The sequence below is a fragment of the Desmodus rotundus genome, chromosome 7, assembly GCF_022682495.2.
Source record: "Desmodus rotundus isolate HL8 chromosome 7, HLdesRot8A.1, whole genome shotgun sequence".
NCBI lineage: Eukaryota > Metazoa > Chordata > Mammalia > Chiroptera > Phyllostomidae > Desmodus > Desmodus rotundus.
Window position 1 is genome coordinate 101485191 of NC_071393.1, and position 60948 is coordinate 101546138.

Genomic DNA, 60948 nt, shown 5'->3' on the forward strand with positions numbered 1-60948 from the left:
GTACACAAACCATCCAACTGTGCACTATGGCCCTGATTAGAGGAGTATAAGACTGGAAGCATGGAGCCTACAGCAGTGGTCCCAGCAAAAGTGGCTGTGGCTATGACTAAAGCAGTAGAAGCTGGGAGATAAAGGAGTGAACATATTTATAGTGTTTGGGAGATAAGCTCAGCAGGACTTGACTGATGGGATACCATGGTGTGAGAAAGAAAGATGTCAAAGAAGACTTATTCGGTACTGGAACCACAGAAGCATATCAAAATATAGCATCGGGCTTCTATCCACATTTATCCAGGATTTATCCTTCATACTCTAATGAAGGGCAGATGCAGTCATCTGGTCTTGGGGTAGACAGTTTTGGAGGATTGTCCAAGTCCAACCATGATATTCAGCCCCCTTACTATAAATGTATCCCATCTACGTTAGGTACTAAGAAGGGGCAGCTGGACAATGTCCCGCCTAACCAGGACAACATCCCCCTGCTGACCACACAGATTCTTTGTCCCTCTGGGAGTGACAAATGTGAGATATACAAGGACACTGAGCAACAGAGGGCAAGGCCACAAGTGGAGAGACACTACAGAGAAAGCAGTCAGCAAAATCCAAGAGTAAGCAGAATCCCAGAGTAAGTTGGAACCATAAATAACGCACGTTATTTATGAGTAGATCAAAGCCGTGTCTCAGCAAAAGTGGCTACTTCCCCTACATGGGGCATGCTTGTTTTATAAAGAAAAATGGAAAATTATTAAATATCAATAATCATCAAAAGTTTAATGTGTTCACTGCTTGGTTGCTATTTGTATCTGCTGTTCATGTCATCCTGGGCCAAACTCATTTTACTCGAAACATCAGAGAACCTGACTTTGGGAGTCTAATAACTCCACTGGCTTGGACAACAGGGGAAAGAAGCAGATTTCTGCAGAAAATGTACAAGTCCTGGAGCATCTGAGGTGCTGTTCAGCCAGCACTGAGCGCCATTCTCAGTGCTTCCACGTGTGGTAATTAGTCTAGCAAATAAGTAAGTGCATGGGGTTCTGCTTCATCATGTATTAGTCTTTGAATCTTACACTCTTTTGTGCTTAATCTTTCAATTGTACACTTTTAAAATTTTATATTCTGTTGTTATGAGAAACATTTTGTAATTTTTTTGAGTAAAAAGTTTATAATTTGAAAAGAACCCATTTCCCCTCCAGTTCTATTAGACTAGCTCCATTCTGTTTCTCAGAGCTGGCCACAGGCTAGAAGAACAGTAATGCAATTCCATCTCTCACCTCCAACAGTACAAGGACTCTCACCTTTGGAAGCTGGGTGTGTCCTTGCTAGGCCAGGCCTGGGGCCGGTGCCAGTCCAGCCATGTGCCACATTGCACTGTCCTGGACTGCGTGCAATGGTGTGGGCAGGCCTGAAGGAAATCCACAAGGGAGGGTGTGGTACTCTTCAGCCAGCAAAGCCAGGAGCCATTGCCACCCACAGGCCTAAAGGGTTGTAAAGGGAACTGAATCTGAATTCATGATGTGACCGTGGCTATGAGGCAGGAAGGGCCAAGATGGGCCATGGGTGAAAGGAAGTCAAATTGCTCTTGAGTAAGCCAAAGCAGTGAGAATGAGAAAAGATTAACAAGCAAATGGCCAGGTGGTTCAACCACAGAAACACGGATCCACACAGGAAGATGCTTTAATACCCTAATGACAGACAATCAACAAACTTCTGCTTTTGATGTGAAAATCAGAACATGGTCCACAGAGCTGGGTGCTTCAAAGTCCCGAGCCCCATTCCAGCCTCAGTGAGTCTCAGCAGTATGGCCACGTCTGGGTCAGTCAATCCATTATCATGAGTAATCTCATAAATAACCCCACCAATACAGCCCGATTAACATGAATACCCGGACACTTTAACAAGGAGTGTGTGCTACCGATGAAAATAAAGTATACCTCCTTGTTGAGAAACATAAAAGACCTAATAAAAGATTTTTCTTGAACTTTTAAAAGATGTCATTTTTCTCCCAAATTAATTCATATCACCACAATCGTAACCTAAATCCCAATGAGATTTGGGAAAAAAATTAAAGTTGACCTTAAAGAATAAGTGCATGAAAATAACAAATAAATATTTGAAAACAAAGAAAGGTAGGTGAAAAGATATCAGTCTTACGAGATTTGAAAACATTTTATAAAGCTGCAAAAATTGTAACTATGATTGAGGCACAAAAATCGACAAACATATCAATGTATTATGATACTATTCTAGAAAAAGGCTCAATTCTATATAAGAATTTAACAATTTTTAAAGGAGGCATCCAAAATTATTGGGAAAAATATTCTTGGTGATGCTAAACCTTTGTTGAGTAAGGTACATGAATAACTTAAATACTATCTTTATATCATATAATTAAGTAAATCCAAGGCTGTCCATAAATTGATAAGAGAACTCATAGATTTGTCAAATCTCTGGGTGTGGGTATACTTTCTAAACTAAAAATTTGTGAGTTACATCACATACACACACCACCGATCAACAGATCAATTATGGAAATAAACAAAAAATTTAAAACATAAAAAATACCAAAGTAAAAAGGAAACTGAAATATCCAGCAAAAAGAAATGACAAGGGATTAATAAGCATGTTGAAAACTCACTAAAATCAATTCTAAAACTCCAATCAATTAATGGACAAAGGTAGGATTATATAATTTAGAGTTGTAGTTGACTAACGACATATGAGAAAATAGTCAAGTCTCTAGTAATCAGGGAAAAACAAATTTAAAAATAAAGATGACCATTTTGGTAAATCAAATTGAACATTATTTTAAAAAAAATAAAAGCATTCAATGTTGGCAAACCTCCTTTGTCGATAGCGGCTAGAGTCCTGTTCAGTATAATGACCCTCTTGAAAATAATCAAAAGCATGGAAAAAGCCTTTTTCCATGCCAGAAAAATATCTCTAGCAAATAGTTTTGGAAACCACCAACATATGAAATAATATGGGAATTAATTGTTAAGTAAACCATAACATATGCACTCAAAAAATATTATGAAACTAAGTTTACAAAGTTCTTTTTTAGTGGAAAATATATATATTATGTTTCTCATGAAATTGTATACATACTATATACAATTATCTTTTTAAAATGCATGAAAGATTGAAAGAAAACTAATGTATATTAAAATGTTTTTCCCCAGCTTTATTGAGATATTGACATATAACACGTGTAAGTTTAAGGTATGCAAGGAGACAACAGATTACACCTTCGGCTCGTGGTCGGCACCTGAAGTGAGGGCAGTCTTGTGGGACTGAACCCTTAACCTGTGGGATCCGACGCTACTTGGTAAATAGTGTCAGGATTAAGTTGAATTGTAGGACACCCAGCTGGTGTTCAAGAATTGTGCATGTGGCCCTTACCAGTGTTGCTCAGGTTGTTGCGCATCGTTTCACAAAGTGAAAGGTTCCTGGTTCAATTCCAGGTCAGGGCACATGCCTGGGTTGCAGATTCAGTCCCTGGTTGGGGCACATATGAGAAAGAAACCGATTGATGTTTCTTTCTCACATAGATATTTCTCTCCCACTCTCTCGCTCCCTTCCCCTCTCTCTAAAAATAAAAAATCTTTTCGATTTTTAAGGCTGTATTTATTTATTTTTAGACAGAGGGAAAGGGAGGGAGAAAGAGAAGGAGAGAAACATCAATGTGTGGTTGCCTCTCTTGTGCCCCCTACAGGGGACCTGGCCCACAACCCAGGCATGTGCCCTGACAGGGAATGGAACCGGCAACTCTTTGGTTCAGAGGCCGGTGCTTGATCCACTGAGCCACACCAGCTAAGGCCTAAAAATAAAAACATCTTTTTTTAAAAAAAGAATTGTCGATATGGGGAGATCCCCCCCCCCAAAAAAACACATTGAGGAGGTTATCAAGTAAATAATGAAAAGAATTTTCCTTGACCTGAAGAGTACAAATCTTCAGATTCAAACGGTCCATCAAATATCTAACACAGCGAATGAAACCAGATCCACACCAGGACTCATCACTGAGATATTTCACAAAGCCAGAAATAAGGAAAAGATCCCAAAAGCTTCCAAATGAAAAAAATGCAATTTACAAAAGAAGTGCACTCAGGCTGGCATCAGACCTCTTCGCAGCGCACCAGAGCAAGGAGGAGGAGAAGCAAGGCCCTTACAATTCTGAGGGAAAATGATTTTCACCCTAGAATTGAATCCCCAGGGAAGAGATGGCACTCTAAATTAGGATAATTTGAGGAGGATTTGATAAAGCGCTATTACTAAAGAGTGGGAAAGGATAATACAATTCTCAAAGCTCTGCTGTTCCCATCACGAAGCCCAGGTGAGGAGGGGAGGTAGCAATTACCAGGATCCAGAAGAAGCAACTTGTGTGGACAGGGGGCTGTCTTGAGTGGAGGAGTGACTTTCAGTGGAGAGCCATAGACTGTTCAGGAAGCCCTCATGGCATGATTGAGGGAATAAATATGCCGTCCTTACTCTCCATCCTCCTTGGAGATTGACTGAACTCAAGCAGAAACCAGAGGAAGAGGAAGGCAGTTGATGTAATTCCACAGGTCAGCCTCCTGTGGCAGAGATGAGGGTGAGAAGGGCAGACAGTGGTTCTGGAGAGGCAAACCAAAAACATCTGGTACGGCAGCCAAACCACCGATCAACTGTGAGCAAATACAAGCGCTCTCCTCCCCCTTACATGAGCTTCAGCAAAATGAGTTAACAAGAGAGAGAATGCATGGGATCCAACAAGGGGCTCCAAGAAGCAAGCGAGGGAAGTTTCAGGACAACTGTGGCTCGTGTTTATAGAGCATCCAGTATGGATTTTAGAGGGAGGACGGGCAGCAGGGAAGGGAGGCTCTGAGGAGAAAAAAGGAACTGACAGATTTCCTTATGTGTTGAAGTATTTGGAAAAATTGCTAGACATTTGACTAACCTGTCGGGGTATGTGGGAATAAACAGAAATGAATACATTGAAAACTAAGAAAATGGGGGGAAATAATCATTATTTATTCCAAGCAAAACAAAAGTTGTAGAAAGAGTAATTGTGAAGACAGCCTGAAAAGTTCTCCAAAGACCCAAAAGATGACCCTTGGGAACCATTTGAATACCTGACCCACTCTTGGAACTCGGAACCAGTCAGTGTTAAATGCAGAAGCAATTACACGCAAAAGAATAGCAACTACTTACCAGCAGCAAGTGTGCAAATAATTGATCTAGGAGAATATAGTCAACTTTCTATGGGCAGTCACTTAGGCTAACATTTTCCTGTCTCCTTCCTGCCCTCCCCAACGCCAGGGGGGACAAGGGAGGGCGGCAGCGCAGGAGAGCAGGACTGGAGGACCCTCGTCCCTGCACCCTGCTTCCCTCGAGCCACAAGTTCAGCCTGTACTGAGGGGAGGAGGAGGCTGGAAGCAAATGTGAGATTAGGTTTTTTAATGAACAGAAAGCTCACTTTTAACAACCATGCAACTGAAATATTATGAAAATAGTATATCATCAAGGAAGCTTTCTAACCAGAGGGAAAAAAGGAGAGGTCTGGCACAGAACAGAGTTTTAGAAAAACAATCAAAAAATTGTTACACTATCCCACTTGAGTCCTTCATCAGACCAGTTGCATAGTTTAGAAAACTATCAGAGGGTGATAAGTGCTGTGCATAGAATTAAAACAGGGGTGATGCCACGGTGACTACGTCGTTACCTTAGGAGGGATGATTAGGGAAGGCCTCCGTGACAGGAAACATTTAGGCTCAGTTCAGAATGGAACCAGCCAGAAAAATATGGGGCGAGAGGGGAGGTGGGCAATCTTCCCAGCAGGAAGCTACAGCTAGTGAGAAGGCCTGAGCTTGAGGAACAAAAATAAGCCCAGCATGGCTCAGGTGTCACGGGCTAAGAGAATACGACACAATGAGATCAGAGAGGCAGGCAGGCACCAGATTTGACAGCCAACCCTGATGGCAGAGGGAGCAATGCTACCCTCCCCAATGGCAGCAAGGAAAAAAATGCATGTTTCTTATTGGCCAGACATGGGCCCTGCTCAGGATGCCAGTCTGGAGAAGCAATAGCTGACTACTATTGGGTTGACCAAAACGTTCGTTTGGGGTTCTTTCCATAAGATGGCTCTAATAGCGCTTAGTTGTCATTAACTTCATTTAAAACAATTTTTAGTGTATTGTGACAGCTGTTATATCAGCATGGATTTAAAAAAAACTTACCAAAATTGGTGAATTTTTGTGTAGTCATTTTAATATTGAAGATAAAAGAAAATACATAACATTTTTGGAACATTATGCTTTATTATTTAAATAAAGGTAAAAACACAACTAAAACACACAAAAAAGATTTGTGCAGCATATGGAGGTGCTGTGACTGATCGAACGTCTCAAAGGTGTTTTGGGAAATTTTGTGCAGAGTTCTTGATGTGATGCTCCATAGTCGGGTAGACCAGTTGAAGTTGATAGTGATCAAATCAAGACATTAACTGAGAACAAGCAACGCCACACCACTCAGGAGATAGTCAACGTACTCAAAATATCCAAAAGCTTAAGGTTATTGGTGAAAATGAAAAGATTGTTATCTTTTATTATACAGGAAAAACCATAGACATTTTGGCGATCCCAATAGAAGCCAAGAGCTGTGAGGGGCAGTTGTAAAGCCATTAGCCAGAGGAGGTAGGGCCCAAGTCAAGGGATCTGCAGCCCAAGTCCCAGTGGGGAAAAGGGCAAGGAACTCACAAAAGCACTTCGTGGCGGGGGGGGGGGGGGGGGGGGGAGCTGGCGTTTGACACTAGTCACACCCCTGAGGGCACCCACTCTAGATTAATGTCTTTTTCTGCTCCTTTATTTTGTGCCTCCTCTGATTCCACTACTGGAGGGAGGCAGGGCAATAGAGAACATACCCCATTCCCCATGGTGGGTTTCCCAGCCCACAGCATACTTAAAGGAGGTGGAGTGGGAGGAAGGGAAGGTGGAAACACAGAGCTTTAAAGAAAATAAGATACTGAAGTTTTGATACTAGATTGGAATTTTTATTACCTGAAAAACTAATGTAGCTCCATAATTTTTAAGAGACCGGAACAACTAAGGGGCCTGAGAATTCCTCCAGACACAGGGAAAGAGATGACCAAAAATGTCACAATGGATTTCTTGGGGTGGTAAAGTTTTTCCTCCCTTTGCTTATTTGTATTTCCTAATTCTTCTCTAGTATTAGTTGTTTAATAAAAGCTCTGTGGATTTTTAAAGAAGGTATTATATTTAGTTCAACAAACAGACTTCATGGTTTAAATGGCATGTGAGATAACTTTCTTTTAAAATTATCTTATTATGTTATTACAGTTGTCCCAAGTTTTAGCCCTTTGTCCCCCTCCGCCCAGCAACCCCACTCCCTCAGGTCATCCCCACACCATTGTTCATGTCCATGGGTCATGCGTGTAACTTCTTTGGCTACTTGAAGCTTGATTTGAGCAAGTAACAGCAGCACGAGAAAGAGGTGTTTCTGTTGGTGGGGGATGAGCCCAGGGCATGTTTGTGTAAAAGGAGGTTCAGTTAGGCTGGAGTTAGTGTAAATGTAAGCAATAGTGGCAGATGAAACCAGAGGTACAACTAGAGTTAGGCTCTTTGTATGCACATAAACAGACACAGCCATCTGTATCAAGGTTTCTGGTAACAAGACATGCAGTTACCCAGACAGTGAAGACGCACTAGGCCTTGGAGGGATGGGACTCCGAAGAGTGGCCCTGGATCACAGGAGGCACTAGGAATCTACCAGGCAGGGGCGTCTCTTCAATCTAGGACGCCAGGATTCCTGTCTCTGCCTGCCTGCTTCATTCTGTACTGCTCCAGCTGGCAGCATCTTTCCCTCTGCTCAGTAGGTTGCACGTGGCCTCCTTTTCATTGGATGGCACTCTTCCAAGTTCAGCTTCCACTGCTCACTACTGTCTCATTCAAGGGAATGAGATCATTTTCCCAATGTCAGAAGTTGAAGGTACTTTATAGTAATAGACTAGCCCAGCTCTTTTTTATTTTTTAGAGAGAGGGGAAGGAAGAAAGAAAGGGAGAGAAGCAGCAATGTGAGAGAAACATCAATTGGTTGCCTCTCATATGCACCCCGATCGGGACCGAACCCGTAACCTAGGCATGTGCCTGGAATGGGAATCGAACCAGTGACCTTTCCTTTTGCTGGATGACACTCAACCAACCGAGCCACATCAGTCAGGGCTAGCCCAGCTCATTTTTTGGTACCAGTCAGGCAACATCACACAGGTTGGCTGCCCTTGGGTTTAATAGGCAGGGGCTGGAAGCAAGAGATCATGTATTAACAGCGTCCAGCTGAGGACAGGAAGGTACATCCTTAGGGACAAATAACAGCTGCCTAAACATCTGCCCCTTCAGCAAGGAGCAGCTGCTGGGGCATTTCTCCCTAAGAGCTGTGGCCTATTTGGACATGGCTTCTGTATTACAGGTAAGGAATGGGCCAAAATATGAAGGGCCTTAAAGTCCAGGGTAAAAGAATCTATACCTAATTGTGTAGGTAAGAGACTAGATGTCACACACACACACACACACACAGAATCTCACCTGGATTTGGGCACTACAGGGTGGCTTTTGGATGCAACCTAGGCATTCTGCTTTTTCTTCCCTATAATTGAAAAAGAGGGTTATGGCATTGAGGAGCTTTCACGTAACCTAGGAACAGATCTCAAGGATAAGAGACCTGTGTGAAAACTCCCTGATGCTCAGCAATATGATCTTAATCTAACTGGCTCCCCAACATAGCTAAAAATATACCGTACAGCGATCTCATATCCACAGGGTATGGCCTCAGCGAACGACGGTGGGCCCGTGCTGAGAGGTTAAGTGGTTACGAACGCTTTTTGCTGCTGAAAAGTGGAAAGGGCCCAAAGGCAAGAAAGGTGAAAAAACTTAAGAGCTAGCCAAGTAGCTGAATGGCCAAATTTGAGAAATAAGGAAGACATGTTTCCCTCACTCTGGTCATTTTCCCAGTGAGATTCTTCAAGACAGGAAGGCATAAACCACTCCTTTCACAGCCGTAAATAACGCGTATACTGTGACTGCCGCCGCACACTCAATCGTAAGATGCATGTAGCAAAAGCTGTGTAAGTACTGGTAAGTTTTATTCATTCAACAGGTACCTATGAAACACAAACCACGTAGAGTAGTCTGTAATTAAGGCAGGGTGGGCCTCCAGTGGATGTTTAATAGAACTACTCTATAATAGAATCTTTATGTAATTTCTTAGGACAGACATGACACCTCTAATATCTAGTTTTCCCTTTGAAAGCAAAAGTTCATCATTTGAAATAAAGTCCCCAGCTGCTACAAATGAATAATTTTAGCATCAGACCAAGTATTAGAAAATTTTATAATCTCATTATATTCACCCCCCACCCCAATCCTACATTGCCAAGTGATTCCCATTTATTTTGGCTCTACGTTTTTCCAGATGAACTGCTGTTTCTGTGTGGCTCACACAAATGACACAGGCAGGTGACAGTAACACCAGGGGAGAGAAGGCAAGTAGAAAATGAAAAACTAAAGTCCTTTTATGTTAACATTTTATTTAAACCAGTACAAGCACCATGCTTAACAGAAGACTGTCCAAAATAAACATGCAATATGAACTAGCAGAGACTGAAACCACTGCTTAAGAAGTTGTGCCAGTTGTTACTTTTGTTAAACGATGACAGGGAACTGTTAAAATTCACAAGACTAAACCATTAACGTTTCAAGCCTCCTTGAATGGGTTATATCGGACCATCTAAAAAATCAGTGGGAACTGCCCTGGCATGTTAGTGATCTCAAACAATATTCAAGTAATTATATGTGTATGAACTATGTTCCAAAAAAGCAAGAAAACACAGTTTCTATCACAGTCTTAATGTAGTTGTTTTAAATATTACAGGAACACAATTAGTGATTTGAAATATCGAAGGGCATGATAAGAAACAAGTTTCTCAAAAATATTTAATTGAGACCACCGGTGTTAAGTGGCCTAGAAGGTTTACATTCTTCCAGAAATACAAAATGAGATTTGTCCAGAAATGTTTGAGACACTTCTTCACGTAAGTTTTAAAGGCTCAAATTCTGTAGATTCCAGTATCATCAGTCTATTGAACAAATAGGAAAAGCAACCGTACTAAGAATATCTGAACTGATAAAATACGAGTTACTCTCCTCTCCCACGAAATATCAGCATTTAAACTCTTATGAAAATATCTATCCATCACTAGTCCACTTTATGGATTAATGACACTGCTCGGGTTTTAAAGTAGTCCAAACATTTTTTAAAGTATACCTTCATTACTATCTATATGGGTGGGGAATAAAGACAGCCAAATTTAATTTGGCAATAAACTTCTCTAACTGGAAATTTTTAGTTAAAGTGACAGACCGGAATACAATTTATGGCTACATTTGACTCCTGAAAACAGGAGATAAAAAGGGAGAGAAAAGTGCTGACAGACATTTTGTTACAAAGATTATTTACTAATGATAATAAAAAAATGTAGTAACACCCTCTTAAACAAGAGTTTAACTGCACTAGGCATTTAGTAAACTTTTTAGAAAAAGACAATTTGAACACTTATTTGAGAAGTCAATTTCACAAAAACAGTCAGTCAACCAACTTTTTTCCCTAACACAATTGCTTCAATACCAGAACAAACTGATTGCTATTCAAGACTCAATGTTTTGGAATTTCAGCAGAGTAACCTGAGAACAGTTTTCTTCACGTCATGTCATTTACGTGGCCACAAAAGCCATACTAAAAACATGCTGTGATTACCAGCTGGTTCTATTTTGACAACACTAGATGCTATGCAGAACTTATGCAGGGCCAACAATTTCAAAACTAATGCTGACTTAGAAGACTATGAAGGGAGGTTCTCAGGAAAAATACTGCTGCCAAAAAGGAAAGATTAAGATATAAGGCTGAATGGGAATGGTTGTACCAGAAAGTTAAGGAATGTGAAAACTAGAATTTTGAAATCTGGAGTTACTATTTGACAGAAGGCAGAAAGAGATCAAATAAGAAATGTACTTGAAAAAAAAGGAAAACTTGGTTAGATGGAAGAGAAATTCATATAAAAATCTGAGAACAGTCAACCATGGGATTTGTAAATCTCCCTAAAAGACAGAAAGAGTAAAAAATGTTTTTATCCCTTAACTTCAAATCTACTGTCTTGCAAAACATGTTATTGATAAGTAGCAGACAAGTTTAAAAAAACAAACAAACCCACCACCGTGGTTTATCAGTTCTTTGCCCCTGTTAGAGAACGGGGGGCACTAACAGTTCCGTGTCTGGAGGTCAGTGTTATCTGACATCATGGAGGACTTTCAAAACTACAATGCGCAAGACAAAAATAAGGAACCTCATTTAAAAATACATTCTTGCAGCACTAGTTTTTCTTATTGCTGCAAACCAGGTGAAATAAGTCTCATTCCCTTCATTCAAAACATTAACAACACTCTTGGATTACATTAAATTCACTTGGATTACATTTACATTTCTGCAGAATTATAAGCGTTATTCTCCAATATCAAAATAGCTGTTTAAAGAATTCTTTAAATTCCTGGTGATGTTTTCTCTCTCTCTGGAAATTGGAACAAAGAATCCTTCCCATTCATTAACCAAAACAAATACCCACTCTAGCACTTCCTCATCTCCAACTAACTTCCTATTGCTTCCTGTTTCTACATTAGTGGAGCCAAACAGTGTTGGGAACAGAAGATGCTCTATTCAATACTGTGAAAATTCCAACTATCTTTATGTCTTTGTTAAAGTTGGCACAAAAAATCTCAAAAAATATGCAAAGAATATATGAACAAAAAATATGCCAACATAAAAAAAATGCCTTTGCTAGTTTTGAAGTGACTAAGATACTCTTAATATAAGAATTCACCAAATTTGGTTAGTCTTTAGATCAAGACCTTTTGTCAAATTAATGTTAAAGTTACTTACTTGTTTTTAAATACTATACCCTAGAATCCTTGCTTTATGCCAATGATGCCATCATCTAACAAGACAGATGTTTAATTTAGAATATTTTCTGAAATTTAGGATATAAAATACAAATTCTCCTGATGTGTTAATATTATTAACTATGTCCAAGGTTTTAAGATAAGCAAGTTTTTCCTATGGCACAAAACTAATCACAGATATGCCCAAAATTGTAACTCTCAACTGCTATATATTCGCCAATGCAAGCAGATAGTTGGAATTTTAAAAATAGGAAGTTGAGTTTTTTATTATAAATTTCAGATACACACATTAGAAAATTGTTTTACTTGGACCCTTTACAAAAGTATTAATTTCATCAAATTTGGAATACCGGCAGTGTAAAAGTCTTAAACTAACTTTAAAGCTAACAAATCAAAGGCACAGTATTAACACATTTAAAATAACTAATTTTCACAGGACAACATTAAGAGGTGCTTTATAAATAAGGTGTTATTAACCTAGATTCAAAATCTCTAGAAATGACACAACCGGGAATGAAGCCCTTGATCAGTCACAACCCATCAATTCCTCAGATGCTACTGTCCATACGAATAGTCAAGATCATTATAAAATGTAACTCCCAGACCTTAACAACACGCAACTGATGGACAGAGTTTCTGGACTTGATTAAAAAGATACAGGGAACCATAGAAGGAATAGAATTGATGAAAAATGTACCTGTAATGCAGATTACACTATGGTAAATTATTATTCATGGCTCAAAACTGGGTCACTCAGGTCTTTTACCCCAAACTAATTTCAAATTTTTGACAAGTGATAATACGCTATTTTCATATATAAACTGCTAACATCCAGTATTTGTCAAAAGGAGGCAACTGTTGTCTATCATATACCCACTTCCGATGGTATCTGCAAACAGTAACAAATTCTGAACCGTAAGTTATAGAAATTAGTCACAAGAGTGCAAAAAGTCCCTGGAGAGAAGTAATTCACCTAACGATTACAAATATAAGGAAACATTTTACAAAGTTTCATTACTATGAAGATGATTTCCTCTTTGTTCAAACTTTGAACAAATGAAAATTTTTTCTTTACTGCAGGAAACAAACTGTAAGTAACAGTGCATTTTTAGGCATAAATAAGTATTTATGTCTGGTTCCAGTATGGTCAGGTTAATACATAAATACTTTAGAAACACAGAACTTCACATTAGTGGAAAAATCCAAGTTTCTCACGTAACCATTCTTCAGTTAGGTCTTCAGTATTTCTTATTTCAAATACCTTAAGGAAAAACAAACTTAGGTTATACTCTGATACTCCCCCCAAAATCAAATGCATTGTATATTTGAGTATTAAATTCCAAATTGTCCTTTCTTTCATGATCATGACTTAATCTGTGTAAATTAGATAACCGTTTGGGAGGCAGTTTACTTTTTTTAAAAGTACTAAGTACTCGGTACTCAGTTACGAAAGTTTAGAGATTAAGATGGCATAAAACCAAGACTCTCTTACAAGTGAGCAATTCTGTAAATCCCATCCACTAAAAGAGACAACCCGAGTAAATCACTCTGGTTAGTAGCTAAAAGAACATACGCCGGTCTAGCTGTACATTGCTTTGACAAAGATGGACTAGAGGTCCACAGCCACAAATCTGCAGCAAGAATCTGCACACACACAGGCCCAGAAAGTATAATGGCTACAGAGAGAAAATGTAATACAGAGGACAGAATGGGGTTGGAGGGTAGATGTGAGTTTGAATCCTAGTTCTGGCATCTATTATTATGTAACCCTAGACAAGTCAGTCACTCATCCTCCGAACCTGTTTTCCCATCTACACAATAGAAATACCACTATCAACCTCACAGGCTGTGGTGGTAAGGAATCAATGAGATTATTTGTAAAAGTAATTTGTAAACTACAACGCCTTAATTCCAGCACTTTAGGTCAAACCCAGGATTAGAACAGACTTGAGGCTGTTAACAGAGCTATTCTAAAACACCCAAGTCCGTACAGCACCCCAGGGAATTCCCATGGTACAAATGAGGAAAACCAGCGTCTACAGGCTGGAGCTATCGACGACAATCACACAGGCTAAAGGGAAAAAGCAGAGGGCACTGAAAGACGCCCCCAAGGGGAAAATACTGATGCTGACCTTAAAACATGAAAGGGAATATTTAATATCATTTCAGTGTTATAATATTCTATTTCTAAATCTAAAATGCATGTACTTTTTCAACTCAAACTAGTATGTGGAAATTAAGTTTAAGAGCAAGTACCCCTCCTACCTGTAACCTTCAAAACTGCCGTAAGACAATGGGGACATGTTAAATCATAAAGCTAGTGTCTCATATAAACAGAATGTTCTAGCTTAGTAGAGCTACTAATAAGTATTCTTTAGATTTGGAAGCAATATAGTTAACTGCATGATATGGAAATTCCTGCACAGAATTTGGTTCATTCAGCCTATGGTAAAGCTTCAATGCTGACTTTTATCTATTAGAAATTACCTTATGGAAGATGAAGAACTCTTAATAGGCTGAGTAGTTACAGTGGCTTTTCTAAAGCTGCCTACCTTTTTAATGTTACTTCTTCTGATGAACTGACAATTCCAATTCAAAAACACACCTTTGGTTCAAGGTTTCTACCAACTCTATTTTCAACTAATAAAAAAGCTTTGACTAATCTACTGCTATGTACTAGATAATGTCCAACTGCATGAAAAATACTTAACTCTTCTGATTATTTTAGCTATTGCTCTGTACAGCATAGTTCCGTTTATCCTCAGGAGATAAACTCCAAGCATTACAACACCCCAGTGGATTGTCTGAAACTGCAGATAGTATGGAGTCCTATACAAACTATGTTTTTTCGTACATATGTACCTTTTACTTAAATGAAGCACTTCACAGCTTCTCTCTGGCATATCTGAATGGCCAGTATCAACAGCTGCACTTGCACTCTGGGGCCATTATTAAGAAAAACAAGGGGAACACAAGCACTGGACAGTGATCTGGTAACTGAACAGCTACTAAGTGACTAACAGGCGGGTGGGCTACACAGCTTCATATGTTTCTACTGTATACATATTTGCTGGACACAGCGATGATTCTCGTCCAGGAAGGATGACGATTTCAACATGCTACTCAGAACCATGTGCGATTTAAAACTTAAGAATTGTTTATTTCTGGAATTTTCCATTTAATATTTTTGGATCATGGTTGACCTTGGGTCACTGAAACTGTGGAAAGCAAAACTGCAGATGGGAGGGGAACTATTGTGTTCTAAATGAACGTACTGTGTCAAAAAGCAAGTCAAATATAAATATCACCTTGGTTAGCTCCGCTGTTTGGACTAGCTTATTCTTACTCCCCGCATACATCATCTGTTGTTCAGGCTTACACCCTAAGAAGAGAGATTTGTATAAAAATGAGACATAGCTTTTGAAAAAGTAACGGGTTTTCATTATTTACTTTTAAAAAATGACACATTTAGGATTTCCTATACTTTCAAGTTTATGAAAACTTCAGTCTAATAGTGATTCTAAGAGTTTTACTTGCACCCTGGCTGGTGTAGCTCAGTGGATTGAGTGCAGGCTGCGAACCAAAGGGTCGCCGGTTTGATTCCCAGCCAGGGCACATGCCTGGGTTTCGGGCCAGGTCCCCAGTAGGGGACATGTGAGAGGCAACCACACATTGATGTTTCTCTCCCTCTCTTTCTCCCTCCCTTCCCTTCTCTCTAAAAATAAATAAATAAAACCTTTAAAAAAAGAGAGAGCGTTTTACTTGCACACTATACGAGGAGTCGTAGCCAAATTACAAATAGACAAGATTTAGGTCAGCACAAATAAACGAGGCTAGACCTCTATAGATCCTAACTTTTAAATCCTTGCAAACAACACTTAAAAACTTTTTAGCATTTTCTTATTTTTTACTTTAAAAATCAAGTTCAACTTTATGGATGCCTAACACAGATAAGGTTTTGGGATGGTGATGGGTCAGTGGGGTGGAGAGATCTGTCCTGAAAAATGTTAGTCTGATTAGTTATTAAGTTAAAAATACACTGCAGTATATTTTAGGTGATGGATAAATGATAGAAATAATAACGTATAGAGAAGAGTTCACTGAGTAGAGATTTTACCATGGGCTTGAACAGTGGCACTAGTGAGAGCTCTAGTGGTGCCCTGAACACCAATAAGCCATTTTAATATCCAATGTAAGCTACTTCGGGACTATTCTCAAGATTACAGGCATATTACAGGCAACTACTATTTTAAAGATAAATACAAATATATATCATGATTATACACAAAGTTCATACTTAAAAAAATATAGGAGAAAATGTATTTTTGATACCTTAAAATGTCATTACATTTCAAATTCCTTAAAATGTGCATATGATCTGACCTAACAATTATACTTCAAGGAATTTATCCTAAGAAAATAAGCAAATTCTAAGAGATGATGCTTTGTAACTTATTTCTAGGGATGCATTCATGTGTGCATCTGTGGGCACACACAACTCAAGATAGGCTTATTCAACACTTTTCATCTTTAAAACAAGCATATAATTTGTCCAGTATTAAAAAATGGTTTCATTAATTAAATCAGAAACAAATATGCACTAAAGAAATTCACTTACCAACAGGGCTGGAGAAAATAAAACACAGAGGATATGAAACTCTCCCATCATCATGTTGATATTTATAACTATACACAATGAAGGTTTTTCTCAAGTTAAAGAAACTAAAATTACTGCTCTACTTAAGACAAGTACTTAGGAACAAACAGACACCTGGAGAGTGGTAAATTTCTAACATACCCATTTAGGCCACACCTTCATTATTCATTGTCTTTCCAGAAATGTATAAATAGGCCACATGGTAAGTTGTAAAATCATTTACACTCTTAAAAATAAATGTATTAAATGTATGGATTTAATATCCACCCATACATTTAAATAATTCTCATTTTCATAAACACAATAAAAAATGGGTTTTAAAGAGGGAAATAATTCATCCCACCAGTGCATCAACTTTTCGTTTTTCTTGGTCGGATATGTGCATATGTATTTTAATTTGATTGTGATCATGGTGTAGAAGAAACTTTTGTAAAATATGTCTTCTAAACGGTGAAAAAATAAACTTCATAATTAAAATTCAGACCACCTAAAGAAAACAAATCTTTTTAAAGCACTAAGAAAAGGATATCGAGGTTGTCGTTCAGGGAGTTCATCTTTAAGTTCATCTGGTGAAATGCCCTGGCATAACAAAGAAAAACAACTTTTAAACATTTTGTTACCTATATCCTTAAGAGATATACCAAGCACCCATTCTGCTAATAGGTATAAATTTATAACCATACACCACAACATAAAATTTTATTTTACTATGTTGTATACAAGCTGAGGTTCCTAAACCCTCAACCTAATGAAAGCCCACCCCAGTCCACTCAGTTCAGTTGTTTAACAACTAAGTGTGGGGCAGAGGAGAACAGTAGTCTACGCTCAGGTTCCGGGGTCAGGAAACACTGAGACAAGCCAACCCCTCAGAAGAAAGGACGTGTCTGATGTGGTGGGGCGGCAGGGGCTGGAGGTCAGTTCACTTCTTTTCACTCTAAATTGGTTACTGAATTTGATCAACTAAGTGTTTAGGTTATAGGGTTTTAGTGTTTAATTACTGGCAAAGCAATTTAGAAGCAAGTTATAAAGCTAACCCCATAATTACTGGACATATAGCCCTAACTTCTACCACTTGTTACACTGATTCATTATTGTTTTAAAGAAGGTGGTTAAATTAGCAAGACAAAGCACTGCACAATAATTAACACATGTTTTTCATGCATAATGAGCATGTATTTAAAGGTGTAGAACTCATTTTAGAATTACATGTAACTAATATAACATCTTCTGGGCAATAATTGCTTAATTATAAAACTATATTTAACTGATCAAACAAACCTCAAGCTCTTCATCCAGTACCACCAGGCGTTTATCCTTATCAATCTTCACTAAAATAAAAATATAGTATGAGCAAACTGTGATTCTAACATGACCTTGATCTACCCAACCCACAGTCTCAGCCCCCTTTTTGGCATCTAAAATTAAAACATCAAGAAACACAAGCATAAAAAAATGAATTCACAGTTTAAGTTCATGGTCTATTAGTTAGCTTAGCTTCTCAAGCAGTCAGTATTTAAAAGCTTTTACCCATAATTCCCATCACTTGCTTTGCTTATTTAGAACTTTATGTCAACTCCTTACATTTATTGTCTATAAGGAGAACTTTGTAATTCAAATGCAACTTCCTATATAATCAGAAAAGGTCTGAAAGGGTGACTGTGACTGAGATTGGCCTATGTAGTATGGTTAGAACCGTAAGGGGAAAGTGAACCAGGAGTCAGGATAGAATGACTGTCAAATTCCCCGCTTCTCCAGAGTCAGGATTTCATAGTGCAGTATGAGTATTCTGAGAAGTGAATTACACACAGCAGCGATATCTATACTCAAATACATGTAACATAATCCAAAACTCAATTAAAATGGGTTTGATAATCTATGCCTCTATTCTTTTCTGTCACTCAGAAAAGTTGGCCATTTTTGGCCAACTAATTTCATAGTCAATCCTGTAAGAAACAAGATGATCTCAAATAGCTTTACCTTTCTGTAAAATGGCACTGAGCCACATTTTCACCCTTAAGAACTGTGTTTCTATGCTGTAGTATTTATTTGTAATAGAACTCATGACAAGTTGTCACACCTCATTAATTCACATCTGCCAGACGCATCTCTGCTAAACATAGTCTATACTTTCACATTTTACCCACCTCATCCTTCATCTTTCTAAATTACATCCACATATTAAATATTACCTAAGAATATAAAAGAAATCCACATAACATCAGATATAGCAGAGTGGGAGAAGCAACATTCAAGTGATTCATTCCATTGTCAGAAGTCAGTGCCGCTTAAACTCACACTCTCCATGAAACTGGAGTATGAGTCTAAAATTGACATAAGGGTGCAAATTCCTCTGAACACCAGGCTGAACTTTACCATTTCAGGTGCAGGCAAAGGTCTGTTTGAGGATGAATGGCCAGGCTATGTTTAGTCCCCTCAGACGTTAAAGGGTGAAGATGGACGGGTCACTATACACGGCCAATCGACCAGGAAGACAGTCTCCTCCAGCACTGTGTAGGCAGTGGAGGAGGGAGGTGGAATATCCCAGCTCTGGTCTGTGATGTTAGCCGTTACTTATTTTTTAAAATAATCTAAACGTTCAGTTTATTCAGTGTAGCTAAAGTAATCTAAGGAAGGGGGGAGAATGAAATCTAAAATTCAGTTATTCAATGTAGCTATAAGATAAAAACAAACTAACTCCATGTAACTGAAGCAATCACTTTTAGCTTACTTATAATGGCAGCATTGTTTGTTTCTTTGCGGAAACGAAACTTTCTCAGTTTTTCCACTAAATCTTCAGCAACATCACAAACCACCAAAGACTCACTCTAGAAAAGAAAAAAAACACATATAAAATGCCATGATTTCAATATATGTATATGTTAAATGTTATAAAACAAAAGGTATGACATCTACAAATACCACAATTATGTGAAAGCATTAACTGAAACACATGAACACTTAGAGAGCTTCTGAATCTACCAACCTTTGCACCTACATTAACTACACACATTTGTTCATCTTATCTGTAGGATATACTTTAACTTTCTCTTTAGCTAATAAATATCTCAAAGAACTAGACATACCATAATGTGCAATTTTATCAGAATTGTAGAGGAAGAGAAGAACATGGGAAAAGTCAAGGATCATTGTCTATTGTTAGAATGTATGTATTTTTGCGCAATGCACAAAGAACAGAATAATTATCTTACTGTATTTAGAATTAATAAGACTGATTCACTTTGGGGTCTCACAACTATGAAAAATATACAAAAAAGGAAGTATGAAAAATAAGCCCTAAGATTAAAGACCGATAACATTTATTTCTTAATTAAATGACTGCAGGGATTTTTTTTTAAAGATTTTATTTATTTTTAGAGAGAGGAGGAGGGAGGGAGAAAGAGAGGGAGAGGAACACCGAGAGAACATCGGTCAGCTGCCTCTCCCATGCCCCCAGCTGGGGACCTGGCCTACCCAGTCATGTGCCCTGACTGGGAATCGAACCAGCAACCTTTTGGTTTGCGGGGATGGCACCCAACCTACTGAGCCACACCAGTCAGGGTGACTGTAGGGATCTTTAAAAAGGAACTGTTAAGAATTATGATAGCAAAACCAGATGAGACAAATATAAAAATTAAAAGAAACTTTTACAAATTATGAAAAATATTAGAAACTCGCCTCCAGAGAGCTGGCAAGGAAATGATCAAAAGCACTCTTCCTTTAGTGGTGCAAATGTATTCCTGATTGCAAGCATGAGGATGGAATTCTCTCCTTTTTTTTATATGTTTAAGGCTTCAAACACATACAAGTAGAGAACAGTAAAGTGAAACCCTATGCACCTGTCACTCAGCTTCAACCGTTATCAACACATTGCCAATCTTATTTCATCCAACACCCTCAACACTGCCCCCGTGGACTATCACACAGCAAAGGCCAGAAATCACTTCAACTGTAAATATTTCAGTATGTATCATAAAAACAAGAGTATGTGCCATTAAAAATATAAGGACAATAACTTATCTCACCTAAAAAAACCTAACAGTAATTAAATATTCCAGTCTTAAATATTCAAGTAAAGTTCAAATTTTCCTCTCTGTTCTAAGGTTTATCTTTTCACATTGGTTTGAGTCAGGTTCCAAAGCCCACATATTTTGGTTTCTTATCATATATAGCCCCCTTCCCTGCTTCTTCAAGAAAATTAAAACAGTTCTGGACCAATGCCAAATACATGTCTCATTATAACCCAAAAGGATTAGGCTTCCAATTTTAAGTTGAAATAAAAATTTAATAAAAGCCTGTTTTTTAGACCCTTTGCTGGGTAAATGAAAGCACATGTTAAAACAGGAAATGGCTATCGATTTTAAATTGTCCTTTAAATTCAGAACACTGGCAATATTTAAGGTGTGGCATACCATAAGATATGCTATGACACAGTTAGAAAGTACAGATCACCCACAGGTACTATCCAATCAGGCTCCTCTAGGAGTCATATCTGGCCATCCTTTCAGTTGCCTTTAAGGAAAGAGATGCTAAGTCTTACAGAGCTTCCTGAAGGTAGAATTCAACCCTAGCTATCTTTTCCTACCTTCCAAGAAAGATACACCAGTCAGAAAATGACAATTTCCATTCTCTTCTCAACCAAAGGTAGAACCCACCAGCGAAACTATTTTAGATTTTTTGTTTAGGCAAGGACCAATTTATCACAAAAGCCTTATCTTCCAGCTCTGATACCCAGAGCTGCTTGTGCAATCCTTTCTAAGGATCAGAAGCCAAGTGGGGGGAAAAAAATGCTGATTTAATTTATATAGCTCACTCGCTCGCTCTCTTTTTTGCATTTGCACTACTCCTCATACCATAAGGCCAAAACATTTCGTTACTTTTTATCCTCACTCGATATTTTTTCATTGCAATTTTGGAGGAAGGGAGAAAGAAACATCGATGCAAGAGAAAAGCATTGGTTGGTAGCCTCCTGCATGCACCCAGAGCGGGATCCTAGGTGCCCTGGGACCAGGGACTGAAACCAAAACCTAGGTTTGTGCCCTGACCAGGAATTAAACCCACAACCTTTTGGTTATAGGACAGTGCTCCAATCAACTGAACCACTAATGGCCAGGGCGATTAGGCTATAAATTTATTCCTACAAGTAAAAGGACTCAGGCTAAAATAATTCTAATTGCTTACAGTTAGAAGCATTTGAGTGTAACACCATGAAAAACAACTTTATATGATAAATTAACACATAAAGTTAAATGGAGAATTGAGCCCAAGTAAGTGTGCATTTATTGGTTTATCCATACAATGAACATTTTTTAAAAGAACTTATTTTATTTTTAGAGAGGGGGGAACCTCCTCTTCTGGTTTAAGAACATTTTGCTCTTTTTCAATAAGGATCATCTGTGTGTGGCAGGGAGAGCTCATGGGTGGGTTAACCCACCCATGAGCTCTGTAAGTTCTGCACCACATCTTGGGAGCTTTGTTTACCTGGATGTCCTCAATGACCAGTGAATCTACATCTAAACCCTTAAGCTGGGCATTACTCTCTGCATTTTTAAGCATGTGCAGCAAAAATTCAGCACTGTCTTTGGGTCACTAACCCTGGGTCCAGCCCCACTGTTTGGCCTGGGCACACCTACCAATGCCACCATTGTAACAGTGGAAGGGCACACATTCCTTCGGTAAAGTCACATCCTTCAGATACTTGGTGGCTTTGCAGCTCTGCATGCCTTGATGGCCTGGGCAGTTTCACGAGTGTTCTTAAAGTAAACACACAAAGATTTGAACCTCCTGATCTGTGGGGTTTTCTGGGTCAAGTGAATGGTGAATTCAGAGGTCACTTCAGGTTGCTTATGGGACAAGCCCATTTTATCTTTTATACCTTATTTTTACTGTACTTTTTCTATAGTTAGATACACAACTACTTACATTGTTTTTCAACTGCCTATAGTACTCAGTACAATAACATGCTGTACAGGTCTGTATCCTAGGAGCAACAGGCTGGTTATACACATATAACCTAATTGCATAGTAGGCTGTAACATCTAGGTCTGTAAAGTATATGCTATGATGTTCCCACAATGACAAAATCGCCTAGCACATTTCTCAGGATGGATCCTGTCGTTAAGCGGCACATGGCTCTAAATAAAAAACGCAGGCCTACCCTCAAGAAGCTTACAGAATAGTCTAGTAGAGAGCAGATCTACATCAGAAGAATCAGGAAAAAAATGTATACTTGTTCGTACCTGTGACAAGAGCTAGGAAACAGACACAGGATAACGAGAACTTATGACTAGTGGAGAACAGCATGGTCACTGGAGGCTTGCCTGAAAAAGGCATCTGAAGAACCAGAGCTACCTATGCGAAGGCCCCTTGATTAAAGTGAGCATGGCACATCGAAGACAATGAAAGGCCAGTGTGACTTGAGCACAGAGAAGGGGCAGAAACACGGTACAAAAAGAGACTGATAGGAGCTGGACCACATTAAGTGTTTTGGTCTCTATCCTATGAGCAAAGGAAAGCTACTGAGGTGTTTTAAGCAAAGGGGCAGCAGGGAGTGGGTACAGAAAACTTGGTCAGATTTGCATGCGAGAAACGGGCAGCCAGCCAGGATGAATAGAGCAAGACTAGTTAACTGACAAGACTAGGTCAGGGGAGAGATGAAAAGCAGCCTAGACAGGCTGATGATGATAAAGAGAAGTAGGTGAATACTGCTAATAATAATAAACGTGTACTGAACACTGTGAGAACAACACCGAGCTATGCCCTTTATGCAGATCTCCCTTGATGCTCAAAACAGTCCCATAAGATGGGCATTATTATTACCATTTTGCAAGAAACTAAGGCTTAGAGAAGTACCGTATCTTCCCCAAAGTTCTGTGATTAGTGCAGCCAGGATCCATCCCAGCAGCCTGACCTCCAGCCCACTCACTCTCTTAACTACCACAAAGGAGCAAGTGACGACTGGATACTGGGAGGGGTGGGACAGGATGATGGTTACCAAGACGACTCCTAAGCTTCTCCCTAGTGTAACGGACTAAACAGTGCTACCTTTCACTAAGTTAGGCTTTGAGGGGAAAGAGCATGAGTTCTATTTTGGACAAACTAAGGCGGCTTTGAGGAACCCCAGTAGGGAAAAGCTTCTGACGAGGTGTTAACTAAATAGCGGGATCCATAGATTTGAACTAGATCTCAGAAGCAAAATCTGAGATACAATTTCCAAGTTATATGTATACAGATGGTAACTGAAGCTGAGAGTGTAGGTAGGAAAGGACGGAGAAATAATACAGAACGGAAAATGAAGCACTGGGGTAGAGCCTAGGACTCCTACGTATGATGTCCCGGGAAGAAGAGTCTGCATGGGACACAAATGGACCAACAGAAGGGGGGGTGGCGGGGAGGGGGGGACAACAGGAATTCTATATCCCAGAAGTCAGGAGAGAACAGAAAGCTTCAAAAAAAGGAAGTGGTCAACACCCTGGAACATAGCCGAGAGGTCAGGAAAGATCGGAATTGAAGAGTCCCTTGGATTTAGTACCCATAACAAAATCTACTGGATGGAAGTGGGTTGAGAAATCAGTGTGAGGTCAGAGATAGGTTGGTGAGATTTATATTGTTTCTAATTAAAGAAACGAGCATATTTAAAAACCTAATAGGAAAGACCCAGAGGATCCTTTCTGGGCAACTGACTTAATTTTCCACTTATTTTTGAGCGTAGGGTCCAAAGGAAGCCCGAGCCCCTAGACCCAGCAAAACTAACGATCTTTACAGTCACTTTAACGCCAAGCGCCAAAGCTTTGGGTAAAAGGCTTCCAACCGCTGTAACTCGAAGAAAGCAAGGATAAGAAAAAACCCTTAGAGGCAGGCAGAGAGAAGAAAATACGCTACGGCGAGGCCCAGAGAATGCAATCAGAATTCGAGCGAGTCCTCTCGGCAAAGGCCGCCCGGCGGAGGGTGCTTGGCGCCTGCCGCCCCCGCGAGTGAAACCTGCGTGCGGGGAAGCCCTCCGCCGGGCCAGACCCCTGGCCTCCCCAACACTTCAGCTCAGAAGCTGGAACCCTCCATCCAGAAGGACCCGGTGAGGATGGCCCACCCCTACTGGCCGCACCTTAGTCCCAGGGCCGCTGGGGCTGGTATGAGGGGATCTGGGGGTGGTCCACCCGGGGCCCGGCGGGAGGACGTTGCCCCCAAGGCGGGGCTGCAGCAGCGCAGACAAGGGGAGGCCAAGTCTCCGGCTGCGGGCACCAGCCAGCAGCCGGGCGGAAGCGGCCGCCGACCCACCCCGGGCGCTGCCGGTCCAGACCCGCTCCGGCAAACAGGAAAGCCCTGCTGCCTGGCCCAGCCCTCTGCCCCCACCCTCCCCGGCGGCAACTCACCATTTTCCTTCCGGCAGCCAGCAGCCTCTCGCCTTCCCTCGGGCCCCTTTAAGAATGGTACCTCAGCCGCCTCCCTTCCTGCCCCGGTGCTAGGCAGAGCCTCCCCCACTGCCAAAGCGGCCTTCGCGGGCAGGCACGTGACCGCGGACGGTGGGAGGCGCGGCTCAAAATTAGCCGCAACGCGGTCGCCCGTAGGTTCCCGCCTAATTGCGACTGGGTAACCTTGCCAAAATGCACTTTTAATATCTAAGACCAAGAGACTTTGGTTCAATTCAGTAGAATTTTCTGTATCAGGGTTTTTCAACTTCAGCATATTGGCATTTGGAGTCCAATCATTCTTCGTTGTGGGTGGACTGCTGTGCATTGTACGGTGTTTAGCAGCATCCCTGGCTTCTACCACTTGAGGCCAATAAGCACGTCCCCACTTAGGAAAACCAAGAATGTGACCAGATGTAGTCAAATGTTGCCAGGAGGTGGGGGGGGGGGGGGGAATCATCCCCAGTTGAGAACCACTGTTACAAATGAATGTTCTAAGCTTTGGGCCTCAGTCTAAGTGCCATATTAATCGCCTGTGTCAGCTCAGTTGGAGCAGGCCCCAGGTAGCCTCCTGCCATTTAGTGTATATAGATGACAGAAGCCCAACATCTAAGACCCTGAGAGTTTTTTATTGGAGGGACTGAGAAGTTCAGTGGGTTCAAAGGGTTAGGTTCTGCTTAGGTACTATAATACTTTTCACTATTTCTGTCGTCTATGGGATCATACTCAAATTACACATTCATTCAATTCTATTATGCTGGGACTGCCTCAAAGTTTGAAAAGCAAAGTCAGAAACTCAAAGTTATGGCACTTATATTACTGTTGGTGTACCCAAAACAGAGATAAGTTTGCCCTCCAGGAAATAATATGAGACATAGAAAGGCCATATAAAATGAATGAATGGGATTGGCAAATGCAAGAAAAATATAATGGAGATAATAATTTTTGAAAACATATTAATAAATTTTGCATTTCTCCTATGAAACCCTCTCATTGGTTGGTCAGAAGTATCTATCGGACTCAAATGAGAAACGTAACTGATTCTGGGAAGGCAAAAGAAAAAAAAGCAGCTTTTGACTCAAAATACAGGGTCTGGCGGAAATAATGCCTGCTTGAGTGTGGTTGGTAGGGTAATAATATGGGTGTAATAATTATAGTTTTAATTTAAACATTTCACCTAAAATGTCAGATTAAGTGCTCGAGGGTGATATTGTTATGTTACAGCTTTACATGCTTATGATTTTATATTAAAATAGTTTGTGATAAAAAGGGGCATTATTTCTGCCAGACCCTGTAGGATTTTGAGTCCCAAGAAACAGTAGTCTTGAAATAGTCAGGCATTACTAAGAGAGAAAGGTTTTATAAAATTTTAAAGTTCCAGTAACATTTCAAAATCCAAACCTTGGCACAATTAAAAATGTCATTTAGTACATGCCATATGGTAGATGAAATGGAGACTATGACATAAGGGAAGTACCTGTTGAATGGGAAGGAGGGAAAATCCTTCCACTCTGGTCTGGTGGAAGGTGGGATGGAGGTGGAGCTTGAATAAATACAGCAGGCAGTCATACCCAACCCGTTCTGGCTGAAGTCGCAGAATGGGAGGCAGGGACGGATTGTAGAAAAGCACCCAAACAGATGTGGTATTGGAGAACCTGCAGAGGATTGGTAGTCTGCTCCTCCAAGAAAGGAGAGGCATTGCATTTGGCTCTGCACCCCCTTGAACATGACTCAAACAATAGTGTTCAATGACAGAGGTGGCCTAGTTTGTATCCTGAGATAACTGCTGGTTCTCAGTAGCCTGCAGGTGACATGTGGGAGAATCTACATATTCATAATACCCTCAAGAAGTAAAATTGGAGGTGGTGAACAGTCTGGTGAACCAGCAGAGCTAATAGGTCATAGTGCATTAAGGCTTTACAACCAGAGGTAAATGGCTGGAACTCTGGGTCTCAGGAGTAGTTACTAACTGGTGCAACAAAAAGGCAGATGAAACTTGCTTTACTTCATTGAGGCCTCACAAGTGTCCTCACTTTCCCAACCCTACCTTGAGATCATGTGAATACCCAGTACAGAAGGTATCCATAAAATACCGTCTTAGCCCTGGCTGGTTTAGTGGATTGAGTGCCAGCCTGAAAACCAAAGGGTCACAGGTTTGATTCCCAGTCAGGACACATGCCTGGGTTGCAGGCCAGGTCCCCAGTTGGGGGTGCACGAGAGGCAACCACACATTGATGTTTCTCTTCCTCTCTTTCTCCCTCCCTTTCCCTCTCTCTAAAAATAAATAAATAAAATCTTTAAAAAAACATTAAAAAAAATACTGTATTAGGGAGAAACAAGAGAAGAGGAAAGAGTGAGGGGAGAGACTAAGAATTTTCCTGAAAGAGACCAGCTACCCAAAGGGCAGTTAAACTTGAAGAGAGTTTAAACTTGAAGGCAGTTCTCTTAAAGAGAGTAGGATACCTTTAATTGTTAAATTTAGGCTTACTATTCTCCCATTGTCCTCTCTTTTTTCCTCCCTTCTATTACTCAATGGGGTGAGGCTTCAAGGGCAAAACTGTATCAGTTATAGATAATAAAGAAGAGCCATACTTTCTGTTCAGCTGAGAGTTATAGATGTTTTAGCTCAATGTAGATACTTCGGGCTACCAAATTATCTCATGGAGAACTTCCCTCCTTCCATCCCTTCCCTGCTTCCCTCTCTTCCTTCTTTCTTTCCTTCCTCCATAAACACGTGTTGAGACACTACAAGACATAGGTCAGGTACTTTTGGCACACCCATCGACTTGTTGTCATTCCTGCACTCAGGGAGCTGGGGACCTACTAGGCTACACAGACTATGAGCAAACGCTTTCCCCAGTATCAGGGAAGCTCCACAGAGATCCACCATGGGTGTTACAGGAAAGGCCTCTCCCTAAGGGTTGGGAAGGGTTCAGGAAGGCTTCCTGAAGAAGGGAGCTTCAGCGATGAGTCTTATGGATACATAGAAAGTTTGCCAGAAGGAGGAAAGAAGGGTTTTTCAGGCAAAGGAAAGAGCATATGCACAGAGCTGGGATGACGAATCTTGTCAGCCTGACTGCTCCATGGGGTGTTCAGATTAAACAGGATCTCAGAGTGTGTCTATGAGGGTGTTTCTGGATGACCTTAGCATTGAATCAGTCAGTGTACTTGGGAAAGTATTGGGTTAGCCAAAAAGTTCGTTTAGTTTTTTCCGTAAAATAAAAGAAACATTTTTCACTTTTACCAATAACTTTATTGCTTTGGATATTTTGAGTATGTTGGCTATCTTCCACATGATGTAATGTTGATTTTTCCCAATTAACATTTCAATTTGATCCCTATCAACTTCAACTGATCTACTTGGCAGTGGAGCATCATCCAGCAAGAAATCTCCAGCACAAAACTTCGCAAAACACTTTTGACACATTTGATCAGTCACAGCACCTTCTCCATACACTACAAATGGTTTTGGGTTTTTTTTTTTTTTTTTTTTTTGCATTTCAGTTGTGTTTTTACCATTCTTGCGATAATAAAGCATAGTATGCCAAAAATGTTGAGTATTTTCTTCCATCTCCAATATTAAAATGGCTACTCAAAAGTTCACCAATTTGATACTTTTTTTTACAATGCATCCTGATATGACAGCTGTCACAATCTAACAAAAGTGTTTTCAATGAAGTTAAAGGCAACTAAGCGCTATTAGAGCCATCTTAAGGAAAAAAAGAAAACGAACTTTTTGGTCAACCCAATAGATTACCCTCCCCAATGTGGGCGAACATTGTGCAATCAGATGAGGGCCTGAATAGAACAAAAGGCAGAGGAAGAAGGAATCCCCCTTTTTTTTCCTACCTGCCTGCCTGCTTTAGCTGAAACATTGGTCTGTTCCTGCCTTTGGACTGGGATTTATATCATTGATTTCCCTGGTTCTCAGGCCTTTAGATTTGAATTGGAACTACACCACCACTTTCCTGGATCTCCAGCTTGTAGGTGGCAGGCTGTGGGACTTCTCATACTCAATAGTCATGTGAGAAAATTCCTCATAAGCAATCAATCAATCTCTCTCTCAATATTTATATCTACCTACATATCTCTCCTCTCACACCTTCCTCTGGAGAACCCTAATACAATTCTGAGATCTGAAAATAGCTTATTTCACTACTTTTGAGATTCATTTCTCCCCACACTTTAATTTCTCTGAAATCAGGATTGCCTAATAATCCATGGCATCTTACAATTTTGTTCTGGGTGATAAAGTAAAGGTGGGGCTTAAAGCACCCTGAGGTGAATGAAGTTTACATTTTGGGGATCTTCATTTGCATGGGGCCCTTCCAAGGCCTTATACTTAATTTGTATTTGTAATTTTATGTTCAGTCTCTTAGAATGGGTCCCCCAAATAGTATGTGCTTCAGGCTCTATATACCTGCATCCTTCTCTAACGTATCTAATGTATTTTTAGAAGATTGATTAATTCAGTACGTTGATGATTAGTATTTACAGGGGATAAGGGAAGGGGGACAGAGATGAATGGTGAGAGATTGGAGATTTAGGATCTAATTTCAGTGAATGATAGCTACATCCATTCATCTGATGGAAGAAGCCAAAAACTTCAACTCCTGCCCCCTCTCTCATGCGCCAATCCAAACTATCATTAGGTCCTGTATGCTTTTCCTATGATAGAGACCCCTAATTCTTCTTCAGACTCTTGTTTTCTCCTTCTCTAGTTTTAGCCAGACGCTCTGAACAAAGAATTTTCCTGCCTCCCTTTCAGTTAAATGTGGACATGAGGCTTAGTTTTGGCCAATGGAATGTGTGTTGTATCCTTAGTTTCCTTAAATTGAAGTGGAGTCTCATTCTCCCCCTCTCTTTCCTCCCTCTTGCAAGTAGAAATATGGACATGATGGCTGGAGCTGCTGCAGACATCTTGGACCATGAGGTGACCTTAGGAAATGGAGCTACTTGAAGCAAAATATAAACCTCGGTCCCTTGCACTATGGAGTACTATATCAGTCCTGCATTACCCACCTCTGGGCTTTCACTTGAAAGAGAAGTATCTCAAGAAGATACTATTATTATTTTTTTGTCACTCAGTGAAAATAATTTCCTACTAATAATCCATCTCCCTGTAAGACCTCACCACTATGCTAATGAGAGTTACCAATAAAATTCTTTGAAGTTTAAAAGAATCTATTAATTGATATCCCCATATTTACTCCTATCCATGCCAGTCTCCTACCGAAGAGTTTTGTCCCCAGGAGCCAAAGTACTTGTCATTCCAAAGCCCATTCCAAAGTACTTGTCATTCCAAAGCCAATGTCATTCCTGCCTATCCTGCCATAACAGAATAACACGACTAGGTGGCCAAAACAAAATCATTTTCTCACAGCTTTGGAGTCTAGAGGTCCAAACCAAGGTGCCAGCAGGCTTCCTTGATTTGCAGAAGTCGTCTTCTCACTGTGTCCCCACATGGCCTTTTCTCTGTATGCACATGCATGGAGAACAATGTCTCTTCCTTTTCATTTTTTGCACCAGTCCTATTGGACTAGGATCCCGCCCTTGTGACTTCACTTAAAGGCCCCACCTCCAAGTACAGCCACACTGGAGTTAAAGCTTCAGATTACAGATTTTGCAGGATGCAATTCAGTTCCTAACACTCCCCTTCTTCAGTCACATCCATGGCTTCTCACTGCTCTTAAAGCTGAGTAGTTAAAATGGCAAGACTCCCGTATGGCCTGGGCCCTACCTATCTCCATATTCAACTCACAGTATGCTCTTCCTCACTCTCCACATTTTAGTCCCAGTGGCCTTTCATTTTCTGTGGTATGTTATGATTTCTCCCTCCTTGGGGCCTTTGCACATGCTGCCGCTTCTGTCCTACATGCTCCTTCTCCCCTCGTGTTCCTTTGCTTGGTAAACCTCTCTCCATCAGCACTAAGCTTAATAATCTGTTCTTCAGGGAAGCCTTCCTTGGTCAACCTTATATTTCCCCACAATTATGAAAGCCCATTATAGGCTTTCATAGCTCCATGTAGCTCTTTTTAATAGCACTTATCATACTTTTGCTTTATATTTTGTTTATATATAATTTTTGGCTTATTTTTGAACCCTAATGTGTTCTACAGTATCTGGAACATATCTGACACTCAAGAAACAGTTTCTGGCCCTGGCCAGTGGGGCTCAGTTGGTTGAAGTGTCATCCTGTAACCAAAGGGTTGCAGGTCTGATTCCCAGTCAGGGCCCATACCTAGGTTGAGGGTTTGATTCCCAGTCCTAGTGGGTATGGAAGGCAACCAATTGATGTATCTCTCTCACACTGATGTTTCTCTCTCCCTTCCTCTCTAAAATCAATGAAAAACTATCCTCAGGTAAGGATAGAAAAAAGAAAGAAAGAGTTTTTGAATGAGTAAGAGGTAAGTAGGAATTGGGTCATGTAGAGGTGAATATGCCAAACGAGGAACTTGCTATTTCATTCTCAAGCATAGATAGCATGGCAAGCTTTCTGGTAGTGGAATGAAATAAGATCTGTCTTTAAAAGACTCTATGTTGGAAGTGAAATGACAAGTTTCCATGGTTGTAGCAGATATTGAAGTGGGAAATAAGGACTTGAGTTAAGGTTGTGTTAGCACCTGCTCTTTTTATGAATTCTCCAGTGTAAATCAGGTTGGGTCTCAGTTTTCCTCACTGCTGGTTTGGGATTTGGCTTTCATGGCCTGGTTTGTGAATTATCCTTGTTCATCTGTTTTCCATCTTTCAATATGTTGCTGCTATTATTTTATTTCCTGTTCTTCCTTTTTTGGTTAATTTATTTTTAAAATCCCTTTACTATAGTTTTAGTAGAATTTTGGGAGAGAAAAATTACAGGCATATATTTAATACACCCACTTTAACTTGGAACTCCCTATGTTTTTGTTTTCAATATAAAAATTCTTAATGTTTATGGCAATAACATTGCCTTTCACGTTGGCCAAAATTTTTGTTAACTGACACTGTCAAGTGATGGCAAAACCGAGGATGAAAGGGTGGAAGCATAAATTAATATATTTCTGGAGAGCAGTGTTTTTCCAAAGGTTTAAAATGTACCTACTTTTTGAACTAAAAGATCCACCCCTAGGAATTTATCCCAAAGAAATGATTTAGCTTTAAGAATGTTCATTACAGTGTTATTTATAATTTAAAAATTGTCTGACAATTGGGGTCTAGTTAAATAAACTATATACTTTCAGAAACCATCTATGTAGTCATTAAAAATGTTTTTGAACCACACTTCTCACACAGTACTACTCCAGAGAATACCCAATACATGGTCACTTGCCAAGGCATATTGAAGCCACAGAACAAACTTACCTCATTTTCCTCCAGCACTAATTTTACTGGTGATTTGGAAATGCTGTGTGACCACTAGTTTTCACTGAGTTAAAGGTCCTTTGTTCCTTTCTTCTTTGGTAACACCACCTGCAGCCCCACCAAGAGTTGTAGCAGGGGTGTTGCTGCACAGAATAACAGACTGCATTTCCCAGTCTCTGTGGTAGTTAGGTGTGGCTTTAGGACTAAATGCAAGCTAATAAAACGTCAGTGGAAATGTTGTGAGAGACTTCCGGGGAGGCTAACTTGATGGCGTGTTTGAATGGGAATGACGAAAAACGATGTACTTAAAAAACTTCTGCTCAGTTAAAAAGAAAGCATATATACATACATACACACGATACATATTTAAAATTAGTACTAAAGTGAATATTAACACAAAAAGTTCAAATATCTAATTCTAATTTTATAGGTGTAGGGGGAGGAAAAAAAGGGAATGTGGGAGGACAGTTGATCTATTTCTATGAGCATGTTGATACGCAACGCCAGTTTTCCTCTACCATTAAATCTAACTTGAAAAGGCTGACGAGGCTCATATAAACTGCTTGTAAGGCTCCTTTTGGTGTTCCGTACAGCGCCTAACTCTTAAGCTTTCTAGATAAAACAAAGGCAATAGGGGGTTATTTCACTTTTTAGAACCCTAGATGCCGCCTTCCCCCTCCTCCCAAATTTGCCTCGGATCTAATATGTAGGGATTCAGGATTTAGGCTCTGTTACGTGGATTTTGGACTGTGCTTCCTCTTTCTGTCATCAGAAAACCTTAGCTGAGTCTTGGACAGAGTTGACCCCCCAATCTACTGATACTTAGAATTTGTCGCAGAAAAGTGGGTGCTGGAACAGACGGGCGGAGAAGACGCTCGCTGGGAACCAATCCCGTGAGTTGGGGCGGTGCGAGTCAGGGCCCCGCCCCCCGGTGAAGCCAATAGCTCGGGACGGCGGGGCGAGCCCTGAAGACGACGTCTTGATTGGCACGTCAGCTCTCCCAGCCTGCGAGGCTGCCAGAAGTCCAGTTTATCAGGACCACGGGCAAGTGCGGAGGTACAAAGTTTGTCCGCTGCGGGGCACCGTAGTGGCTTTCATCCTGGTGGAGCGGGCTGAGCTGAGCTGGGCGCCGGATGCCCAATTCAGCTTAGAAGATCCTGATGGCTGCGTTGTTTCTAGTAACGCTTTATGAGTACTCACCGCATTTCTACATCGCGGTGGTCTTTACCTGCTTCATCGTGACCGCCGGCCTGGTATTGGGATGGTAAGTGCCCCAGAGCTAGTGGCAAGCGATGGAGGGGTAGACAGCTAGGTTATAGGGTCGCGGTGAGCTGGGACGCTGCGGCGCTGGAGCACCTGGGGCTGTCGGGGATCCGGTGCCGAGGGCTCCTACTGGCTCCTCGAAGAAAACGAGGTGAACACCACACCTGCATCACTGCCCAGGAACGATCCCTGTGGCTGCAGGCAAAGGGGGGTGGGGGTGCCGGATTTTATGTACCCAGCTTTGTTTCTGGGTAATAAAGCATCCGGTAAGTGTCTGGTCTTGGTGTTGGGAATGAGTGCTTGTCCAAAAGGCTTCTCTCCTGGATTGGGGCCTACTGTGTGCTTACAGTGTCCAGTCAGCTGCGGTACAGTGCACGGACATGGACTGTAAACAAGTTTGATTGTTGTACTTCTGCACGGAGCCCTTGGCCTCAGCGTGACTTGTAACAGAACTCCATTGTATCGTGTTTAGAGAAGCCTTATAGATAGAGCTAGGTGAAATCATTTTACTAGTCCGTCTGTTGAAGAAAGACATGAGTTACATTTTGAAGAATGAACGTTTTGAAAAATAAATGGAGTACAGTATGTGCAATGGAGAGTAGAAGGCATTTCAGAGAATACAACGTGAGCAGAGGGGCAGAGGAGACATGTTAGTGAATAAGGCAGGATATGTAAAATGAGTTTAAAAATACCCGTTGATCACAATATAAGTGATTAAAGAAAGGACACAAGCCCTTGCCATTTTCTGACATATACCATCTTTAGGAACTAAGCAAAGTTTTTATACTTTCACACTGCTTCCCACACCGTAAGCAGAAGAGCATAAAATTCCTTGTTTGTGCGTGGGAAACTATTAAGGCCAATTTTACACAATTCGTCATTCTTGGTCCATCAGATTTTATTGCTATTGCCCTTCAAGAAAGTTTGTAACTGGAATTAGGGAGCTGTTGCCCATTTGAGAAAAGTAGTCTTAACACAGGATTTTTAAATAACTGTAACGTTAATGTTACTGTGTTAAAGAAATACAATTTTTCTCTATTAAGGGAAATAAGTAGTTGGTAATTGCATTAAATTGCTTAAATTTTAATTTTCCAATGAGCCAACTAATTAGATATCTTAGATACCTATCTTTAGTATTGAGAAGAGGGAAATGAGTGAAGGCTGTATTGATAATGACGGCAGCATCTCTGTGTGATGGGTGGCCAGAAACGCCATGTTTATAATGGTTAAGAGACAGACTTTGGTATCAGACAGGCCTAGGTTCAAATCCTGGCTCAGCCAGGTTTAAGACTTGTTTGAAGACTTAATGATACTACATTTAGGTATGGCTTTTCTAAGGGAGGAAGCCTAGGTAATTGTAGACCTTTGGGAATTCTGGGCTAAACAATGCTGAGGCTGCAAGACCATGTCAGTGCTAGTCATTTTGATTTGGGTCCGACCAGTCATCTTGAGCCTAACTCAACTATCCTCTCCATCTGGCTTAGCTCTGTCCATGTGGACAACTGTTTTACTAGCATTTATTTGCTAACCTAAGCCAAGGTTGCAGATTCATTGAGCTCTCATTGAAACAACTTTCTACTAGTACCCCAGGCAGAAGGTAAATCCATTAATCCACTATGCTCTTCACCCTTGTCATTATTTTTAGCCTTGCAAAATATATCCCCTAGTGGTCATCTGTCTGCTCTCCCATGGTTCTTACCTCAGGTTAGCTCTGAGTTTCCTTCCCATTGCTTCTTCCCACTGTTCTCCTTGTCCAGCTGCACTGTGTGGGAGTGGAGAAAGAACAAGAACTTCTGATCATAGCAATATCAATGGTAAAGAACCCCAGTAGCAATAGTAAAGAATCACGCAACTAGAAGTAGGGTATTTCTATTTAGCTACATGGTGGTTTCTGTGAACCCTAGCTGCACACATTTATTAAACTCCTGCTATTTGCCAGGCATTGTGCAGAAAGGAGACCAAAAAGCAATATACATTTTTTAACAGTTTCAGATAATTGGGGACCCTGACTCTGCAGCTACTCCCTGCTTCTTCTTGATTACAGGTTATTAAGCTATTGTCTCTCAGCTTCATATATATTGTCTCACCATTATTCTGCTTTGTGAATCTGAGGCAGAACCTCTAAGTCACACTTCTTCTTTGCTAGCTGGCAGCCCATGAGGCTTTGCCAATAGGGGAGAAGAGTGAAAGGTTAGAGAACAAGAGGACTTGCTGCTTCCTGTTTGATTCTTTTAAAAATATACATATATTTTTTATTTTTATTTATTTACTTTTAGACAGGGTAAGGGAGGGAGAAAGAAAAGGAGAGAAACACCAACGTGTGGTTACTTCTCATGTGCCCTCCACTGGGGACTTGGCCCGCAACCCAGGCATGTGCCCCAACTGGGACTCGAACCAGCAACCCTTTGATTCATAGGCTGGCGCTCAGTGCACTGAGCCACACCAGCCAGGACCTGATTTTCTTTTCTTGTCTGTCTTACCACAGCCATAGTACCTCACTCTGACACTAACAGTTGGTCCCAGTTTTTCCAGTTTATAGTTTTCCACTTCTTTAGAACCAGCCTCATTGCACCCCTTCAAAGATATCAATACCCTTTCCTCAGATCTGAATCCCAGCTGCATGAGGATCCTTCCTCCAAATTGCTAGGCTTTACTAAGTCTTTTCTCTATTCCTTGTCCTAGGAAAGTGATTGCTTCTTACTGTTACCACTTCTTTGATACTCAGTGTCCCCTTTTGCCTTTTCAGTTCTTTAACATCTGGTTAACAGTTTTTATATTAAATTATCTCTGTTAAAATAACCGGTGTGGCTTGGTTTTCTGGCTGGACTGATAAAGATATCAATAAAGAAATTACTAAGAACAGGATCCTGGGCGGGGCGGGGGGAACCCTCAAAGATGGTGTTTGAGGAGTGGTCTGGTCATTTCTTCTGCTCCTTGCCAATGGGAAATACTCATCTAGTAACACATGACATACATTGGCATCACAGTTAATCAAATCACTCACCACCTTTGGGTGATTGTGATAAAATGATTTCTGAAGCAAGTACCTTGAGGGACCAGGTGGCTAACACACTTGACCATTATGGCAATAATGATAACTACAGGACTGAAGGGTGGGTAGGATGGTTGCTTTTGAGATCACTGGAGTAGTTACAGAAAGAAAATGACAAACTCAGATCTTTTAATTCTCAAATCAAATCTTAGAGAATGGAGAGTTTCTATGGTTCTAAAGTACTTTATTTTCTGTCGCCACAGAGCTAAAAATTGAACACGGCTTTAATTGTGCTGATAATAGAATTACACAGCCTTGTAGATGTCTCTTTGAGGACACTGATTGGAAAGAAGCAGAGCCCTGAAGCTTGGAATGGGAACATCTGAATAGACTTGGACAAAGCTGAGAATCTTAAAACCCCAAGTCAGTGTGAGCCTTCTTTGTTGATTGAAGCAGCCTGCTTTCTGTGTATGAGAAAACCAACTTTCCTTTGCTTAAAGATTTCATAATAACCTCGCCTAGGGCAGTTGCTTTGCCAAGGGTGTCTATACTCAAGACCTGCGTCTATTATGTTTTGTTTGGAGGCTCAGGGACAGAATTCTGAACTGGTTAGAAATAGCCTAGCCTCTAAAAGAATTGCAAAATTTTGCTAGTTTTTATCATTGAGAACTTTGGAAGTATATGTGAGAATGGATTGTAAATAGATTAGGCTAAGCAGGACAGAATGTAATACTAGATCCAGTCAGATAAGATTTATTGATTTGGGTGTATTCTCAAGAAATTCTGAATCGAAATTGTTAAATTCATACTTGGTTGACTGAAACTGGGACTCAGAGGTGGCCTTATATTTCATAAGGTTGACATGCTGGAACTTTCCCCACATACTGAGGAAGAAATCTGAAGAATAAGGAAAATAGGAATATTGGACTGGATTTATTACATGCAGTCTGCATGCCCACCCCCCTACTGCATTCTTCAAGAGGGCACAGAAGGTACACTTTTCATGAAGACGCTGAGAAATTTGTTACTGAGAGGAGACACATCCTTGAGAATCCCTGGCACCTGCCTTCCCTAGGTGACTTATGATGGTGAGAGATGCTGCCCTTAGGGTAGACCTCCTGACCTAAAGTCTAGTGGCAACACACAACCACAGGAGTCAAGGTGGGCATATGTTCCATAGTGGGTAGTGGAAGACACAGCAGAACATGTTTTGGCCTGCTGGGATCTTCGGCAGTGGCTAACGGATTACAGTGTCCCTGGGAATAAAATAGACGGGTGGCTTACTAAATGCTACGTGAACTGCACAGAAGGGAAAACTCCAAGTCTGGAGCCAAAACCCTTACTTGAGCCACAACAGTGGAGAGTTATGACCTTTCATCAGCTTCCAGATGGAAGCCAATCCATCGACGGGGAGCTTCTGATTGAAGGGGAGGTCAGGTCCCCTTGGGGGAGGTCCCTGTGTCCTTCAGTACTGCCACAGGGATCTACTGTAAGTCATCCTACAGGTCTTTCTCAAAGGCTGTTGTCTCAGCTGCCAACACCCTCTTCTGTTCTCTGCTTTTTGATACTGGGGCTGGCTGGGACTTTGCAAACCACACTTCTCTTGTGCTAGTTTGCTATCTTCCTCCTCCAGCCTTCCAGTCTCTTTCTTAAAAGTTGGCTCCGTTTTCCTGGTCTACATTTCTGCAGTGTCAGCCTTCACCCTGGCAGTGACAGTCGGCCGAAGTTGCAGCAGTGTACTTCAGTTTACAGTTTTCCTCGTACCTAGAACCAGCTGCATGGCCCTCCTTCAGAGATGTCAGCACCAGCTGGCCAGAACTCCTACCAAAAAGGTCTGGGTCTTAGCTCCTGGGGATCCCTTCTTCAAGTTTCTAACTTGTGATAAGCCCCACTGTTTTCTTTGTGTCCAGCCCTAGCAGCAGTAACTGCTTCATGCTGGGGTACCTTCGTGTCCCCTCCTTGCCCTTTCAGTCCTGCAGTCCTTGGTTAACAGTTCTTTATGTTTCAGTAACTGATGAGGAGTCCGCCCTGCCTGAAACACTGACCTTGACTCCTTCTCATCTGACTTGTCAAAGGCATCAGGTCCTTTGTGTGTGATGAGGCTGGTGATAAGGTACAGACTTCTCCTTAGGAAAAGAATATGACTTTAGTTTGTAAGGGCTCAGGGTACAAAATACATGATGCATTGGCAAGAATTGTTTTGGAACATTTTAAAAGAAAACCCAAAAGTGTAGAAATGGCATTTCAAACCTTAGTAGGGCCATAAGAGCTCTTACTCTAACCCTTCTTTTTATAATTAAGGGTTCCAAATTGTAGAGATTGAGTTACTTTTTCAAAGTCTTATCATTAGCACAGTAGTTCCCTCAGAGGTGGCGCACCTCCCCCTACCAGGGTTATCTTTAGGAATGGTTTTTATGTACTGATCAGTCTCAGAGTCCAACTAGGCAAGTGAGACCATTTTTGGGAGATTGGGCAGGAGAGGAGGCCCTGCAAACTGCCTCTGTGTTTTCCGAAGGTTGAAAGGGTGGTAAAAATTGTTTACTGCTGAGCTTGAAACTTCAGCCTCAAAGTAACCTTTATTCATGGGGGGGCTCCGTGAGATTTCAGACACAAGGAGAGGAGGTCAGTTCTGTGTTTGCTACCGAAAAGCAGCTTAGGAAGCGTGTGCAGGGTAAGATATTGTATATGCCATATGAAAACATGTGAACAGAATTGGAAGTCCACAGGTTATTGCTGTACTGGAAGTTTAAGCATTATGAAGAAATATGCAGCAATATGCAGCAAACAATTTAGAAATTGGAAAAAAACAGTTATAAAAAAATCCAGGAGGATTAAGTATAAAATTATAACAGCAAAGGGAAGAGAATGGAAAATTCTCTTTGTGGAAAAAAAGGAGGGCTCAGTTTATATAAAAGACAAAGTAGTGAATGTTGAAAATACTTATTTAGTCGTTATTTCAATACTAACAGTTACCAAAATGACTTTTAGTGGGAAAAATGATAAAGATGGAATTGATTGAAGAGAAAATCGGTCAACTTTCTATTTTACTATTTTATTTCTTATGTCAGATAGGATACACAAGACATCAATGACTTTATTCAAGTTTTTGATTAAAAATGTGAAAAAGGCCAGATGTAAGGATGGTAGCCAGAGACACATTACTGGGTCTACTTCCCAGTATTGTACAGAACCATTTGTCACCCTGCATTATGGATTGCTATTTAACCAGCCTCCAGTTTTTAACCTTATTCCACAACATTTGTGCACCTTGGCTTTTGAACAATACATTAAAGATGGAAATACTGATTCACATCAAACAAGTTGAAATTGTGAAAGTTGCGGAGTTTTGTACAAAACTCAGCATGTTCACGCTGGGTCAGGCATGTGCAAAGGTTTAGGGTTACACTAAGCTGAAAGCTCAGCCTGCGTCATCAGTGTATCAGCTGCCCCAAAACACAGCTTACATGATCTTAGATACATTAGGCATAATGTTTAGGCCAAGAGGTGTGGTCGGACTATGATGTCACTCTATTACACAGTGAGTTCTACTCTGTGCACTGCACCCCCTTTTCCTCCGAAGCATGAGGATGGCAGGGGAACATAGCTGGCAGAGTCAAGTGTGGGAGTCAAGGTGTAAGTGCTGTCTGCTCTAGCCACGCTTGGCTAACTCCTCTAGGATGACAGGAATACTAAACTGCCTGACATTGTCACTGGGAAATGTAGCAGCGTTAGGACATAATGCGGATAAGGCAGGAATGAAAAGCCAAAGAGCAAAACCATTAACCTTAAAGGAAAAGGTTAATAACTTCGCGTTAAAATTAAGAACTCTGTTCTTCAAAAGATACCATTATGAACATGAAAAAGCAAGATGTAGAAGGGATGAAGATAAATCCAACAAAGGGCTCATATTCAGGAATCAAAAGAATTCCTATCAATAAGAAAAATATAGAGAGACCAGTAGAAAAACAGAAGAACTTGACAAGGGCTTTCACAAAAGAAGATAATCAAGTAGCAATAAATATAAAATGTGCTCAGCCTCACTAGTCATCAGGGAAATAGAGATTAAAACAAAATGCAGTACCACCACACACACACCATGATGGCTAGTAATGTTTTGGCAAGGACATGGAGTAGGGGAGCACTCATTCATTGCTGGTGGGAGTGTAGATTGACACCCACTTACAAGAGTTGTAAGCATTTTCCACTAAAGTTGAAGAAGCACAGACCTTATGGCTGAGGAATTCCATTCCCAGTGCGTACCTAACAAATGCACGTACGAGCACTGAGCCCTGTATGCAAATGTTCACATATGCATTCTTTATAATGGCCAAAATGTGAGGTCCACTTAAATGTCCATTAAAAGTAGAATGAATTAGCAAATTATGGTATGTTTACGCAACAGAATACTATACATCCACAAAAATGCACTAAGTGTAGCTATATGGTTGAATCTTCGAGCAAAATGTTGTAAAATAGGAAATAAAAGCATACATAGCATACTTCCTCTTGTATAAAATTCAAAACTAAATTACAGTGACTGAAGTCAGTATAGTGAGGAAGGAAAGGACAGTGCTTGGGAGTTGACACCAGGAGACTTTCTGAAGACTTTTTGATTTTTAACCTGAGTAACAATTACTTTGTAATTCACTGAACTATGTTTTGTGTACTTTTCTGTATGTGTGTTCTTTGTCACAGTAAAAAGTTTACATAGGATAAAAAGGCCACAGATTAAGCAAGATTCATAATACCAATTTAAAAAGACATATATGAGTTAAATCAAGGACCTTAAGATATTAGAAATGTAGACCCAAGATTATGCATGAGGCAGAGAAATAAAAAACCTGTAGAGGTGAATTTATTTTAATAATAGATATGCTTTGTCAATTCTTGATGGGCCAAGCAGCCTTGAATAACCATGCTTAAAGAAAACAACACTTTACATCTCAAATTATTTGTTTCACTCTGTAGTGTATACAAAGCCAGAGAGCAGATATAGCATATTTTCCTACAACATTGATTTTATGTAAAGATCTGAAGAAATATCTGTTATATTAAAACCAGATGTATCATGGAGACTATAAAGCATATTACAAAGGCATTTCATGTTCACAACAGGCTGCTTCCATTTATTTCCCCAAAGCCCTGCCTTTTGGACTTTCTGGCTCCTCTGTCTTTAACAATTCTTTGGCTCAAATTTTTAGGTACAACAGGACAAGTACCTGAAATGCAGTACTTGAACCTACAGTAGAAATGAACTCTTATGAGATCTGCATTCTGGCTTCTACTGCTGGTGGTGTGGGTATGAGGAGCCGGGCAGAGGGGGTAAAGAAGAAAAGGGTGGGGGGAGGTAGGGAGAATTAAAATTATGAGGAAGGGGCCAGGGAATGTAATGAGTATGCACAGAGTGGTTTTTCTTCATTTGTTCTCTTCACTGCAAGGGGAGAGGGAAGGAAGGGGAAGGTACTAGTTATCTCACGGCTGTCATAGGAAGGCTGTGTCTTCTGCCCTACCACTGCACACACCTGACTGACCCTTCAGAAGGCCCTGGGGCAGTGGTGAGCAGTGGAGACAGAACCTGTGGGGTGATTGATTCTGAAAGTCGAGGAGAAGTTAATTTTTCTCTCTAGCCCTCCATCAATGCCTAAGTCTACTCCGTCATCAACATTATCATTGATAATATCATTGATGATACATAGTGCCAAGCCCCGTCATAAGCTTTCACAGGTGGGAGTTACACAGTGGTTGAGTGATTGCTTAAGGACCCAGGGCTATTGCGTCTTATTCCTGATTTTAGGAGGAAAACAATTTTTCGAGTATGATGTGAACTATACATTTTTTATTGCTGTTGCTGCCCTTTATCAGGTTAAGTTCCTTTACATTCTTAGTTTGCTGATGGTTTTTATCAGGAATAGACAATAGATTTTAGCTAGTGCTTTTTCTGCATGTATTGAGATGATCATAGTGTGTGTGTGTGTGTGTTTTACTCTGTTAATGTGGTGAATTACATTAAAATGTTTTAATGTTATGCTAAGCCAACCTTGCATTCCTGAGATAACCTCAGTAGGTTATGATGTATTAATCTTTTTCTATATTGGATTCAATTTGCTTGGAATTTTTGCATCTCTGTTTCTGAGTGATATTAGTCTGTATTTTCTTCTATTGTCTCTGCCCCTCCCCTGCAGACTTCAGTTACATGTGTATCAGACTGATTGAAGTTGTCCTTCAGCTCAGTGTTTTGTTATTTAGCCTTTTTTTCTCTGTGTTTCATATTGGATACTTTCTGTTGCTAGGTCTTCAAATTTACTAACCTTCTGATCTGTAATGTCTAATTTGCTCTTAATCCCATTCAGTATGTTTTTCATCTCAAACATTGTATTTTTCATCTTCAGCAACGGATATGGGTCTTTTTTTATATCTTTCATATCTCTGTATGAAATGATTGATCTTTATTTATCTTCTTTAAAAAGTATAGTTATAACAATTATTTTGATTTCCTTGTTTACTAATTCTAGTATCTGTATTGTATCATTTCTGGGGTCTATTTCTATTGATGAGTTTCTCTCCTTATTGTGGGTCATATTTTTCTGTTTCTTTGCCTGCCTGGTAGTTTTTTTTATTGAACACTAAACATTGTGGATTTTACTTTATCTGATGTTCGATGCTCTGTATTCATATAAATGTTCTTGAGCTTTGTTTTGGGATGCAGTTAACGTGCTGGGAAATAGATTGATCTGTTAGAGGCTTAGTTTGCAGATCTTTTAGGCAGAACCAGAACAGTCTTGTCCAACTGTTCTATACAATTAAGTTAATCTAGAGTGAAATTTTATTCCATTTGTTAATTTTATTGGCTTTTTCTTGGCATTCAACTTATTCATGTTGTTTTGAAATTTTAGTTTGCAACCTAAGTTTTAGTGGAAGTTTTCCCCCCTCCCTTTATTCTTCTTGCTTTTTAACCATTTTATAATTGCCTCCACCCAGATTTCTAGACAACCCCCTGCTCCCTAGTCAAGGACCAGGGCTCGTAGTGGCAATTCTATCCCATATTGATACTGGCCTAACCCAGCTCCTGGACTCAAGTTGTGAACCTGGGCTTGGCCCTTGGCCCTTGTCTTGAGTGGACAACCTGTAAGGCCCTCTTACTATGTGAAGGCTTGGTTGCCACTGCCTACTGCAGACTCAGAACCCATCAAGTTGTAATGTAAGCCTTATGTGTTACTTTATATGTTTTACCCTTGTCAGATTCATAAAGATATCTTTATGCCCAACCATGTCTCTTTTTCCAACATTTTATTATTAAATTTTTCAAACATACATACAATGAAAGAATTATACAGTAAACACACATATGCCCATAACTTAGGTTCTGTGTGAACGTTTGCTGTAATGTCTCTGTTACATATCTGTCCTGACCCATCCATCCTTTCAGCCACCCCTCAGTCCATCTTTTTTGTTGATCGCGTCAACGTAACTTGTACTCTTTACCCAAAAGCATTGCATAAAGTTCAGTGTTTGTTTTTGTTTATAGTTGTTTCTTTTGAAGTAATATTTATATACAGTGTAGTGTACAAATCCTAAGTGGTATCCAGCACACCATCTATACAACTCAAACCCTACCAAGACATAGAATATTACCATCGCCAGAGAAAGTCTCCCTATGCCCTTTCCCATCGGTCTACCCTCTACACCGCGGAAGCCACCACTGTTCTGCTTTTTGTTTCTGCCATAGATGGCTTTTGCCTGCTCTCAGACTTCATGGTAAGGAATCGTAGCATGTACTCGTTTGTCAGATTTCTCCTGCACAGCACATTGTTTTTGAGATTCATCCATGTGGTCATAGCAACCATTGATTCCTTTTCATTGCCGAGTTCTTCTGTTCCTTCGTTTAAATACACCACAGTTTGTTTACTTATTTCAGTGGTATCTTTTTTTTAAAAAAAGACTTTATTTAAAGAGAGGGGAAGGGTGGGAGAAAGAAAGGGAGAGAAACATCGATTGGTTGCCTCACATGTGCCCCAGCCAGGAACCAGGCCCATGACCCCAACATATGCCCTGACCAGAAATTGAACCTGCGACTTTTGCTTTGTGGGAGGACGTCCAACCAAATGAGAGCCATGCCAGCCAGGGCTCAGTGGGGTCTTTTTTGATTTCTCTTTTTATTTTTCTCTCTCACTACTAAGTGTTTGGAGAGAAAGAGTGCATCCAAGTACGAACCTAACTGCTAGCTTAACCTAAAGTCCCCTGGGTAAACTGATACGTATTTATTTTCAGTTACTTTATTTAAAGTGAATAAACTTAACTGTTTTCTTATTTTATAAGGAATTGAATTTAGTGAGCCCTGGCCAGGTAGCTCAGTTGGCTAGAGTGTTATCCTCATACGCTAAGGTTGCTGGTTCGATACCCGGTCAGGGCACATACGGGAATCAGCCATTTAATGCATAAATAAGTGGCACAACAAATTTATGTTTCTTTCTCTCTCTCCCTGTCTCTCCTTCTAAAATCAAAAAATAAGTTTTTTAAAAAAGAATTGAATTTAGTCCCTTTTATTTTCCTCCTAAGTCTGTCAGTATGTATTATTACATGTTTACATGAAATTTAAAAGGAGAAGTGCAATATAAATGAAAAGCTTTATTTGGTGTGTAAAAGTTCTCTCATTCTATAAATGGTATCAAATGGTCTGCATATTAACTATGTATTTGTTTTTCATATCATTATAACAGTTTAATCTGTCATGTTTTTGCTGTTACATTAGGTACAATTTATAACCAGTATACTCCTTTGTGGTTAACAGTAGAACTCTGTTCCAAGAACATGTTGACTTGGCCAACTGAACAATATATCGCATGCAATTCTGTGGGAACTCTAATCTCTCTTATTTCCAGATTAATTCTTTAATATAATGTAAATTGAGTGATTTAATCTCTTTTTCTGCTACTTACATTAAAAGGATTAACTAATGAAGCATACATTCTACCTATAGCAAAGTTTCAGCATTTGTTAAGATTATGTATTAATTTATTTTTACCTTTCTTCAGGTTTGGTTGGGATGTTCCAGTCATTCTGAGAAATTCAGAAGAGACCCAGTTCAACGCAAGAGTTTTCAAAAAGCAAATGAGACAAGTCAAGAATCCTTTTGGCTTGGAGATCTCTAATCCATCTTCAGCTTCAATTACAAGTTGGTAGCTGCTTTCCAAAGACTTTTCTCTCTTTCTCTGTTCCCTTTTTAGCCTTTTAGTTTTCTTTCTCTATTGCTTTCTCTTCGTTAGACTTAGCAAACATTTATTGAGCACCCGTTTTGTGCAGGAGCTGTACTAAATACTCAGATACAAAGATTAATAATTCACAAACCTTGCTCCTAAGGAACTTATCCACTAGCAGCCAAAGGCATTTGAGAAAAATAAATATCTCAGGTGTCCATAAGAGAACTCTGTTAACACACTGTGCCATTTCCATTGGCCTTCAGTGTGAGAATGGTGTAGTGTAAATACAGTTAATGTGAGGTTGCTAACCTTCCGAACGGCTGTCGTATAATCTGAAAGCACGGTATTTTGGTATAAAATTATCTCGGTAGATGGTAATAATAGATGGTGGTTGTTTGTTTCTGTACTTGGAAAAAAATTGTTTGCAAGACTATCTAGGAACCTGTGGAGTGAAAGAGAAGGGGGCTGTTGGGAACAGGGAAGACAGAAGACAAGAGCTGAGGAAGACTCGAGTTCTTTGCTTGGGTTCTTCCTAGACAGGTCCTTTTACTGAGGTGAGGAATATAGGGGGAGCAGCAGGTTTTGGGGAAAAGGTGATGAACTCAGTTTTGAACTTTTGGACTTGTAAATGCTTTTGTGATGGTTCAGTAAAGATATAGCAGAGGTAGTCTTAGATATAGTTCTGTAGCTCTAAGTTTTCTTGGCCGAGACTCTATCACCTTTTACACTTGCTTACATTTCTGGTATTTAAAAACAAACAGCCCCAAATTTTTCAACTTTTCATCTTATTCTAGCTACTGTCCTATTTCTTTCTCTCTTCACAGCCAGGCTTCTGAAAAGTGGTTTGCATTTATCTTCTTCTCTTAGTCTGCTTTCCTTTTACTTAAAGCAGTGTTGTCTGATTTTTATCTATATGAAGTCTGTCCAGAAAGTATCCAAGAAGAATAGAGACATTTATTAAAGAAGACACCAAATACAAGAAACATTGTACACAGGACAATGACACCTTAGGCCCCTTCAAAGTAGGCACCTTGGGGCCTCACACAGTTCCCCCAACTGCCATTAGCTGCCCCATCGTATTTTCCTGAATCTCTTTGACGGTCTGAAATTTCTTTCCTTTCAAAGGTGATTTTAGTTTTGGGAAAAGCCAGAAGTCTCAGGGCACCAAATCTGGGCTGTAGGGGGACTGAGTCACCTGGGTGATTTGATGTTTCACCAAAAGATTGCACAAGATGTGATGCATGAGTGGATACATTGCAATGAAGCTGCCAATCATCACTTGCCCATAACTGCTGTCTTCTGAATTATCCAAATATTGTCCATGGAGGAATGTTCAAGCTTAATGCAAAATTTGATGCAGATTCACTGCTGTACTCACTTAGTCATTTTAAATGAGAGCCACACAGTACACATGCTCACCCAACAGTATCTACTGCCCCCACTGACTAGGACAGTGAAGTCGTCATTGTTCACACATGCTCATTCCAGTCCACTCTCCTTGGCTGCCAGGTTACAAGGATGTCATACAAACCGTTCTCATACTGAGAATGGTCAGACTTTTTCCAGGTGGACCTTGTATCCCTCTATTGAAATGACTTTCTCCAAGGTCACTAATTAGCATTTCTGTCCCCTACCTCTGGCCCCCAGCAGTCATAAAACTTACTGCATACTTTTCAGGCCTGAGTTAGTGCTCCCTCTGCGGTGTTTAACATTGGACCAGTCCTTTCTTCTTGACATCCTGGTCCCTTGTCTTCTGTGAACGTTCTTGTCTAGTCACCTTCCTGCCTCTAACTTCCAGAATCATTTGTCAAAAATTAGTGTACTTAGTCAATAGGGATATCAACCTTAAGTTGACTTACAATGAAAAAATAAATAATTTCTTAGTCTTCTTTCTTAACTACAAACACTATACTGTGTTTGTATATATGTATGTGTGTGTGAGTGTATGTATATATATATATTAAAATATGTATATGTATATATATGTGCATATATATATATATATATATATATATATATATATACACACATACACTCACACACACACACATATACACAGGACCTCTATGAACTGAACTAAGGACCTTTTCTCCCCTAATGGTAAATAAGGAGTTCATTCCATCACTCTTTGACCAAAAGTTTGGAAAACCAAATTTTATGGTATGACAGAGAAAACTAATATTTAGAAAATATGTTGAATAAAAGGTACAGAATTGGGTTATCTCTGACCTTTGTGGCCATTCTGTAGTTTCACATCTGGCTCTTGAGCATGGCTGCCAGTAAAAAATTCCACTAGTTCAGGCCCTGGTGGGTAGCTCAGTTAGTTAGAGGGTCGTCCCAATACACCAAGGTTGCAGGTTCAATCCCTGGTACATACAAGAATCAACAAACAAATGCATAAATAAGTGGCACAATAAATCAGTGTTTCTCTCTCTGCTCCCCACCCTTCCTCTCTGTCTTAAAAAAAATTTACACTAGCACAAAGTAGTTCTTCCTACAGCCCAAGTCCCCAAGCCTGGAGCCACTGAAAAAGTTAAGAATTGATGCATTATGAGCAAACAAACACAGGACATTTGTGAGCTAGAAAGTGTCAGGAAATCCATCAATCTGCTTTGAAGACAAGTAGTTTAAATAGAGCCTGCCCTATAAATGTTAGAAGCCAATGAAAAGATACCCACTACCTAGAAGACTCCCCAGCTATGCCCAGCACACTGGGTGCTAACCAACAGCAGCATTACTGAAGTACAAGAAAAAGTTTTGAATGTGGGGATTTATAGCGTGCTTATTGAAGTATTTTAATTTTTAAATACCAATGCATATCATTCATTAACTGCCTTCCATGGGGAAATCAGGAGAAGGATTTTGGTGGGAATTGTACTCAGCAGAATAAAATTCATTTGTTTAAACTGTGGAACAATGGGTGTAAAGATGTCCAACCAGAATATTGAAATAATATCCTGAGCAATAATTTTGACATTTTAAAAGGTTATTTCATTTGATGTATAGATAGTTTTAAAATTCGGGGGGGGGGGCTTTCTATTATTTTATTTATTTACTTTTAGAAAGGGGAAGGGAGGGAGAAAAGGGAAGAGGGAGAGAAACATCAATGTGTGGTTGCCTCTCATGGGGCCCCCACTGGGGACCTGGCCCGCAACCCAGGCACGTGCCCTGACTGGGAATTGAATCGGTGACCATTTGGTTCTCAGGCTGTGCTCAATCCACTGAGCTGCAGTAGCCAGGGCTGTTTTTGTTTTTAAATCTCTCTATCCAAGGTGCCTGGCACATAAAAGAGGGAAGAGGAACTTCTAGAGGCCTAATTTACGTGAAAATAAACCAGAGAGTCCGTTTTAATCTTACTCATTCAGTTCTGTTTACTGGGTGGGTTTGGGGGTTTTTGTTGTTATGTAATGATACGTGTTCAGATTTACGATGTTTCCATGTACCTGGTGTAGAGGTTTTAATGACATGAAAGTAGGTATTTAGGACGTAGTGGTCGAGTTGTATTACTCCAGGTCAGGAGTTCTGCTGCCCTTCTGTAGACAACTTCCCGGCATTTGGACTTACTCGCCCTGGTACAGGCCGACAGAAACAAACGGGTTACGCAAAACGGCACACACGTTTCCGGAGGAATTTGAACCTGTATGCATCACAACCTAACATTTCCACTTCCGAATATTCCGGTTTTATTCTCCTCATGCATGGTCTCTTTGTATATTACATCTTCGCTCACAGAGATTTTTTTGTAAGAAGGTTTGTGGCTTTTCTGCCTCATTGTTCTCTTTTTTTAATGGCTCAACTCATTTGATGATAGTCCCGATATTTTTCAGTTTTTTGAAAGACTGTCTCCTACACTGTTTCTTACACTTTATTTGGCTGTTACAGGTAAGCAGGTAAGGGCAGGTTGAGAGAAATCATACCCATGCTGCTTCACTTCATTTGAATTCGGAGTTTTCTGGATTATGTTTATACTCCAGTTCTGTTAACATTATTGATCTAAGATGTCATTACACGTGCGCTGAATTTTACAAGACTAAGGAAATACGAGAATGGGAATTGAGCATAAGGATCTTTGCAGAAAAGTGATAAAAACTCAAGAGAGAATCATGTTGCCTAGGGGTATTTGAACTATTATCAGTGAGTGTAAATCAATATATTCTTAGTCTATGTAACAGAGAATTTTATGAAAGATTGTGAAGAGCAGAGTTTTGTAGATTCTTTAGTTTTTTCATTTGCTTATCATATTAATATCAGAAACATATTGAAATCTGATTCATGTCCAGTTATCAGTAGTCGCTGACACTCCCCATTTTAGTCAGTCTGCAAAGTCTGAAAACAAGTTTCGTTTAGCTCTGAATCTCTGGAACTCTCTTTTTACAAAGCAGATGACCTGGTAGTTATGTATGTTCTGTAAGTTGTTTTTTTGAGGCTTTTCCTCCCATTGTTCTTTTTTAGTGTAAACAAACATATATTTGGATATAATCTCTGTGAGAGAAACAGTAGCATGCTGTGTACAGGGTGGGGCAAAAAGTGGGTTCACAGTTGTTCGCATGGAAAATAATACAGTAATAACAATACAAGAGTAAGCTCTGTTTTGCATCTCACAACCGTAAACTCACCCTGTATACTTTTCTGCACTTTGCATTTTTCATCTAAGGTATATTCTGAAGTGTAGTGCTATACACAGTTATTTTGGTATGCCTCGATGTTTCTTAAGTGCTTCATCGTACTTTTCATTGGAGAGTATTCCATATTTTATTAAGTTAATCCCCTATTGATGGACATTTAGGTGTGGAGTCCAGCATTTTGATATAACTAGTATTGCAATGAACAGCCTAATACATACATATTTTATGTCAGTAATATAGTAATATTAAGTGATCATTTTCTGGGATCATTTTTTCTTTTTCCACTTTTGTGGTATGCTTTAAATTTTTTCCCCTTTCCCATTGACTTCCAGGTTTTTTTTTTTCCTTGCCTCATGTTGTGTGGTTCTAAAATGACATTGAGAAAAGTATGTGTGATTTTTAATATATATATTTTAAATTTGTATTAATGGATTGTTTTTTTCACCTATTTAACAGCTAATTGAAAAAAATAGCACATGAATGTCTCCATTCTTGAATTAATACCTGATAATTAGTCATAAAAATGTGAAATCAAATTTTGTGTCGATTATGTGTGCAAAGTTCCTGTCAATTAACATTTTTGCTTAACTATGATTAGAAGTTGCTCTATGTCACTGCCACGATACACACTCAGAATCTGAGAATTTGTACATTGTACAATATTCAGTATCCTCTGGATCCTCCGGTGGTGTTTGTGTATCTCCTTCCAACACGTTCTCTTGATCACCTTTGAAAAAATAGGTAATGTATTAATCAGACATCTATTAGCAAGAAATATAAACTACTCCAATAAAAGGGTATCGACTAGCTTACAGACTTGCCAGTAGGTTTGGAATGCCAGAATCAGAAACCAAGGCTGTTCATCCAGGAACAGTTGTCACCGGAAAGGGACCGGGACCAAGGTGGGTCTGCCCTGGCACAGTCCGGAATGTGTGGGTGCTTGACTTTGTGTAGGAATGATCTCATGATCTGAGTGCAGGTGATTTTGAGAGTGTGTTTATTAAGGCTGGGCACAGTGAAACAAAGGAAAGGCTTCAGGCAGAAGAGCCAAGATCACCGCCACAGGAGCGAGCCCACACTGGGCTGCCTAGACTCAGGAAAGGAAGTCACAGAGGCAAAAGGAGGGCCCTTGGAGACAGGTTCAGTGGTCTAGCCCAATAGTCACCACTGCCTGCTGCTCCACTGGGTGCAAGTCTCCTGGGAACCTTTCGAGCTTAGGAGGAAGAGTAAAAGTACACACCTGAGGAAAGGTGGGCGTGGGCATGCTCAAGCAAGAGCACATACTGCGTCCTCTATCTTCAGGGTCTTTACCTGTATTCTAAAGGTGGGGGTTTTAGGGAAGGCCTCAGGAGAGAGTCTCAACAGAATATTCAACAGCTCTCCAGGTACGTGCTTTAATATGCTGATGAACCAACATGAGCGGATAGGGGAGTTTGGGATCATTCTCTGGTCAGCTTCACTGCTTTACTTTCATCTTGGATTTGTCTGGCTCTAATTGGGCTTTTTATTATTCATTCTCCTGACTTCGTCCACTCTGGGGTTTGCTGGTGCTAATAGCACCAACTGGGTCTCCGTCCTCTCTCTTCCTGACTAGGGTGGGTTAAGCTACTCACTCTCTGGTTGCCGAGGAGAGGTATAAACTGTCTGCTCCTCAGTGTCTTTTTGGTTGGGGAAGGTAAGATCATGTGATTTATTAGCAGGTTGTTAATTGCTTGGCCTTGCGTAGCTGCCTTATCTTAGTTTCCCTCATTTTACTGGGAAGGAATTTTCCGAGCTGCTTACTGTCCTGCCTCACAATGACCAAGAACATTTACTTTCGGTTTCGCGAGCACACCACTGCCACTGAGGACTGCGTGTTGCAGCTTGCACTGCCAGCAGTGTGGGGCCCTGGACGTTTCCGCCCTTGAGCTCGATATTGCTGCAACTGCCCAAACAAAGGAAGAAATCACATAGGTGGCACATGATACATCCTAATTAAGCTATAAATAAGTAGGTGAAACTAGGTAATATAATTTGTCTACTTATGATTTATGTACCCTCTTAGCTCTACTCAAATTACAATATCTTACTACTCTGAAAGCAAACAAATGAGTGGGGACATCACTACTAAACCCTCCATGTTGTGGAATCCCCACTCTGCCCTCAGGATATTTTGCATATTACATGGGACAGTAACTGTGTGACAACAGTGTGCATTAAAGTTGTCAAGATTGTATATTAACGCTGTCAGTGTGTATATTAATAGTAGCAAGGTTCAGTTTCTTTTAAATGTTTTTCCTTCTCTAGTGATCATCGTGTGGACCTGTGGGTGGAGTGTATGCACTTCAGAGGCAGCACTTCGCTTCTTTGTAGTAACAGGGTGCGGGTGTCTGCTTTTGGAAACAGCCCTGCTGTTCACTGCAGTTACCGTTATAGACCTATCAAGTGGCAGGTTAACAATAGTGAACTGTATTTCAGTTTTTAAAATCTGTGTGGGGAAAGCGTTGAAGTCACCCCCAAAATTAAATCACTCATTTCCAAGCATAAATGTATAAATAATAAAGTTTACTGGTAGTGCTTCAAAATTGTGTAGACAATAAGGTTTTTATAGCTCCTGTTTTAGAGACAGTTCCTTCATTTATAAGCACATACCCTTTAATGAGTTCCTCTAACTGCCAGCAGCCTGGCCAACATCCAAAGAGAAGCTTCTGCTACTCGCTGTGTATAATTATATTAGAAATTACATTAACGTTCTTCTCTTTGTCTTCTTGTTTGTTTTCTACAGCCGGCATAACCTTGACAACAGACTGCCTTGAAGATAGCCTCCTTACGTGCTACTGGGGGTGCAGTGTTCAAAAGTTGTATGAGGCTCTGCAGAAGCACATTTATTGCTTCCAAATAAGCACTCCCCAGGCACTGGAGGATGCTCTGTATAGCGAGTATCTCTATCAAGAGCAATATTTGTATCCTTTTATCTTCCATCCATTAGCCCATGAAAATCGTAGACATTAGACTTTTTATGGAGAAAATAAAGTGTTGCTAAGTTACTGCTGATCACCTTTGGCATATTCTTGTATTTCTGGGTATAGTGGCAATTTACCTTTACACTTTCAAAAAGTATTAAAAAGGACAGCAAAGAAGAAATATATTGCCAGTTACCAAAAGATACCAAAATCGAAGACTTTGGCACAGTGCCCAGATCTCGCTATCCACTGGTAGCACTGTTGACCTTTGCTGATGAGGATGACCGAGAGATTTATGATATTGTAAGTAATTTTAAAGTTTTGGAAGCATTACTTTTAAGTGATTAAGAAAATGGTTTTTAATTATTTGGTGATATAGAAAAAGGTTTATTTTAATTTCTGAGGATATGCATTTGGCTTGAAAACACATTTTTCTTAAAAGATGAATACCTGGGAAGTATACCTACATGATTTTTATACATGTAACAGCTCCTTCAGAGTTACGACTTTTTTTTTCCATATGGGTTATTAGAATATTTAGAAAATAAAAGCTATAGTATACAGAGATGGTCAAAAGTAGGTTTACAGTTGTAATACAAGTAAATAATACATTAATTAATAATACAAGTATAAACTCACAACTAGCATTATCCTAGTTTTGCCTACCTCTGTATTTGAATTAAGTTAAACTTATCTGTCATGTTTGCTACGTGGAAGAGTCTGTCGGGAAGCATTTTTGTTTTTAGCATTTGTAGCCCTGAATAAATGAGCATTGGAGGGCAGTGAGCGGAAATGCTGCATTTGAAGTCAGTGCCCACTCTTTCCTTTGCGCTTTACAGTTATCCTGTTTGCCCTGCAGTTTCTGCTGCACCTGCATCTTACATGTGTTTGGTGCCTGTGTTTTCAGTAATTACAGTGATAACTACTTTTCTCATCTTATGCTAATTATTTCTTTAGTCTGGTAGTTTATCCCTATTAGGAAGATAAAAGCATCTCAGATTTAAGAGGACCTGAGCCCTGACAATCCTCTAAGTTTGGTAGAAGCTTATACGTGAAGTAAACTTGTGGTGAAATCCTATCATGGCAAGAATGCCCTTGTACACAACGGACTGCTCTTCCGAAGTGCACGATACAGATTTGTTTATTAATAAAGATATGGTGACATCGTTATGATACTTTGTGGCACATAAAGTGCATTCACTAACATTAACTTACTTATCCCCTCCAACAACCTTGGATATTAGAGCAAATATCCTTCTTACAAAGACTGAAAGTGTGAAGAAAAAAATCTCAGTCATTCAGGAAATAAGAGATGGGCTTGACTATGAACCTGTGTCGTTCTGTGCCATTACCCCCAGCCCTTTTATTTTAATAGGGACATCTCCCCGAAAGCAAGCATGCATTGAGTTTTGGAAGGTATAGACCCTTACTGGGAAATCTGGACCCTGCTTATGTGCAGTTAAGTCAGTCTAGGTTTTGGGGTTTTAATCTTACCAAATTGAAGTTCTGTCGAACTGAAATCAGCTATTTTTCCCCCCAAATAAAAGACATACCACCAGCATGTGTTTTCAGAATCTAGCACAGGGCCTGAAACACAGGAGGTACTCCATAAACTTAACCAGTGTGAAAAAAAGTCATACAAGCAACGTTAGTGAGCCTCCCAGAGCTCGAGGGCAAAACTCCTTATCTGCACCTGCTGGAGGAAGTGCATAGGAGAGATCTTCTGGTTCCTCCCCCACCTCCCTTTTCAACTGAAGAGAAGTAAGACCTCGTGGGTTGGTGTTTCATACCCCTGCCGCCCTGGACAAGGCAGCCCTTCTCTCACCACTGTGTTCCCCATCTCTTCTAAGCTCCCCTACTTCTGTCTTTTACTCCAAACAAAAAGGGTCAGCTCTCAGTCACCTTCCTCGCAGCTTCCCCTTTTGGTTCCTCTTCCCCTCATTGGGTTGGTGCTTTGTTTCGACTTGAGGTACTGATGGTCTTTGTTTTCTGACTTTTCCTCCTCCATCTAAACATAAGGATTTGGTGTGTGCATAGTAAAATATATATAACATAAGCTGTACAATTTTAACCACTTTTCAGTGTACAATTCAGTGACGTTATAAATAGGGGAAGAGTTGCTTACCAGGTCCTGGATTCAGCTGGAATGAAGACCACAGGGCCCTGCTGTAGATGTGAGAGGCGTGTTCCTCCAGGGGAGCCCCGTCCCTGGCTCTCAAACGTTGAGTCATTGGTCCTTCTCTGTGTCTTCTTTGGGCAGACTCCCCGCCCCCCCCGCCCCGCATTTTTCCTGTTAAATCCTGTTTCTCCATCTCTTATCTCAGATTAGGACTAAACATCAGAACTAAAGCATAATTGTTAGTATATTTTATAATGTTCTCTGCCCATAATTTTAAAAGCAAACAGCATTTCATAATTCTTTTTCATAAGTGTTTTCTCAGTATTTTATCTAGGAGTCAGAGACTCTAAATCTAAAAAAAATAAACTCTCCCATTCCTATTGTAACAGTAAAAAATTACATTTAAATAGTGTAGTTAGAAACTAGTTCGTTATCATAGGTAGTTGAAGGAAAGCAGGGATTGTTACCACAAGATTTTGACTTTAAAATTTTTTTCATTTTTACATAATTACATTAGTTTTTCTGTAATTACTCAAACCATACATGTTTATGACAGCAATAATATTAAAAACTCTAGATAAGCCATATGGAAAAAAGGAATAATCACGTTTATCGTATCATCCAAAGAAAACCGCTGTGAATATTTGTATCTTTCCAGGCCTTTGTATGTGTAGTATTTAAACAGAAATGGGATCAACTTACTACACACACTATTTTGTGACCTGCTTTCATTTAGTATTAGATTATTAACATCTTCTCCGTATAAAATGTATCCCTACAACTACATATATATTTATAACTAGCATTATAGTAGCTTCAGAGTCTTTTACTATTAAATGATAAGATTGTTAATATGAGGTGATAACGTTACTATTATTAATACAAAATTGATTTAGTATTAAAAGCCTTTGAAGCCATTGCCAAATTAATAAATCCTTATAAAGCTGTAAAGAGTATTCTCTAACTATAATAGAGTTTTTTTTTTAAATCTTTTTATTTGGACATAATTTCAAAAACTTGCAAGAAGAAAAGAACACCCATATATCCTTTACCTAGATCCCTGTAGTTAATTGTTAACATTGCACATTTTCATTATTTGCCATATATGTAGGTGTATGTGTGTGTGTATATATTTTTAAATGAATGATTTGAATGTAAGTTGCATGCATGATGATTTTTACTCCTAAATATTTCAGTGTGTAGTTCTTAAAAATAGGGATGTTCTGTTTTATAATCACAATGTAATTACCAACTTTATAAATCCGACATTGATGTTTTATTCTATGCAGTCTTTACCTGTACTCCAACTTACTGGTTGATCGGCCAGTAGTCTTTACAGCCTCTCCCGCCAGTACAGATTCTGGTCTAGACCCAGCATTTGTCGTGTCCTTAGCCTCCGTCCGTCTGGGGTACCCCCGGAGCTTCCCCTTGTGTCTTACGACGTCAGCTTTTACTGAAGAATGCAGTCACACACACACACCCTTCGTGTGAAGTGGAACCCTTCTCGTTTTGTTTGGCTGACGGTGTGTCACGACCGCACTGGAGCTGTGAGGGCTCGGCCCGTGTGCGGCACAGGCCACGACACAGGCTCACAGGCCGTCCCCTTCAGAGGTGGACAAGGTTCGCTCTGTCACTGGTGACACTAAGTTTGACCCCTCAGTCACAGCGCTCTCTGATTTCTCCATTGTCCCCTTCTCCTTCCTTTGCAGATCATGCGCAGTCTGTAGGGGGGCCCTTCAAGAGCACACAAGTCTGTTCTGCTCTTTGTCAGCATTTCCCCCTGATTGAATATCCATGGAGGGTTCCTGCCAGATTTTGTCTTTCCCATGGTGGTTGCAAAGTGATCATTTTCTAGTTTTTGCCCTCCGGTCAGCCCTCAGTAGTTTATAAGCAAGAGACCTACTATTTATTTTTTGTTGATATGTTTCCTAGTGGTTTAATTCCTGAATTTAATTATTTTTGTGCTCAAACTGTCATCTCCTGCCAAAAACTGAAGGTTTATAGTAAAACATTGTGTTCATAAATTACTTGAATTAGTTTTCCCAAAAGTAAAAAAACTATGTTAAGTCGAATACTCAGATGTTGCTGTTTTCTGTATGCCCTTCCTCCCTCTCACACCCCAGTCCCTGTAGCTAACCAAGGTCATTGTTTTCATTACTTTCTGGTTTTTCCTCCCTATGTTTCTTATTGCAATAATAAGATTATATATATCATCTCTTCTACCCTGAAGGTAGCATACTGTGTATACTATAAATGTTCTTGCATTTCTTACTTCACAATATCTTGTAGAAATCACTCTAGACCAGTTGATAGAGATCTTCCTCACATTGGTTTGGTTTTGCCTTAAGCTGCAGAGCACTCCATGTATGTAGGGTGTGCAGGTGCCATCTTTTCAATCTCCTGTGTTTGGGCGTTCAGGTAGTATCCAGTATTCTGCACTAACAAGTCGTCTTGTTACGACAACCTATGCGTACATGTTTTTATATTGTTGAGGTTGTATGGCTGAAGGGTAAGTGCATGTCACCTGTTCCGAATTCCTGCATTCCCTTCTACTGGGGTTGTGCCTTTGGAGTTGAACCTTCTTTTTTTCTTTTTACACATTTCCACCAGCAATGTATGAGAATGATTATGACTGATAGAGTGTATTGACAAGCTTTTGAGTTTTTGTTAATCTGATGAGTGACAAATGGTATCTTAGTGAATTTTTTATTTATGTTTATCATGCATGTAAAATTGAACATCTTTTGATATGTCTAAGGACCATGTTTGTGTCTTTTGTGGATTGTCTGTGCATGTCTTTTGCCCATTTTTCTAGGGGATATTTGGTCACTTTTTCTTCAATTTTAAAAAGTTGTTCATCAGTTAGGAATATTAACCCTTAGTCTGTGAATATTTTATTCCAGTTTGCCATATATCTTTTAACTTTGCTTATGTTGCTTTTTATCATGCAAGTTTTAAATTTTTATAGTCAGATTTGTCAGATTTATCTGCTTCTGGGTGAGAGTTAGAGTTAGAAAGTCTTTCCCTACACTGAGACTAAAAAGGAATGCACATATTTTCTCCTACTACTTGTATAATTTTATTTTTTACAATTAGATCTCTCATGCTTTTGGAGTTTATTTTTGTGTATGGTATGAGGAATAAATCTAATTTTGTGTTTTTCCAGGTAGCTATTCAGTTCTGCTAATACTTGCACTAAAAAGGCTCTCTCTGCCAGGTGATTTGAGATGCCACCTTTATCATATTTGTAGATATAATTGGGTCTGTTTCTGGACTGTTTATTGTCTTTCATTTGTCTATTCATGTGCTAGTACCACACTTTTAATTTTAGAGGCTCGGTAGTTTGTTTTAATATCTGGCCAGGCTTAGCCCTACTCATAGCCTTCCTTTCAGTATTTTTCTAGCTATTCTTATGTGTTTGTTTCCATATGAGAATTTTAGAGTCAACTCAGGTATAAAAAAGTTTACTGGTTTTTTTTTTTTGTGGGGATCACATTAAATTTGTAAACAAGTATAATTAAAATAAGTCTGGCAAAAATATGTCAGTAACTGGTTCCTTTGTAGTGACTGATTTAAATAAATTATTGTAAGTTTTCTAATTTATCAGCCGACTATTTTTATTTGAGACACATGTTCACATATCTGTGAAATAATATAAAGAGGTTAAGTACTGTACTGACTGGTGTTCAATTTTTATTTTAGATTTCCATGGTGTCAATAATTCATATTCCTGATAAAACTTATAAACTATCCTGTAGAATATTATATCAATATTTACTCCTGCCTCAAGGTCAATTTTATGATCTCAAGGTAAGTTGGACCCTGCAGTCTTATCTTTGTCTCTTTTGTTTGCAGTTTCAAAGAATGACCATGTATAAAGGGATAATATTCTTCAGTTAGTTACCATAGAAGTTAGCTATGATTTGCTGTTGGATGTGCCAGCTCATAAATTTTAAGCAGCTCTTATGACCCCCAGGGTTAAAGAGTAATTGCCATTTGTAATTATCTTAAACTTGTTTCTTTGATTTTTCAGCAACTTTTCATGTCCGCAAATAACAACTCCACTCCTTCCAGCAATTCCTCTCCTGAAGAAGAGAGCGCAGCCCACGGTTTGCTGGAGAGGGCTGGACTCTCGGGAGGTGCGGCGGACGCTGCAGAGGAGCACGGCAAGGACTGCGTGGTGTGCCAGAACGGGACGGTGAACTGGGTGCTGCTGCCCTGCAGGCACACGTGCCTGTGCGACGGCTGCGTGAGGCACTTCCAGCGCTGCCCCATGTGCAGGCAGTTCGTCCAGGAGTCTTTTGCGCTTTGCGGTTGCAAGGAGCAAGATAAAGACAAACTGAAAACTCTTTGAAGATGCCGTGGCCACTGAAGATGTGATTTCCACTAAAGATGCAGAAGTGTGTTCTCGGAATCAATCAGAACATGGAATCTACAGTGTTGACTGTCAATGAAAATTCTATTTTAACTTCAGATTTGCGCGGTACCTGGATGATGCAATTTAATTATTCCTTCCTATTCCGTATGGTAAATCCCGGAACACCATCTGTGTTAATACATAAAATTGCATTCAGCTCTTGAGAAGAATGTCAATGTTTGGCCTTTTATCAGCTAATATCAGTTAGAAAAATTCCAAAAAGCAGTCCATCTAAAATTTGAGGAAGTGAAAGTCTGAAGATTTCTGCATGTTTTTCCTTTGCCATAGTCCAGAGTGCAGTTGGGAAAATTGAATTCTTCTGAAAGTAATTGCATGTTCCTCAGTTTACACAGGAGTTAGAAAGGGCTTCTAACTGTGTGTCCTTCCCTGAAATGCCAGTTTTTATAAATATCCACCTGTTTGTTTTCTAATTTTCCTTATAATCATAGTCACATAATAACACACATGTTAATTTTTAAATATAGGTTCTTAAATTATAAATGCAAGATACAGTTCTTGACTGTTGTTAGTGTATCATAGATTTGAATGACACTCATTTATAGGAAGCAGGTATATAAAACAAGAATAATAAAATTTCTTGGATAATTAAATTTACTGTCAAATGTGATTAGATTAACAGACTGTGATCTACCAGGGAAGACCTTAATGCCTTACCTTAGATTTCCTCCTGCACAGCACATCCATCCAAAACTGGAGGGATTGAGAGCCAGAAAAAGCACTAAAAGAAACAAATGACTATTTTTCCTAGTGCGTTTTTATTCTAAATAAACCCCATATTCTTCCGAATGGTAAATTACTGTGTTCATTCCTTATGATAGCCTCATGAGAGTTGAGGGACCTGAGGGGCGGCAAGGCCACACCCCCCACTCTCTCCAAGATGACTGAGAAGAGAAAGGCGACTCAGAGCATCCTGTGTCTTCAGTGGGAATTGCCTTCAACTCACACAGAAATTAAATCATAGCAAATTGTGACA

At 39.9% G+C, this 60948-nt stretch overlaps 2 protein-coding genes across 2 annotated transcripts; one reads left to right on the plus strand and one right to left on the minus strand.

The window, feature by feature from the left end:
- Positions 1-9560: 9560 nt before the first annotated feature.
- On the minus strand, positions 9561-25162 carry GMFB (glia maturation factor beta). Its single transcript, XM_024567892.3, has 7 exons — positions 25023-25162; positions 19385-19481; positions 17935-17984; positions 17186-17235; positions 16618-16700; positions 15308-15381; positions 9561-13260 (listed from the first exon to the last, which is right to left on the minus strand). The coding sequence occupies exons 1-7, from the start codon at positions 25023-25025 to the stop codon at positions 13189-13191; spliced, it is 429 nt and encodes a 142-aa protein (XP_024423660.1). The 5' UTR covers positions 25026-25162; the 3' UTR covers positions 9561-13188.
- An 8251-nt stretch (positions 25163-33413) lies between these two features.
- On the plus strand, positions 33414-60114 carry CGRRF1 (cell growth regulator with ring finger domain 1). The gene is made up of 6 exons (XM_024568243.3): positions 33414-33663; positions 45687-45826; positions 53241-53418; positions 53574-53721; positions 59240-59347; positions 59571-60114. The coding sequence occupies exons 1-6, from the start codon at positions 33560-33562 to the stop codon at positions 59889-59891; spliced, it is 999 nt and encodes a 332-aa protein (XP_024424011.2). The 5' UTR covers positions 33414-33559; the 3' UTR covers positions 59892-60114.
- The last annotated feature ends 834 nt before the right edge of the window (positions 60115-60948 follow it).

Bases quoted from the DNA above. Each gene is read 5' to 3' on its own strand.
- GMFB (XM_024567892.3), bottom strand. The intron at 17,985-19,384 runs GTAAGCTAAAAG...TTTTTATTTTAG, and splicing joins AAACAATGCTGCCATTATAA to TGAAGATTGATAAGGATAAA. The intron at 17,236-17,934 runs GTTTGTTTGATC...TTGTTATGCCAG, and splicing joins TACTGGATGAAGAGCTTGAG to GGCATTTCACCAGATGAACT.
- CGRRF1 (XM_024568243.3), top strand. From the start codon at position 33,560: ATGGCTGCGTTGTTTCTAGTAACGCTTTATGAGTACTCACCGCATTTC. The intron at 33,664-45,686 runs GTAAGTGCCCCA...ACCTTTCTTCAG, and splicing joins GCCGGCCTGGTATTGGGATG to GTTTGGTTGGGATGTTCCAG. The intron at 53,419-53,573 runs GTATCCTTTTAT...ACTTTCAAAAAG, and splicing joins CTCTATCAAGAGCAATATTT to TATTAAAAAGGACAGCAAAG.